The sequence below is a fragment of the Arachis hypogaea genome, chromosome 11, assembly GCF_003086295.3.
Source record: "Arachis hypogaea cultivar Tifrunner chromosome 11, arahy.Tifrunner.gnm2.J5K5, whole genome shotgun sequence".
NCBI classification, from domain to species: Eukaryota; Viridiplantae; Streptophyta; class Magnoliopsida; order Fabales; family Fabaceae; genus Arachis; species Arachis hypogaea.
The window spans coordinates 133,492,989-133,565,077 of NC_092046.1; the positions used below are offsets into that span (position 1 = coordinate 133,492,989).

Genomic DNA, 72,089 nt, shown 5'->3' on the forward strand with positions numbered 1-72,089 from the left:
TTTTCCTTAAAAATGATTCTGAGTGTCGGAATTTTAGGAATGCCTCTGGCTCTCCCGAGACCTTTTACATTAACTATGCAGGCACCTTTACCATACTGAGAACCTCCGGTTCTCATCCCATACTATGTTGTTTTTCAGATGCAGGTCAAGAGACACCTCGTTGAGCGTCTGGGTATTCTCCTTACAAGCGAAGAACTACCTTTTTGACTGTCATATTTTGATTTTGGGCTATGTATACATGTTTATAGAATCTCCACATGTACATTTTGTGTTTTGTCCCTCCTAGAGGTCGACTTGGAGATACAGGGGTTTACTTTGTGGTTTGACTTTTATTTTGGGTTGTATATATATAATCATATACTCTGGCCGGCCTTAGCTTCGCAGGTCGAGTCTGGAGCTTGCTATCTAAGTTTTGGAACTCTGATATGTATATATGTTTTCAGCTTCCTTTTGATTTTTTCCTGTCCGTTTTACATATATCCATGCGAGTGTGACACGATTTCCTGTTTATCATTTTTGATTAGCTTATCCTTCAAGGCTCCTAGATATGACTTCATCCAACTATATCTATGTACATATCCTTTTCTTTTAGAAGTCGTAATACCTTGCCACCTCTGCTTTACGACTTAAGCGTAAGGCCCTGTGTGGTAGGGTGTTACACTAATAAAATATTTAATTATGAGACTTATTTAAAATTAATATTTATTTATTAAATAAAAAATAACATATAAAATAATATATTTTAATATTCTTTTTAAGTACTTTCAATATCTTATTATTATTATTATTATTATTATTATTATTATTATTATTATTATTATTATTATTATGTATGATCAATTTTTTATTTACTTTATCCAAAAAGGATCAACAATTCATATTATAAGAAAATTATAATAAAAATTTCAATAGAAAAATAAAAAATTATAATATGAATTGTTGACCCTTTTTGACAAAATAAATTTAAATTGATATTACAATTTTTTATTTTTTTATTGAATTTCTTATTATAATTTTGTTATAATATGAATTGTTGATCTTTTTAGACAAAGTAAATAAAAAATTGATCATACATAGTAATAAGGGCAATGTACTGAAATAAATAAATTGAGTGAATCCTTTACCTATATACATGATTTGGAAACTTGTTACGTGCATGTGCAAATTGATTATTATGTAATCTGTGGGAGACAACCACGGTTTTAAGTTTATACATAAACCGTGACTACATGGCACGGTTTACGTTTGAAGAAGATGGATCATAAACCGTGGTAAGCTACCACGGTTTACTAGGGGAGACAAATATACATAAAACCTTGTAAGCAATAACAGTTTATGAAGGACTTTCAATAGGCATAAACCTTTGTTAGCTGCAACGGTTTAAGAGGAGAGAAACTATATATATATATATATATATATATATATATATATATATATATATATATATATATATATATATATATATATATGTAAGTGACATTCAAACTGCTCAAGAGATCATTGTCACCATGGCAAGTGAGGAAAAGAGTTTTCTTGTCTTAGTGCATTGTCCTGGAAAAATCCAAAGAAGCAAAAAATATGGTGTGAAGTTCACTAACAAAGAACCATTGAGTGTATTCACAGTTTATGCCTTGAGTAATATAAAATTATGTGACAAACGAATAATATTAAATTAATTAATTTTTTTGCAATATAATTTAAAAAATTAATAAATGTCAAATCAAGTACCCTATATAATTTATATCAAATTCAATAGTCTACATAATTAATAGTTTAGATAGTTTAGGAAATTAATATACTAATGTTTTTAAACGAACTTTCTTGCGTCTTATACCAATTAAATAAATTGGCCAATATTCAAAACAAATATTATTGTAGTAGACAAAATTAATAATTTAATTTAGTTTCAAAGTAAATATTTATGTACTCAAATATCAAATATAATACTCTACATAATCAATATTTTAGAAAAATAGTACTATATCTTTAATTTACTTATATAATCTATATTCTCAATAATTCTTCTATCTTTTTAATTTATTCTAAACCTTTTACGTATAAAAATAGTACTATGTCTCTTTTTTTATCAATTTAATGTAAAAAAAATTATTTTTTTTATCTTATCAATTTGATGTAGAAAGAAAACGATTTTTTTATTTGATATATATTTTTATTTTTTGATATGTCTTTACCTATTAACAATTGAATGGAAAAAAGTTCCATAAATATTTTGTTAACTTATTTTTTCTTTTTAAATTGCTTTGTAATAATTTTTTATTTTCTAAAATATTGATTATGTAGAGTATTATATTTGATACTTGAGTACATAAATATTTACTTTGAAACTAAATTAAATTATTAATTTTGTCTACTACAATATTATTTGTTTTGAATATTGGTCAATTTATTTAATTGGCATATATATAAGACGCAAGAAAGTTCGTTTAAAAATATTAGTATATTAATTTCCTAAACTATCTAAACATTAGTAAACCGTGGTAGCTTGCCACAGTTTATGATCCATCTTCTTCAAACGTAAATCGTGCCAGGTAGCCACGGTTTATGTATAAACTTAAAACCGTGGTTGGCTCCCACGAATTACATAATAATCAATTTGCACATGCACGTAACCAGTTTCCAAATCATGTATATAGGTAAAGGATTCACTCAATTTATTTATTTCAGTACATAATAAACCAACATTCATCTAATATTACGCATATCATCCAAAATGAAAAATATAACGCTAATCACCCAAATCACATTTTTATGTAAATCGAAACAGATAGACTAGATTTAGCTTTCTATATAAATCGAAACAGTTTGGTTCGATTTATACATATTTGCATGTTGTCATAGTAAATCTAATCGGGCTGTTTCGATTTATGTATGCATGCATGCTGTCCTAGTAAATCTAATCAGCATGCATAAATTAAATCAGTGTGTTTTGATTTACAATATGTAATTTGAGAAAAATATATAACATACTATATCAACAAAATTATCATAATTTATGAAATTAAGTATAAAATTATTTCTTTAAAATATTGATACACTATACACATACACATACATTAGGATTTTTTAAATAAATATTTTATTTGTGGATATAAGTAATTTGTAGCATATTTATCAATTTTTTTTTACATATTCCATTTACCGTGTAAACAAATTAAGATTGCTTATATCTCGTTTACACTGTAAACGATATAAGATACGATTTTATTTGGCATTAATAGAATTTTAAAAAAATATACATAATGAGATAAATTCATAGTTATCTTGTTTATACAGTAAACGAGATATATGAAGTTATAAATATAAAACTATAATTTTTGAAAATAATAAAATAATATTAATAATTTAATTTAGACCAATTTAAAAAATAAAAATTGATATATTTTTTTACTATTTAGATTGACTTTAATTAAATTATATCTCATCTATATTTTAAATTTTAAATTAATAACTTTTTCATGTTTATTCGTACTGAACTATTTAAAATAGATGATTTCAAATAACAGTATAAATAGACTATATCAATATTTTAAAGAAATAATTTTTATAAATATGAAAATATAATTTTTTATAAATATAAAAATATAATTTTTGAAAATAATAAAATAATATTAATAATTTAATTTAGACCAATTTAAAAAATAAAAATTGATATATTTTTTTACTATTTAGATTGACTTTAATTAAATTATATCTCATCTATATTTTAAATTTTAAATTAATAACTTTTTCATGTTTATTCGTACTGAACTATTTAAAATAGATGATTTCAAATAACAGTATAAATAGACTATATCAATATTTTAAAGAAATAATTTTATAAATATGAAAATATAATTTTTATAAATATAAAAATATAATTTTTGAAAATAATAAAATAATATTAATAATTTAATTTAGACCAATTTAAAAAATAAAAATTGATATATTTTGTTACTATTTAGATTGACTTTAATTAAATTATATCTTATCTATATTTTAAATTTTAAATTAATAATTTTTTCATGTTTATTTGTACTGAACTATTTAAAATAGATGGTTTCAAATAACAGTAGAAATAGACTATATCAATAAAGAAATAATTTTTATACTTAATTTCATAAATTATGATTATTTTGTTGATATAGTATGTTAATTATTTTTCTCAAATTACATATTATAAATCAAAATACACTGGTTTGATTTATGCATGCATGCTATGCTATGCTAGTAAATCTAATCAGGCTGTTTCAATTTATGCATGCATGCATACTATCCTAGTAAATCTAAACAGACTGATTAGATTTACTAGAACACCATGCATGCATGTATAAATCGAAACAGTTTAATTAGATTTACTATGACAACATGCAAATATATATATGAATTGAACCAGACTATTTCGATTTACATAGAAATGTGATTTGGGTGATTCACGTTACATTTTTCATTTTGGGTGATATGCGTAATATTGAATGAATGTTGGTTTATTTATGTAAATTATCCTAATAATAATAATAATAATAAGATTATTGAGAATACTTAAAAAGAATATTAAAATATATTATTTTATATGTTATTTTTAATTTAATAAATAAATATTAATTTTGAACAAGTCTCATAATTAAATATTTTGTTAGCTTATTTATTTTAATGCATGGAATAAAATAATTTTTTAAATTTTAAAATATTATTAATTATGTAAAATATTTTATTTAAAATTTGAGTACATGCATGAATATTTACATTTAAATTTAATTTTTTTAATTGCTTCGCATGAAATAAAATAATTTTTTTAATTTTTAAATTATTAATTACGTAGAAAAGTATTATATTTAAAATTTGAGTAAATATTTTTTTTAATAAATTTATTTAAATTATACCACAAAAAAATATTTTATTCCATGCAAAACAATTTAAAAAAATGACTTAAAAGATGTTAGGAGTAGGGATGTCAATGGGGCGAGGCGGGGGTGGGGGATGCCTCCCTGTTCCCCATCCCCGCCCCCAGAATTAATCTCCGTCTGCGCCCCGTTCCCCGCCATGGGAGAATAATTGTCCCCATCCCCGTTTCCCGCGTTCTCCACGGGCCCCATTCCCCATCTCCATATGTTTAACATTCATATGGAAATTATAATAAAAAAATATTAAAAAAACCAAAAAATAAACTATAAAATATTATTACAAACACACAAATATATCTTATCCAAGATTATAAGTCCAGAAATATAACATAGCAAATCATAGTCCATAAAATAAAATATTGAACAATAGGGTTAGGGTTTTTCAATGAGTGAAATTACAAAAAAACTCCTATATTAGAAATAAAGTAAGGGTTATTAAGTAAGTTCAAAAATTCGGAGAATTATCGGGGATGGGACAGGGATCCCCGCTCGGGTCCCCGTGCCTGTCTCGGGAGAATTTCGCTCTCCATCCCCATCCCACGGGAAAAATTCTCCACTATTGGGGTCCCATTCGGGGCGGTCCCCGCCGGGATCTCCGCCTCCTGGAGATTTTTGACACCCCTAGTTAGGAGTACTATAAAAATGTGTAATATTATAGTGGATTAGGCAAATACATGATAAATCGAACTTAGTGATTTGATTTATGTCCTTTACCTCGTTGCTGAATAGCTTGTTTCAAATTACTAGCTAATCACGTGCATGCATAAATCCAATCATGGTGATTCGATTTAGGGCAATTCACGTGAATAAATTGTTTCACCTTCAAATTACGCAAATGCATTATTTTCAAAACGAAAATGCAAATGCATTATTTCAGGTATCTATGAAAACTGCTACTGGCAGTAGTGGTTTACAGAAGCACAGAAACTGCTGCTGCCTGCCGCGGTTTCCACATGATTATGTTTGGTTATAAACCGCTACTGCCAGTAGCGGTTTATGTGCGTTGGTCTGCATGTGTAAACCGCTAGAGCTTATAGCGGATTACGTTCAGTCTGTGTGAAAGGGGCTGCCTGTATAAACCATGGAGGGGCCAAATGTGGAGGAAGAGTGTTATTCACAAATGGAGGGGGAGGATGGTTTTGTGGCTCTGGTCCACTGCTCTGAAAAAATTCAAAAGAGCAAAAGGCATGGTGTGAAATTCATGGATAGAGAATTGCTTAGTATTTTCATCCGATCTTCGAGTATGTTGGCAGAGATTAAGCTCAGCATATTACGGAAGCTCGGTGCGTGTGAAACGAAGTGGGTAAAAAAGTTATTTTACAATATTTCTATTACCGTTGTGTCAGCAGGTGTGAGATGAGACCTTTGTGATAGGGTCGGATGAAGACCTGCAGGTCTTGTTTCACTATAGGCGTAGTTTTCCGGAGGTGAGGATATCTGAGCTGCTTGCGAAGTTAGAAGATGGTGTCAACAGCTCTGGGGCATCAGCACCGAATCCTCCGTCGACCACGGTCGGTGGTGCCTCGACATCGTTGCCTGTGGTAGTAGCGGCAGTTCTGATTCCTGAGGCCGAACGTGCTGGGGCTGTTCATGCTAGTGTGCCTACTGTTGTGCCTGATTTTGATTTTGAGGCAGGACTGGATCGAGTTAAGAATGCGTTGCGTGACGATGATTCGGATGAAGAGCCGGTCGATATCGGTGGGGACAGTGATGATAATATTCCAAGAGGTGCACCTACAGCCCATGGAGGTTCCGGTTCTGGAACACAAGAGTACCATCCACACTTGTCGTCCTTGAACTTGGAAGCCATCAGCCAACACCAGAATTTAGAGGCAACCTTCGTGGGGCAGGGTATGCATGATGGGAATCCTTTGACGGAATTCCAAATTGGCCAATCGTTCCAGAGTAAGGAGGAAGCCGTGCTGAGTGTAAAAGATTATAGCATTCGGCGTGGAGTTGAGTACAGATTTATGGAATCAGACAATCTGAAATACCAAGGGAGATGCAAGGAGTTTGGTAACGGGTGCACGTGGTTGATTCTTATAGTCATGCGAAAAAGGAAGAGCACATGGGAAGTTAGGAGGTACAACGGACCACACACGTGTATGGCCACATCGATATCGAGCGACCACAAGCAGCTTGATTATCATGTCATATGTGCGAGGATCTTTCCATTGGTTAGAGCTGATGCGTCAGTGTCTATTAAGGTGCTGCAAGAGGCAACGGAGGCGACATATGGTTTCAGGCCTAGTTATCGGAAGGTGTGGTTGGCGAAGCAGAAGGAAGTAGCATAGATCTATGGCGATTGGGATGAGTCATATGGGGATCTGCCCCGCTGGATCCTTGGGGTCACATCCACCATAGACGGTTCCGTTGCTCTGCTGAAGACCTCCCCGGTGAGAGTGTGTGATCAGGTTGATGAAGATAGAGTCTACTTTCATCGCATGTTCTGGACATTTCTTCCATGTATTGAGGCATTCCGACACTGTAAGCCGCTCGTCAGTATCGACGGAACACACCTATATGGCAAGTATGGAGGGACGTTGTTGTTGGCGATTGCTTAGGATGGGAACTCGAATATATTGCTTGTTGCATATGCAGCTCACCGAATAGGTCCTGAAACCACTCCCAAACTGGTCGGCCACCCTCCATGAATTTCTCAAACTCAGCAAGGCAACCACTCACAGCTTCCCCATCCACAGGCAACCCTAGCTGAAACGCCACGTCTTGCAATGTCAAAGTGCACTCTCCGAAAGGCATGTGAAATGTGTGCATCTCAAGACGCCACCTCTCAACGAACGCGCTAACCAATGACTCATCCAACCAGAACCATTGGCTGTTTAGCCTAGCCAAATGGTACAATCCAGCCCTCTCTAAATATGGGATGATCCTTTCATGCATGGGCATATTTTGTTACCGTCTCACACTGTATATACACCTAGTTGGCTGCACAGAACATGAAAGAAATACAGGAAACAATTAAATTCTACTATCCACAATAAATTCTCCTATCTAACAATAACAAATATCATAAACCATCAACAAATAAGGAACCAATAAACAAATTAATCTATGAACCTATAACTCTGTCGTCAAATAATTGTAAAAAATAAAATAAAAAAGGGACAAATCATATATAAAACGGATCATATGAGCCTAACCAATAACATTTTCCATAAAATAAACCAACAACATGTAGAATAACATTCATTGAAGAGAACTAAATTCAGTTAATTAATCATATTTACAAATTAACGAAAAAAAAATCCCAACCCAAACCGACTAAACTAACATCCTAACATGCAAAGCCTAATTTCAAAATACAGGAATTAATCTATAAATTCTAATTCATCTACCTTACATAACATTTTTCTAATTAACAAATGCTAACGCTAAAAAAATAGTAACTAACCTCGTCACCAATGGAACCGGCAATATGCGCAACACCGATCAGTCGGTACAACCTCCTTCTGTCTGCCATGATATCCCGCCGGAGGTTGCCACTCAGATACCTGGGACCTGCTCTCAAGTTGCTCTAACCTCTCTCTAGAATTTCCTCTCTCTAACCAACCTCACAAACAATCCAAATGAATAATCCGTGGCTGCCTTCCACAGTTTAGTAGGGAAATTGGTAAATCGAATAAGCCTCGTTCGATTTACATAAAAACGTCCATTTGGGAGATCAATGTAACGTTTTTTGGTTTGGGTGATTTGTGAAATTTAATATTGCATTTGGTTTATTTTTGTGTTTTATCCTATATTTTAAGATAAATTCAATATATTTATTTTTAGATAATGTTTATTTTTGTTTCCAAAAATACCCCTAAAATTAAATTTCTTTTATTTTTAAAAAAAAATAAAATATATAACTAATCGAATATTACTATGTTTTTTCATTTAAATTTTTCTTAAATTTACAAAAGATACCTTTTATAATAATTTACTATAATACCACTAATAATAAATTTATTATAATAATCCTAATAACAAAATATGTTATTCTAATTTTTTAAATTTACTAAAATACCCCTAATATCAAATATCTTTAAAATTAACATTATCACAATTAAAATCGAAGGGCAATTTACATAAATAAATTGTTACACCTTCAAAATTACGCAAATACATTGTTTCCAAAATGAAGACATAAATACATTGTTTTACATATCTATATAAACCGCTACTAGCAGTAGCGGTTTACGAATACACAGAATCCGCTACTGTCAGCCGCGGATTACGAGGAAACGTGGCACCACAGAAATCGCTAGTGCCTGTCACGGTTTCTATTTGATTTGGCTTGGTCATAAACCGCTACTGCCAGTAGCAGTTTATATGCATTTGTGTCCGTGCGTAAACCGCTAGAGCCTATAGCAGTTTACGTGGAGGGGGGCTGCCTATATAAACTGTGGAAGGCAGCCACGGATTATTCATTTGGAGTGTTTGTGAGGTTGGTTAGAGAGAGAAAATTCTAGAGAGAGGTCAGAGCAACTTGAGAGCAGGCCCCAGGTATCTGAGTGGCAACCTCCGGCGGGATATCATGGCAGACGGAAGGAGGTTGTACCGATTGAACGGTGTTGCGCATATTGCCTGTTCCATTGGTGACGAGGTTAGTTACTATTTTTTTTTAGCGTTAGCATTTTTTAATTAGAAATATGTTATGTAAGGTAGATGAATTAGAATTATATAGATTAATCCCTGTAGTTTGAAATTAGGCTTCGCATGTTAGGATATTAGTTTAGTCGGTTTGGGTTGGGGTTTTTTTCGTTAATTTATAAATATGATTAATTAACTGAATTTAGTTCCCTTCAATGAATGTTATTCTACATGTTGTTAGTTTGTTTTATGGAAATGTTATTGGTTAGGCTCATATGATCCGTTTTATATATGATTTGTCCCTTTTTTATTTTATTTTTTACAATTATTTGACGACTGAGTTATAGGTTCATAGATTAATTTGTTTATTGGTTCCTTATTTGTTAATGGTTTATGATATTTGTTATTGTTAGATAGGAGAATTTGTTGTGGATAGTAGAATTTAATTGTTTGCTGTATTTCTTTCATATTCTGTGCAGCCAACTAGGTGTATATACAGTGTGAGACGACAACAAAATATGCCCATGCATGAAAGAATCATCCCGTATTTAGAGAGGGCTGGATTGTACCATTTGGCCAGGCTAAACATCCAATGGTTTCGGTTGGATGAGCCATTGGTTACTGCGTTCGTTGAGAGGTGGCGTCCTGAGATGCACACATTTCACATGCCTTTCGGAGAGTGCACAGTGACATTGCAAGACGTGGCGTTTCAGCTAGGATTGCCTGTGGATGGGGAGGCTGTGAGTGGTTGCCTTGCTGAGTTTGAGAAATTCATGGAGGGTGGCCGACTAGTTTGGGAGTGGTTTCAGGACCTATTCGGTGAGCTGCAAACGCAACAGGCAATATATTCGAGTTCCCATCCTAAGCAATCGCCAACAACAACGTCCCTCCATACTTGCCATATAGGTGTGTTCCGTCGATACTGACGAGCGGCTTACAGTGTCGGAATGCCTCAATACATGGAGGGAATGTCCAGAACATGCGATGAGAGTAGACTCTATCTTCATCAATCTGATCACCCACTCTCACCGGGGAGGTCTTCAGCAGAGCAACAGAACCGTCCATAGTGGATGTGACCCCAAGGATCCAGCGGGGCAGATCCCCATATGACTCATCCCAATCGCCATAGATCTGTGCTACTGCCTTCTGCTTCGCCAACCACACCTTCCGATAACTAGGCCTGAAACCATATGTCGCCTCCATTGCCTCTTGCAGCACCTTAATAGACACCGACGCATCAACTCTAACCAATGGAAAGATCCTCGCACATATGACATGATAATCAAGCTGCTTGTGGTCGCTCGATATCGATGTGGCCATACACGTGTGTGGTCCGTTGTACCTCCTAACTTCCCATGTGCTCTTCCTTTTTCGCATGACTATACGAATCAACCACGTGCACCCGTTACCAAACTCCTTGCATCTCCCTTGGTATTCAGATTGTCTGACTCCATAACTCTGTACTCAACTCCACGTCGAATGTTGTAATCTTTTACACTCAGCACGGCTTCCTCTTTACTCTGGAACGATTGGCCAATCTAGAATTCCGTCAAAGAATTCCCATCATGCATACTCTGCCCCATGAAGGTTGACTCTACATTCTGGTGTTGGCCGATGTCTTCCAAGTTCAAGGACGACAGGTGCGGAGGGTACTCTTGTGTTCCAGAACCAAAACCTCCATGGGCTGTAAGTGTACCTCTTGGAATATCATCATCACTGTCCCCACCGATATCGACCGGCTCCTCATCCGAATCATCGTCACACAACACATTCTCAACTCGATTCGGTCCTGCCTCAAAATCAAAATCAGGCACAACAGTAGGCACACTAGCATGAACAGCCCCAGCACGTTCGGCCTCATGAATCAGAACTGCCGCTGCTACCACAGGCATCGATGTCAAGGCACCATCGACCGTGGTCGACTGAGGATTCAATGCCGATGCCCCAAAGCTGTCGACACCATCTTCCAACTTCGCAAGCAGCTCAGGTATCCTCACCTCCAGAAAACTACACCTGCAGTGAAACAAGACCTGCATGTCTTCATCCGACCCTATCACAAAGGTCTCATATCTCACACCAGCTGACACAACGGCAATGGAAATCTTGTAAAACAACTTTTTTACCCACTTCGTCCCACACGCACCGAACTTCCGTAATATGCTGAGCTTAATCTCTGCCAACGTACTCGAAGATAGGATGAAAATACTAAGCGATTCTCTATCCGTGAATTTCACACCATGCCTTTTGCTCTTCTGAATTTTTTCAGAGCAGTGGACCAGAGCCACAAAACTATCCTCCCCCTCCATTTGTGAATAACACTCTTCCTCCACATTTGGCCCCTCCACGGTTTATATAGGCAGCCCCTTTCATACAGACTGAACGTAAACCGCTATAAGCTCTAGCGGTTTACGCACGCAGACCAACGCACATAAACCGCTACTAGCAACATAATCATGTGGAAACCGCGGTAGGCAACAGCGGTTTCCTTGCATTCACATTCCTGCATAATTCGCGGCTGGCAGCAGCGATTTCTGTGCTTCTGTAAACTGCTACTGCTAGTAGCGGTTTCCATAGGTACCTGAAACAATGCATTTGCGTCTTCATTTTGGGAAGAATGCATTTGCGTAATTTTGAAGGTGAAACAATTTATTTACGTGAATTGCCCTAAAATTAACACAAAATATTTATTTGATTTTGTAATATGTCAAAATTATCTTTAATCATTTAAATTAAAAAATTAGTAATTAAACTTCATAATAAACACATAAAAAAAATTTACATACGACTATATTTTCAATTAAAAGGTTAATATTATTATTCTTGGACAAAAAATATTTTTCTTTCCAAAAACGCCCTAATATCAAATATTTTTAACAAAAAATACCCCTATTATTATTTACATTTTGAATTTACAAAAATATTTCTAATAAAAAATTTACTAAAATATCCTTAATAAAAATATGTTTAATTAAAATTATTATCGATTCTAATTTTTTAATTTATTAAAATACTCCTAATAACAAATAACTTTAATTAAAATGAATATTTTTACAATTAAATTTACTAAAAAAATTTTATTATTATCCAAATGAAAGTTACAAAGAAGTCTCAAAAGTAAAAAATTGCTAGCACTAATAAGCATGCATGCACAACTCTTGTAGAAGAACATAAATACATTAACAAAATGAAATCAATGTTACGACGATAGACAGCAGCCTCACACATAGAAAAATGATCACAATTATCGAGCGTGATGTCTTCTCCTTTATTGGTTCCACATTTTTTGTGCAAGTTAATTCCTCCATCTACCACAAGTATCACTCGTCTCAATATGGTAGATCGTCTCACCATCTACTTCGAACATATTTTAATCTTTTATCTCATCAATAGGATCCACAATCATTACTCTTCTAATGTGATTATGCAAAAGGCAACAAGCAGTTATAATTCTTCCTTGAGTCTTAATAAGATAAAATGATATTTTTCTTAAAATTCTCCATCTTGCTTTTAATATTCCAAATGCCCTTTCAATGATATTCATAATTTGTGAGTGTTTCATATTAAAAAAAAATTGAGCTATATTGGGTTGATTACGTGGTTAAACTCTCTCAAATGATATTTTTATCCTCTATAATGTGTCAAAAATCCTTCACAATTCATGTATCCAGCACCACATAAATAGTAATGACCTACTGTGACGTATAAAATTAAACAAAATTAATGAAAGATCAAATAGTTACTTTGATAACATACTAAAGTCTCAATAAAATATCTTGGAGAACACTAAACCCATTGCAAAATAGTGCATCTCGTAATACTATGGAATCCGTAGCTGAACCCTTCTGGTGCACGAAATTGTGATCTCTAATAATGGCTCCAAAGACTTGGTGCTCTTAATCTTAATTCATAATTTGTCACAACTTCGATACAACTAACCAGCAAGTGCACTGGGTCGTCCAAGTAATAAACCTTACGTGAGTAAGGGTCGATCCCACGGAGATTGTCGGCTTGAAGCAAGCTATGGTCACCTTGTAAATCTCAGTCAGGCGGATATAAATTAGTTATGGAGTTTACGAAAATAGAGAAGAAAACAAGGATAGAAATACTTATGTAGATCATTGGTGAGAATTTCAGATAAGCGTGTAGAGATGCTTTCGTTCCTCTGAACCTCTGCTTTCCTGCTGTCTTCATCCAATCAGTCTTACTCCTTTCCATGGCTGGCTTTATGTAAGGATGTCACCGGTGCCAATGGCTACTTTCAATCCTCTCGGGAAAATGGTCCAAATGCTCTGTCACAGCACGGCTAATCGTCTGGAGGCATCACCCTTGTCGATGGCTGCATCCTATTCCTCTCTGTGAAAATGGTCCAATGCGCTGTCACTGCATGGCTAATCATCTTGGAGGTTCTCGATCATACTGGAATAGGATTTACTATCCTTTTGCGTCTGTCACTACGCCCAGCACTCGCGAGTTTTAAGCTCGTCACAGTCATTCAATCCCAGAGTCCTACTCGGAATACCACAGACAAGGTTTAGACTTTCCGGACTCTCATGAATGCCGCCATCAATCTAGCTTACACCACAAAGACACTAATAACTCGGACTCGGTCCCCTGTATTAGATATCCAAGAGATATCCATTCAATCTGATGTAGAACGGAAGTGGTTGTCAGGCACGCGTTCATAGGGAATGATGATGATTGTCACGTTCATCACATTCATGTTGAAGTGCGAATGAATATCTTAGAAGCAGAATAAGTTGATTTGAATAGAAAAACAGTAGTACTTTGCATTAATCTTTGAGGAACAGCAGAGCTCCACACCTTAATCTATGGAATGTAGAAACTCTACCGTTGAAAATACATAAGTGAAAGGTCCAGGCATGGCCGAATGGCCAGCCCCCATGATCTAAGAACCAGGCGTCCAAAGATGTCTAATACAATAGTAAAAAGTCCTATTTATAATAAACTAGCTACTAGGATTTACAGAAGTAAGTAATTGATGCATAAATCCACTTCCGGGGCCTACTTGGTGTGTGCTTGGGCTGAGCTTGAAGTCTACACGTGGAGAGGTCATTCTTGGAGTTGAACGCCAGCTTTTGTGCCATTTTGGGCGTTGAACTCCACTTTGCAACTTGTTTCTGGCGCTGGACGCCAGAATTGGGCAGAGAGCTGGAGTTGAACGCCAGTTTGTGTCATCTAAACTTGGGCAAAGTATGGACTATTATATATTGCTGGAAAGCCCTGGATGTTTACTTTCCAACGCAATTGAAAGCGCGCCATTTTGAGTTCTGTAGCTCCAGAAAATCCATTTTGAGTGCAGGGAGGTCAGAGTCCAACAGCATCAGCAGTCCTTCTTCAACCTCTGAATCTGATTTTTGCTCAAGTCCCTCAATTTTAGCCAGAAAATACCTGAAATCACAGAAAAACACACAAACTCATAGTAAAGTCCAGAAATGTGAATTTAACATAAAAACTAATGAAAACATCCCTAAAAGTAACTAGATCCTACTAAAATCATACTAAAAACAATGCCAAAAAGCGTATAAATTATCCGCTCATCACAACACCAAACTTAAATTGTTGCTTGTCCCCAAGCAACTGAAAATCAAATAGGATAAAAAGAAGAGAATATACTATAAATTCCAAACTATCAATGAAACATAGCTCCAATCAGATGAGCGGGACTTGTAGCTTTTTGCCTCTTGAATAGTTTTGGCATCTCACTTTATCCATTGAGGTTCAGAATGATTGGCATCTATAGGAACTCAGAGTTCAGATAGTGTTATTGATTCTCCTAGTTCAGTATGATGATTCTTGAACACAGCTATTTTATGAGTCTTGGCCGTGGCCCTAAGCACTTTGTTTTCCAGTATTACCACCGGATACATAAATGCCACAGACATATAATTGGGTGAACCTTTTCAGATTGTGACTTAGCTTTGCTAAAGTCCCCAATTAGAGGTGTCCAGGGTTCTTAAGCACACTCTTTTTTTTGCTTTGGACCTTGACTTTAACCGCTCAGTCTCAAGTTTTCACTTGACACCTTCACGCCACAAGCACATGGTTAGGGACAGCTTGGTTTAGCCGCTTAGGCCAGGATTTTATTCCTTTAGGCCCTCCTATCCACTGATGCTCAAAGCCTTGGGATCCTTTTTATTTGCCCTTGCCTTTTGGTTTTAAGGGTTATTGGCTTTTTGCTCTTGCCTCTTGGTTTTAAGAGCTTTTGGCTTTTTCTGCTTGCTTTTTCTTTTTTTTTTCTTTCTATTTTTTTCGCCTATTTTTTTTCCTTTTTTTTTCTACAAGCTTTGTTCTTTGTTGCTTTTTCTTGCTTCAAGAATCATTTTTATGATTTTTCAGATTATCAAATAACATGTCTCCTTGTCATCATTCTTTCAAGAGCCAACATATTTAATATTCTTAAACAACAACTTCAAAAGACATATGCACTGTTCAAGCATTCATTCAGAAAACAAGAAGCATTGTCACCACATCAATATAATTAAGCTAAGTTCAAGGATAAATTCGAAACTCATGTACTTCTTGTTCTTTTGAATTAAAACATTTTTCATTTAAGAGAGGTGATGGATTCATAGGACATTCATAACTTTAAGGCATAGTTACTAAATACTAATTATCATGTAATGAAGACACAAACATAGATAAGCACTTAACATAGAAAACAAAAAATAGAGAAAGTAAGAACAAGGAATGAGTCCACCTTAGTGATGGTGGCGTTTCCTTCTTGAGGAACCAATGATGTCCTTGAGCTCTTCTATGTCTCTTCCTTGTCTTTGTTGCTCCTCCTTCATTGCTTTTTGATCTTCTCTAATTTCATGAAGGATGATGGAGTGCTCTTGATGTTCCACCCTTAATTGTCCCATGTTGGAACTTAATTCTCCTAGGGAGGTGTTGATTTTCTCCCAATAGTTTTGTGGAGGAAAATGCATCTGAGGCATCTCCGGGATCTCATGGTGATGAGCTTCTTGCGCCACTTGAGCTCCATGAATGGGCTCTCTTGCTTGCTCCATCTTTTTCTTAGTGATGGGTTTCTCTTCCTCAATGTGAATGTCTCCTTCTATGAAAGCTCCAGCTGAGTAACATAGATGGCAAATAAGATGAGGAAAAGCTAGCCTTGCCCCAGGAGAGGGCTTTTCGGCTACTTTGTAGAGTTCAAGGGAGATGACTTCATGAACTTCTACTTCTTCTCCAATAATGATGCTATGGATCATGATGGCCCGATCCACAGTAACTTCAGATCGGTTGCTAGTGGGGATGATGGAGCGTTGGATGAACTCCAACCATCCTCTAGCCACAGGCTTGAGGTCCAGTTTTCTTAATTGAACCGGCTTGCCTTTGGAGTCAATCTTCCATTGAGCTCCTTCCACATATATGTCCATAAGGACTTGGTCCAACCTTTGATTAAAGTTGACCCTTCTAGTGTAGGGGCGCTCATCTCCTTGCATCATAGGCAAGTTAAACGCCAACCTCACACTCTCCGGACTAAAATCTAAGTATTTCCCCCGAACCATTGTAACATAATTCTTTGGATTCGAGTTCTTACTTTGATCATGGTTCCTAGTGATCCATGCATTGGCATAGAACTCTTGAACCATTAGGATGCCGACTTGTTAGATGGGGTTTGTTAGAACTTCCCAACCTCTTCTTTGGATTTCAAGTCGGATCTCCGGATACTCATTTCTCTTGAGTTTGAAAGGGACCTCGGGGATCACCTTCTTCTTGGCCACAACATCATAGAAGTGGTCTTGATGAGCTTTGGAGATGAATCTTTCCATCTCCCATGACTCGGAGGTGGAAGCTTTTGTCTTTCCTTTCCCTTTTCTAGAGAATTCTCCGGTCTTAGGTGCCATCAATGGTAATAGAAAAACAAAAAGCTTATGCTTTTACCACACCAAACTTAGAATTTTGCTCGCCCTCGAGCAAGAGAAGAAAGAATAGATGAAAAAGAAGAAGAAAATATGGAGAAGAGGGGGGAGGTGTGTTTCGGCCAAGAAGGGAAAGAGAGTGTTGTGTTATGTGAAAATGAAGAGGAATGGAGGGCTTTATATAGGGAATGGTGGGGGTTTAGGTTCGGCCATATGGGTTGATTTAGGTGGGAAATTAATTTTGAATTTTGAAGGTAGGTGGAGTTTATTGGGTAGGTTTATGGGGAAGAGTGGGTGGATGTGAGTGGTGAAGGGTTAATAGGGAAGAGGGATGGAGGTGATAGGTGAAGGTTTTTTTTTTTTTGGGGAAGAGTGTTTATTGGGAATAGAGGATGATTGAGAAGAGAGAAGAGAGTGAGTGGAGGTAGGTGGGGATCCTGTGGGGTCCACAGATCCTGAGATGATCCTGTGGGGTCCACAGATCCTGAGGTGTTCAAGGATTTACAACCTTACACCAAATTAGGCATGTAAAATGCCCTTGTACACAACTCTGGGCGTTCAGCGCCAGGTTGGTGCCCATTTTGGGCGTTCAACGCCCATTTGTTGCCCATTTCTGGCGTTGAACGCCAGAACCATGCTTGTTCTGGGCGTTCAGCGCCAGCTCTTCTCCAGGGTGCAATTCTGGCGTTCAGCACCCAGATGCTGCCCATTTTGGGCGTTCAGCGCCCAGATACTGCCCATTTTGGGCGTTCAGCGCTAGAACCATGCTCTGTTCTGGCGTTGAACGCCAGACAGGTGCTTCCTCCAGGGTGTGATTTTTCTTCCGCTGTTTTTGATTCTGTTTCTAAATTTTTCGTTTATTTTGTGACTCCACATGATCATGAACCTAAGAAAACATGAAAAACAAAAATAAAATTAGATAAATAAATATTGGGTTGCCTCCCAACAAGCACTTCTTTAATGTCAATAGCTTGACAGTGGGCTCTCATGGAGCCTCACAGATGTGCAGAGCTTTGTTGAGACCTCCCAACACCAAACTTAGAGTTTGGATATGGGGGTTTGACACCAAACTTAGAGTTTGGTTGTGGCCTCCCAACACCAAACTTAGAGTTTGACTGTGGGGGCTTTGGTTGACTCTGCTTTGAGAGAAGCTTTTTCTGCTTCCTTTCCATGTTTACAGAAGGATAACCTTGAGTTGTAAACACAAGGGAGTTCCCATTCAATTGAAGGACTAATTCACTTCTGTCAACATCAATCACAGCTCTTGCTGTGGCTAGGAAGGGTCTTCCAAGGATGATGAATTCATCCTCATTCTTCCCAGTATCCAAGACTATGAAATCAGCAGGGATGTAAAGGCCTTCAACCTTTACTAACACATCTTCTACTTGTCCATAAGCCTGTTTTCTTGAATTGTCTGCCATCTCTAATGAGATTTTAGCAGCTTGCACCCCATAGATTCCCAGTTTCTCTATTACAGAGAGGGGCATGAGGTTTATCCCTGAACCAAGGTCACACAGAGCTTTAAAGATCATGGTGCCTATGGTACAAGGTATTAAGAACTTTCCAGGATCCTTTTTCTTCTGAGGCAATGTCAGTTGATCCAGATCACTTAGTTCATTGGTGAACAAGGGAGGTTCATCTTCCCAAGTGTCAATACCAAATAATTTGGCATTCAGCTTCATGATTGCACCAAGAAACTTGGCAGCTTGCTCTTCAGTAACATCCTCATTCTCTTCAGAAGAGGAATACTCATCAGAGCTCATGAATGGCATAAGGAGGTTTAATGGAATCTCTATGGTCTCTAGATAAGCCTTAGACTCCTTTGGTTCCTCAGAGGGAAGCTCCTTATTGATCACTGGACGTCCCAGGAGGTCTTCCTCCTTGGGATTCACGTCCTCTCCTTCCCTTACAGGTTCGGCCATGGTGCTTATGTCAATGGCCTTGCACTCTCCTTTTAGATTTTCTTCTGTATTGCTTGGGAGAGTACTAGGAGGGATTTCAGTGATCCTTTTACTTAGCTGGCCCACTTGTGCTTCCAAATTTCTAATGGAAGACCTTGTTTCATTCATGAAACTTACAGTGGCCTTGGACAGATCAGAGACTAAGTTTGCTAAATTAGAAGTATTTTGTTCAGAGTTCTCTGTCTGTTGCTGAGTGGATGATGGAAAAGGTTTACTGTTGTTAAACCTGTTTCTTCCACCATTATTAAAGCCTTGTTGAGGCTTTTGATCCTTCCATGAGAAATTTGGATGATTTTTCCATGATGGATTATAGGTGTTTCCATAAGGTTCACCCATATAATTCACCTTTGCTATTGCAGGATTTTCAGGATCATAAGCTTCTTCTTCAGAGGATGCCTCTTGAGTACTGTTGGATGCAGCTTGCATTCCATTTAGACTCTGAGAAATCATATTGACTTGCTGAGTCAATATTTTATTCTGAGCCAATATGGCATTCAGAGTATCAATTTCAAGAACTCCCTTCTTCATAGGCGTCCCATTATTCACAGGATTCCTCTCAGAAGTGTACATGAACTGGTTATTAGCAACCATGTCAATGAGTTCTTGAGCTTCTGCAGGCGTTTTCTTTAGGTGAATGGATCCACCTGCAGAAGTATCCAATGACATCTTTGATAGCTCAGATAAACCATCATAGAATATATCCAGGATGGTCCATTCTGAGAGCATGTCAGAAGGACACTTTTTGGTCAGTTGCTTGTATCTTTCCCAAGCTTCATAGAGGGATTCACCTTCTTTCTGTCTGAAGGTTTGAACATCCACTCTAAGCTTGCTCAGCTTTTGAGGAGGAAAAAACTTGGCTAAGAAAGCCGTGACCAGCTTATCCCAAGAGTTCAGGCTATCCTTAGGTTGAGAGTCCAACCATATTCTAGCTTTGTCTCTTACAGCAAAAGGGAAAAGCATGAGCCTGTAGACTTCAAGATCTACTCCATTAGTCTTAACAGTATCACAGATCTGCAAGAATTCAGTTAAGAACTGAAAAGGATCTTCATATGGAAGTCCATGAAACTTGCAGTTCTGCTGCATTAGAGAAACTAGCTGAGGTTTCTCAAAATTGTTTGCTCCAATGGTAGGGATAGAGATGCTTCTTCCATGTAAATTGGGATTAGGTGCAGTAAAGTCACCAAGCATTCTCTTTGCATCATTGTTGTTGGGTTCGGCTGCCATCTCCTTTACTTGTTCGAAATTTTCAATAAGGTTGTCTCTGGATTGTTGTAATTTAGCTTCTCTTAGTTTCCTCTTCAGAGTCCTTTCAGGTTCTGGATCAGCTTCAACAAGAATGCCTTTTTCCTTGTTCCTGCTCATAAGAAAGAGAAGAGAACAAGAAAAGAAGAGGAATCCTCTATGTCACAGTAAAGAGGTTCCTTGTTGTTAGTAGATGAATAAATAAATGGAAGGAGGTGAGAGAGAAGAAGAATTTTCGAAAATTATTTTTGAAAAAGAGTTAGTGATTTTCGAAAATAGTTTTTTGAAAAAGGTTAGTAATTTTCGAAAATTAAAATCAAAAATTAAAATAATTACTTAATTAAAAAGAAATTTTGAAAAAGAGGGAAGATATTTTCGAAAATTAGAGAGAGAGAGTTAGTTAGGTAGTTTTGAAAAAGATAAGAAACAAACAAAAAGTTAGTTAGTTAGTTGAAACAAATTTGAAAATCAATTTTGAAAAGATAAGAAGATAAGAAGTTAGAAAATATGTTTTAAAATCAAATTTTTGAAAAAGATATGATTTTGAAAAAGATAAGATAGAAAGATATTTTTGAAAAGATATGATTGAAATTAGTTTTGAAAAAGATTTGATTTTTAAAATCACAATTAATGACTTAATTCACAAGAAATCATAAGATATGATTCTAGAACTTAAAGTTTGAATCTTTCTTAACAAGTAAGTAACAAACTTGAAATTTTTGAATCAAAACATTAATTGATGATGTTATTTACGAAAATTATGAGAAAAATTAAGAAAAAGATTTTTGAAAAATATTTTTGGAATTTTTGAAAATAGATAAGAAAAATGAAAAAGATTTGATTTTTGAAAAATATTTTGAAAAAGATAAGATTTTTAAATTGAAAATTTGATTTGACTCATGAAAACAACTAGATTTTAAAAATTTTTGAAAAAGTCAAATCTAATTTTCGAAATTTTAAGAGAGAAAAAGGGAAAGATATTTTTTTTATTTTTGAATTTTTAATGATGAGAGAGAAAAACATGAAAAAGATGCAATGCATGAAAGTTATGGATCAAAACAATGAATGCATGCAAGAATGCTATGAATGTCAAGATGAACACCAAGAACACTTTGAAGATCATGATGAACATCAAGAACATATTTTTGAAAAAATTTTAATGCAAAGAAAACATGCAAGACACCAAACTTAGAAATCTTTAATGCTTAGGCATTAAGAATTCAAAAATGCATATGAAAAATACTATACAACACAAAACAATAAAACATCAAGATCAAACAAGAAGACTTACCAAGAACAACTTGAAGATCATGAAGAACACTATGAATGCATGAATTTTCGAAAAATGCAAGATGAATATGCAATTGACACCAAACTTAAAATTTGACTCAAGACTCAAACAAGAAACACAAAATATTTTTTATTTTTATGATTTTATAAATTTTTTTTGTATTTTCTTTTAATTTTTTTTTCGAAAATCATTTTGAAAAAGAAAAATAAGGATTCCAAAATTTTTAATATGAATTCCAGGAATCTTATGCTCTTTAGTCTAAAGCTCCAATCAAAGGGTCAGGCATGGCTTAATAGCCAGCCAAGCTTTAGCATGTAACATCAGAGAATATACTGCTCATTACTTATCAAGGTAACTTGCTTCTATGCTGATGGTTTGGAAGCCTCAGTCCAAAAGAATTTAGACATGGCTTTACAGCCAGTCAGGCTTCATATGCTTCATGAAACACTAGAATTCATTCTTAAAAATTCTGAAGAAAAATATATTTTTTTGAAAACATTTTTTTTTTAAATTTTTTTGAAAACAAAGGAGAAGTTTTTGAAAGATTTTTTTAAAAAAATTTTTGAAAATAAAACAAAAAGAAAATTACCTAATCTGAGCAACAAGATGAACCGTCAGTTGTCCAAACTCGAACAATCCCCGGCAACGACGCCAAAAACTTGGTGTTGTTGCCGGATCAAAACTTGGCACTGATGTTACCGGACCAAAAGCTTGCCGAAAACTCAAACAATCCCCGGCAACGGCGCCAAAAACTTGGTGCACGAAATTGTGATCTCTAATAATGGCTCCAAAGACTTGGTGCTCTTAATCTTAATTCATAATTTGTCACAACTTCGATACAACTAACCAGCAAGTGCACTGGGTCGTCCAAGTAATAAACCTTACGTGAGTAAGGGTCGATCCCACGGAGATTGTCGGCTTGAAGCAAGCTATGGTCACCTTGTAAATCTCAGTCAGGCGGATATAAATTAGTTATGGAGTTTACGAAAATAGAGAAGAAAACAAGGATAGAAATACTTATGTAGATCATTGGTGAGAATTTCAGATAAGCGTGTAGAGATGCTTTCGTTCCTCTGAACCTCTGCTTTCCTGCTGTCTTCATCCAATCAGTCTTACTCCTTTCCATGGCTGGCTTTATGTAAGGATGTCACCGGTGCCAATGGCTACTTTCAATCCTCTCGGGAAAATGGTCCAAATGCTCTGTCACAGCACGGCTAATCGTCTGGAGGCATCACCCTTGTCGATGGCTGCATCCTATTCCTCTCTGTGAAAATGGTCCAATGCGCTGTCACTGCATGGCTAATCATCTTGGAGGTTCTCGATCATACTGGAATAGGATTTATTATCCTTTTGCGTCTGTCACTACGCCCAGCACTCGCGAGTTTTAAGCTCGTCACAGTCATTCAATCCCAGAGTCCTACTCGGAATACCACAGACAAGGTTTAGACTTTCCGGACTCTCATGAATGCCGCCATCAATCTAGCTTACACCACAAAGACACTAATAACTCGGACTCGGTCCCCTGTATTAGATATCCAAGAGATATCCATTCAATCTGATGTAGAACGGAAGTGGTTGTCAGGCACGCGTTCATAGGGAATGATGATGATTGTCACGTTCATCACATTCATGTTGAAGTGCGAATGAATATCTTAGAAGCAGAATAATTTGAGTTGAATAGAAAAACAGTAGTACTTTGCATTAATCTTTGAGGAACAGCAGAGCTCCACACCTTAATCTATGGAGTGTAGAAACTCTACCGTTGAAAATACATAAGTGAAAGGTCCAGGCATGGCCGAATGGCCAGCCCCCATGATCTAAGAACCAGGCGTCCAAAGATGTCTAATACAATAGTAAAAAGTCCTATTTATAATAAACTAGCTACTAGGGTTTACAGAAGTAAGTAATTGATGCATAAATCCACTTCCGGGGCCTACTTGGTGTGTGCTTGGGCTGAGCTTGAAGTCTACACGTGGAGAGGTCATTCTTGGAGTTGAACGCCAGCTTTTGTGCCATTTTGGGCGTTGAACTCCACTTTGCAACTTGTTTCTGGCGCTGGACGCCAGAATTGGGCAGAGAGCTGGAGTTGAACGCCAGTTTGCGTCGGCAAAGTTTGGACTATTATATATTTCTGGAAAGCCCTGGATGTCTACTTTCCAACGCAATTGGAAGCGCGCCATTTTGAGTTCTGTAGCTCCAGAAAATCCATTTTGAGTGCAGGGAGGTCAGAGTCCAACAGCATCAGCAGTCCTTCTTCAACCTCTGAATCTGATTTTTGCTCAAGTCCCTCAATTTCAGCCAGAAAATACCTGAAATCACAGAAAAACACACAAACTCATAGTAAAGTCTAGAAATGTGAATTTAACATAAAAACTAATGAAAACATCCCTAAAAGTAACTAGATCCTCCTAAAATATACTAAAAACAATGCCAAAAAGCGTATAAATTATCCGCTCATCACCTTCCAACCCGCCAGTACATAGATAAATTGCATACCGGGAGCAACCATTTCAAGCACATTGGTTGTTATGTCACCTTTTCTGTTTTGATATCTAGGCTTATCAGCCTCAAGGACATTGACTTTGATATGAGTATCATTTAAGACTCCTAGGCAATTCTAAAATCCAAAATAAAAATTAATTAACTCGATCCTAAAAAACACCAAGCATATGAGGTTTAACAACATTAGCAAGATAAATTACCTTGAACCATTTCCATCGTTCATCTATTCTATCCTAGCTAAATGGTTGAGGTTTCTTCAGGAAGAGATTATAACATCTCAAAATAGCAAGCAATACATCATTAAACCGCCTATTAATTATTTCTTCAGATCTCACAAATTGTCTTTTTATTACTTTAATTTTGACGATACGTGCTATAATATGTAAAAACATGGCAACCATTACTTCCATACTCATATTCCTACTTGTTCTAACCTTCTAACCCCTTTAAGCATGTTACACAATGCATGAAAGGCACATCTATCCATTTTTGTGTTTTCTGATCCCTAAAATAAATAATTCTATCAACACTAACATCCCTTATTACTTGTTTACTATCACTATCATTTCATTTTCTTTTCTTTTTACTCAATTGCAATATAATCAAAACATAGCAAATCATCAATAATTTAACTATAAGGTCATTCATTAATTCGAATATAAAATCAAGTAGGCAATAACTTTCATTTTCTGTTTGAGATCCATTATGTCAAAAAAAATATTAAAATATTTAACTAAAAGATTTTACTATTTATTTATTTATTCTATATAAACTTTTTTTCATCATTTAAAAAATAAAATTAATAGCCAAAAGAATATCCCACAACACATGAGATATATATATATATATATATATATATATGAAGTATAAAACCAGTCACATGGCTGATTATATAATTTACTATGATGGTTTTGAAATGACTAAGTTCTATAGATGACAAATATTTAATAAAAGAACCTTATATTAAAGATTACATTCAAAAATTATGAAGAAGATATGATACATAGAATATTATATAGCTAGTAAACTGAATTCACAATTCTCATCATTAGTTTCTCCTTTTGCAACTAACAGTATATAATACGGTTAATTATGCAGCATTAACATGTTGTCTTATTAGAAGACCAAAAAATATTACTCAGATAAAAACAATGAGACACTGAATTGAATAGTGAAGTTTATAAGTAGTACAATAGGTTTGGAATCCTTAAAAAATCATAGGAATAGAATACACAAATAAAATCAAAACATAAAAAATTTATTAAAAAAAGATTTAAAAAACACAAAAAAAAAAAACCTAACTAGTCTCAGTGTGTGTTTTTCTTTCATATCTGACAACAATTAACCATGGAGACAACAACAGGCAAAAGAAATCTACATAATTCATGTATGTATTCAACATTTTCAAATCAAACAACAGGCACAGAGCTAATACAACTACATGGAGGTTATTATTATGAAGAAGGGCCAAAGGCAGTTACAAAAGTGTGGCCTAGGGATGAAGATAGAGGGAGGTATCCTAGATTTTTAAGATGTCAAAGAGAAACATAGATGAATACCTATATTTCTAAGATGTCAAGCAATCATAGATACATAAATCTTTTATTAAAATACTGAGGTATCCTTAACCCAAATCTTATCTGAAGAAAAAGATTTTGTGCTTGAAAAAGATGAATATGGTTGCAGAAAACAAATTAAATTCTCTCTGGTGGTTTAATGCAAATCAGTCCGATTTCTACTTGTCAGTAACTAATCATAGGACAACTAGAACCGTAAACATGGTAACCTTGGCAATCACATCAAATCCAGAGCATGAATTATGAAGAAGCTAATATACCCTCTTTCCCATACAACAATCTACAATGAGGTCAACACATTAAAACAGAGCAATACTTGTACATGAATACTCAGCGTGAAACACAAACACAAGAATACATGACCATCAAAATTGCTATTTTGCTATTTTTGTTTGTGTGATTGTATTGGTAACTCAGCAACTAGTTTAGTTTTGCTGTTTTTGAATGACACAATGCAACCTACCTACTGTTTTGTTGTTCAGATTCTACAATCTACTTTTATATTTATATATATAGGTAAACATGGATTATTTTGTTAGAATTTTCTTGTGTGAATACGGTGAGACCAGATTTGTTAATCGTGTTGGAAGAAAGATTGGTAGAAAGGTTTAGTCAGTTTGTGGTGTGTGTCTTTGAACTACTTAAGAAGTCCCACATCAGCGGCGCAGAAGAGGAAAGAGGGAAGGCATTAGTATAAAAGAAAGAAATGAATATGTGAGAAATCATACCTTTCTCGGCCTTTTGGCTAAGATCAAGTGTAGTATCTGTTCTTATCAGTTTAATATCTGATATGTGGGCCATTGGTCCACACGATATTAAATTTATTTATTGAGGGGGATGGGCCACTACAGTAGCTTGCTACTGGGCCCATCGAGCGTCGCCTAGGCCTTACACTATAGCCTGGGCCTGGCGCGCCCCACCAATATAGTTCAAAGATTCTTAATTCATCAAGAACAAAAAAGGATTCTTAATTCATTAAAAAAATAGGCCATTTAATTAAAGGAAATTATATGGTACAGATTTAAATCTGTACATATTTAAAGATTTGCTTTCTTAAACCACACTTTCTAAAGCCACACTTTTCATTTAAAACCGTAGCTCTTAGCTTTTCACAAAGAAAAAACGTCACCTAATGGAAAAAAGTAAATTAGAAGAATTAAGAGAAGAAATAATTAAGTTATCGAAATTAATAGATCAAAAATTAATGATTTTAACTAATGTTAACTGTAATGACACCGAATTCTTAAAATCAATACAAAATGATTTTTCTCAAAATCTTTATTTTAATCTTTATTTTACTATAAGTTTTATTGAAGGACTTCAAAAACCTGAAAAATTTTATTTTTCATACGGAATTTCTAAGAAATGTTACCATGGAAATGATTTCCCACATCTTTATCATACTTTTAACCCACAATTAATATGCTTGAAGAAATATTAGTATCTATAAAATTTCAAAGAAATAAGGAAAAAGAAAATTCCAAAGAAGAAAAATTTCAAAATATAATCAACATAACAGATTTAAAAGTAAAACCACCACTAAAATTATGAATATTGAAGAAAAATTAGAAGAAATTACAATGCTTTTTAAACAATTAAAAATGGCTCAAGAAAATAATATTATGGAACAGGGATTTCAGATAGAAGAAGAATTAGTAAATTCTGAAAATATAGAAAATGAAGAACACATCCTAGATTATTCAAGTGACGAAGAACCAGCAATTCCAATACAAGTAAAAAATGAAGCTGGAACATCTAGGGATAATCAATCTCAATTTAAATGGGAAACAGGTTTTGATAATTATGCTTTTAAAAAAGGATTTATAAATAAAGATTCAAAATATACAAAAACACCATCAAAATACGTTCCTAAAATTCAGGAAATGGAAGGAGAAAGAATGCTCGATTTAGACTGTAAAAAGAATGAAAAAGAAATTTTCGAAAACTGGTTGAATTCCTTCTTATTAGAAGCCTTTACTAATCCAAAACTTAACGAATTATCTGGAAGAGATATTTGGAATTACATAGGGTTTCATACTAAAGGAGCTATAAGAGATTATATGACATCAATAGAAAACCAAATAATAGAAGAATTAGCAACAAAAACAACAGCTTATGATAAGATATTATATATAATGATGATCCTATATAAAGAATTTTTTGGAAAAAATATTATAGATCATAAACAAGAAGTCTATAATAAAGAATATCAAGAAGCAAAAAATCATTTAGCTAACATTCAGATATATGATCTATGTAATGTGGAGTCTTATATATGTGAATATAGAATACATTATTACAAATTAAAAGAAGAAGATAAAAATCATTATCTTAGTATGTATATAACAAAACTTCCATATCCTGCTAATGAATTTATTATGGGAAGATTTATAAGAGAAATAAATAGAGGAACAATTGAAAATAATTTTGGCGGAGCAACCTCTGCAATAAGAGAGGAAATAAAAGAACGTTGTATGCAAGAAGCAACTCAAAAAAGATTTGCAAATATAATTAGAATTTGCTGTCAGGATAATGAAGAGATACCTCAAAAATATGGTCTTAATAAAAATTTTCAAAGAAAAAGAAAATATCAATTTAGAAAAAGAAAATATTATCCAAACTGGAGAAAAAAGAGGTATTTTAGAAAAAGAAATAACAACAAAAGACAAAAAAGTGATTATTGCCCAAATAAAAAAGAAAATTGTAAGTGTTGGTATTGCCAAGAAGAAGGTCACTATGCAAATGAATGTCCGAAAAAGAAGGATAAAAAGGATCTTACTAAACAAATAGAAATTGCTAAGTCCTGTTTTATGGAACCATTAGAAGAATCTGATGATAACTTAGACTATATTTTTGAATATGTCTCGGAAACAGACTCAGAGACTGAGTAATAATGCTACATTTATTACTATAAAAATAACAGAAAAGTTTATAAATGCTTTCATAGATTCTGGAGCAACGCAATGCTTTGCTAGTTCAAACATAAAACTTGATTGGAAAAAATTAAAGAAACCATTAAGAGTTAGAATAGCTGACAAATCAATACATAAAATTAACCAAAAAGCAGAGATGGTTGAAATTTTTATTCAAAATTATAGGTTCATTGTTCCATCTATATATATGTTAGACTCTGGAATGGATTTTATCATAGGAAATAATTTTTTAAAGCTATATCATCCATTCATTCAAGAATTAACATATATAGTTTTAAAAGCACCACACGATTCTTCAATAAATCAAAAATCAAAACGTATAAAAATACCAACTACCACTATAGATAAGATCTTAAAATTTAAAATATTTTCTATATTAGAGACATGTTATTTAAATCTATACTTTCAGATAAATATCCCAAAAAATAGTCTTGAAATAAAGATAGAAGAACTTTTGGATGAAATTTGTGCTGAAAATCCTTTAGATGTTAAAAATACAAATAACGAATTAGTAAGTATTAAATTAAAAGATCCTACAAAAGAGATAAATGTTCCAAATAAAATTCCTTATTCCGCAAGAGATAGAGAAGAGTTTTCATTAGAATGTAGAGATCTTTTGGAAAAAGGAATTATAAGATTAAGTAAAAGTCCTCATGCGGCTCCAGCCTTTTATGTCGAAAATAATAATGAAATTAAAAGGGGAAAACGAAGAATGGTTATTAACTATAAGAAGATGAATGAAGCAACTATTGGTGATGCTCATAAACTTCCAAGAAAAGATTCTATTTTAGAAAAAATCAAAGGAGCAACTTGGTTTTCATCTCTTGATGCAAAATCAGGATATTGGCAGCTTCGTTTAGACGAAGAAACAAAGAAATTAACTGCTTTTACTTGCCCAACAAAAGAATCAACAAGTGTGTTACTCTATGAATGGAATGTATTACCATTCGGATTAAAACAAGCCCCAGGTATTTACCAAAGATTTATGGAAGAAAATCTAAAAGAGTTAAATGAATTTGTTTTAGTGTATATTGATGATATACTAATTTTTACAAAACAGGATAGAGAAGATCATCTTCAAAAATTATTAATAGTTTTAGAAAGATGTAAAGAAAAAGGATTAGTTCTTAGCAAAAAGAAAGCAAGAATAGCAAAACAAGAAATAGAGTTTCTCGGATTAATTCTATCTACTCAAGGAAAGCTAAAACTTCAACCAAATGTCCTAGAAAAGGTAAATTTATTTCCTAATAAAATAGAAGATAGAAAACAATTACAAAGATTTTTAGGATGTATAAATTATATTTCTGATCAAGGATTCTTAAAGAATATAACAGAATACACTAAAAGCTTATTTCCAAAAATAAGTACTAAAAAAGAATGGAAATGGGATGAAAAAGATAGTATGCAAATTCAAAAGATTAAAGAATTATGTGAAAAACTTCCAGAACTTTATATTCCAGAAGAAAATGACTACTTAATAGTAGAAACAGATGCTTCAGACATAACCTGGTCAGGATGTCTAAAAGCTAAGAAAGCTATAAAAAGTTTGGAGCAAGGAAAAGAATCACTAGATTCTAAAAATTCCCCAAAGGAACTACTTTGCAGGTATATTTCAGGAACTTTTACTCCAACAGAACAGAGATATACCACTCATGAAAAGGAAACTCTAGCAGCAATTAAATCTCTTAAGAAATGGAAAATTGATTTACTACCCAGAGAATTTACATTAAGGACAGATTCAAGCTACCTAACAGGTTTCATACGATATAATTTAAAAGTTGATTATAATCATGGACGATTGGTAAGATGGCAATTATTTTTGTTACAATATCCAATAAAAATTGAATATATTAAGGGTGACAAAAATGTTATTGCAGATACATTAACAAGAGAATGGAGTTCGTCTTCAACGCATTAGATCAAGAAATTCAGAAATACGAACAAGAACTCGAAAAATGCAAGCATTGTCAGCAAATAAGGACACAGATCCAATCCCTCAAGAAGGCCATCGAGGCAATGAGATCAACACAACAACCAAAACCATCAGAGCTCAGCCAGCTAAGCGTGGTGGACAAATCAGGTGAAGAAAAATTTCCAGAAAATAAAACAATTGCTGAAATTATCAAAAAATCCACCCAAGATAAAAAAATATTATGTAATTTATAATGGCCCCATGAAAGGAGTATATGATGCCTGGGAAAAAGCAGCACCATTTACACATCAATCAAGGATAATTCATAAAGGAGGGTTTTTAACACTAGAAGAAGCAAAGGAATCTTTCAGGGAATATGAAACTCTTCATCCAGAGCAAACCCTAAAAAGAGCAGATAAAGCTCCAATTCAAACCCAGAGAACAGGGATAATAAGAAACATTCCTACAAGGGCTGAAATCAAAGAAAAGAAAAGGGTCTGTAGATCAAATCTCAGAGAAACCCTTAACATAGTTCTGAACTGGACTGAAGAAAGAAGAGCAATTTTGGGATATTATCCTATTGCCAAAGAACAGCTAACAAAGCTGGTTATATTTCCAGATGCATCCCCATCGGACACCTATCAGTTTTTCCAGTATGGATTAATTGATACAATTTTAATTTTTAATGATCTAAAAATTATTAGTGAGTTTCCTGCAGGATTCGTTGATGCAGTGAAGAGATTTAAAAATATGATTGATAACGTAAATCCAAGGGATATATCCCTAAAATTTACGAACAGTCAACCTATTTTTAATGAAGAAGAAGAATGCTTGGTTCCAGCACACCAAGTAATATTCATGTCCGTCTTCCCAGGAAATTTTCAACCAATTGATCAAGTTCAAGATTTAACAATCTACAGTCATGAAGGAAGGCTAGCCAGCACACTAGCAAGGGTCTTCGAAAGAACTCAAAAGATAACAAGGGAATCTCATACAAGAATTAATTATAAAAGCAGAAATACTTTGCTTGTGTCTAGTAAAAGGAATGAAATTGAAGAAAGAGAGATGAGACTCTTAGTGGAATTTGAATCAGCATTCTACAACTTGTCTGGACTCTTAGAAAAGCTCCCTGAAGGGATAAAGAGGAATCTCTGCTATCTGATAAAAGAGAGAGAAGACCACAAGTGCCAGCTATGCGTCTCAGAGTTATCTGAAGAAAGCAATAATAAAACGGAATCAACCCACATGATAAAAGAAGAAGACAACGCATCTGAAGGACACATAATGAAAAAGGAAGACAGCACATCTGAAGCATCTCTCAACATTATTGCATAGTGACGTAAGCGCTTAGGTCATAGAGCACCAACAATGTAGCTGGTGCAAAATAATAAACAATGACGTAAGCAATGACGTCATAAGAAGGGTAAGGATGGGAATTGTCCATCAGACCCAACCATTATAAATAGGTTGCTTAGGCAATTGTACAAGGCATCAGAAAATAGAAAGCAGGAGGCAAAGAGTACTCAAATGCTAGGAGAGCAAGGAGGAAGCTGCCGAGGCGATTCTATGATCTGAAGAAGAATTCCCATTAGGGAAAAATAGTTCTAAACTCCCCTCTGGAGTTAGTATTTACAATCTCCCCTCTGGAGATAAAAACACCTTATGTAAAATATATTAAATAAAGGAAGTTTTTCTCCAGAAAGGTATGTATTCATTCTAAGTCTTTCAATTATGAATTATTTAGAAAGTTTAGAATTAACAGAAGAATCTGATTATTATAGATTAACTGCTTTATTAGATAATGAAAAACAGGCTGTTTTAAAAACAGAATTAAATCTCAAATCAAACGAAAATTTTAATAAACAAAACCTTTTAAAAGAAGTTTTTAATAGAAAAAATATAATATACTATGGAAAAATTCAACTTGAAGCCCCTATAAAGATAAAATCCGCCAATGGAGAACTTGAAATAGCTTTGATAAATGATGAAGAAATAAGTAAACAGATTGAGAAAATTAAGGATCAACAAAAAAGATCTAAAATTGGATGGATTCATATTAGTACTATACAAGTCTTAATCAAATCTACATATATGAAAGGAATTAATTCACCAATAAGCCTAGCAATCTGTGACAAAAGAATTACTGATGACCCAATAGATCAAATAATTGGAATTGTTCATGGAAACTTGGCAAACGTAAATGTTAAATTTAATGCCCATCTGGGATATGCTATACCTTTATCAACTGAAAATCTTGGAAGATCTATAAGTCTGGCTTATAAATTTCACAGAAAGAATTTAATGGAACAAGATGATGAACCATTTTCAATTACATATGCAATAAATTATGCTTTAACAAATAGCCATCATAGTATAATATTTAAAAACAGAGAAAGAATTTATGTCGATGAATTATTTCAGAAAATTGTAAAAACAGAAATACCAAAATATAAAGCTATTGAAAACCCAGTTCTATTATTAAAAGAACCGTCAGGAAAATTAGTTTCATCGAATTTTCAAATAAGAGAATCTAAAATTAATAGCCCTTTAAGTCTATCTAAGTTGAAGATTAAAGAAGAAAATTCTGAAATAAAAGAATTAACAAAAAAGGTCGAAAAATTAAATGAAACCCTAAACACTAAATTATGACAATAAATAAAGAAGAAATATATGTAACTTATCAAGACAAGAAACAAGAGCTCTTTGAAAGAGAAAATCGTTTGAATTATTTACAGTTTTCTGAAATAAATCAAAGAGCATTTGAAACTCTAAAAATAATCTATGACAAGTTAAAAAGAGAAGTTGAAGAGCTAGAAAAATTAATAGAATCTCTAGAAAATAGTAATGAATCAATGATAGAGTTTGCAAAGATTTTAAAATAAATAATGAAGCATAAGAAGATTGAAAAACCAGAAAATAAAATAAAAAGAAAAAGAGCAGAAAAATTAAAAAGTAAAATAAAAGAGTATAAAAGGGAATTAAATGACCTTCAGATCAAAATTGATGACCTTATAATAAAAAGGATAGAAATAAGAATAAATATAAACAAGTTGGAATTAAACTTAAAAAATTTATAAATGCCTGGAAAACCATATTATGACTTAAAAGAATTAAAGCTGTTGAAAGAAAAAATGGAAAATGAAGTTGAAAAATTAAGAAGGTATTTAGAAACAACAGAAAGTGTAGAAATAAAAGAAGTTTTTGAGGATTTAAGAAATTATATTGAAGAAAAAGACAAACAGATAAAAAATTTTATATACAATAATCCATGCAAAAAAGAATATTATAAACTAAAACAAGATTGAAAACTATAAAAATGAAATTACATTATACAAGGACTAGTAAAAAAATGGTATCATATTTTAAAAATGATTGCAAATTTGGTATCAGAGCCAAGTTAACGATTAAGGGTAACACTTTCTCCTTAAGCAACACTTTTAGTGATACACTTTTAAACCAAATAAAAACAAAAATCTGTAAATCTGTACCAAAGTGCATCTGTACACTAGATGGACCCTTTAATTAAATGATAATTTATGCCTAGTATTTTATTCAATTATGGGAATGTTTTAAGATACAAGTTATTACCTGGATCGCAATGCGTATTTTCACTATTTTCCATTCGGCTTGAATTTTGAGAGGGAACGGAATGGGAGTGTTGCAATGTACCCATGTATTAAAGCCTTAACGAAATGATTTTCAGCAATTGACTTGTTCAATCTTATGTTTTCTGTTCATGTTTAATGTCGAAGTGCTTCAAATTTATAGAGAAATCCTTAACGCTATCATTTTTATTCAACTCGCATTCAGTAAAGTTGCGGCAGAATATTAAGAACTAGGACGGCCCAAGTTATATGAGGAAATTTTGGCTACTAATTTTGTAGTTTCTAAAATTATTATTTTGTACACCCTATAAAAAAATAGGGGCACATTCATATAAAAAAATTTTCCTATTATTCATCGTAAGAGGTTAAAAGCTACAATACTAATGACGCGCTTAAATGAATCTCTACCCTCAAATGTTGTTTCCAGCACAGTTCTTCCTTGTTAAGGTACAAGATAGCATTATCTTAAATTTATTTTTGTTCAAACTGAGTAAATTTTAAATCTATACCTAACGTCACCACAAAAAGTCAAAGCTATGACAATTACACTTAGCTTAACTACCAATTCCTAACAAAATCCACCTATAAATTCAATAACATGCCATATATAGTATAATATAAACTTCTAAGTTCTAATTAACATTCATATTGTTTGTTTGAACCATAACATTTGATTCCAAAACAATTTTATTTTAACGTTTCTGTATAACTTATTAATAGTGATAAAATACGAATTTGATTACTTCTATATAACATAAGCATGAACTTAGTTTAATTAAGCAATCTAATGTGGCCAAGCAATGGTAGCTTCATATATATGTGGACAAAGCAAAAACCTACCAAACAATAAATTGTAGTCCTAATTGGTTGAACAACTGCATTTAGAAACAGACCAATCTGTTCAACTTCCAAGAAGAAGCAACTTCCTTATTAGTTTCTTCCCCATTAGACCTTGTTTATGTAGTACACCTTGTTTGTATATATAATTCAATGGTGTTTTGTTATTGTTATTATGTTCCTTAATTTGATATTAATTACCTTAGCTTATAGAAGAATTTAACAATTTTATTTGAGAAAAATGGCTACTAGCAGCATCATCTCAACAATGAAGGATCATGAAGGAGTAGAGATAGTTTATGGCATGGAAGAGTGTCATCGCCACTCGATCGAGCTCTTGGAAGAGCTTGGTTTCCCAAAGGGTGTTCTTCCATTGAAGGACCTTGTGGAGTGTGGCAGAGTCAAGGAAACAGGTTTCGTGTGGATGAAGCTAAAGGCGCCATACGAGCATTACTTTGAGAAGACAAACACAAAGGTGAGCTATGCTGCCGAGGTGACCGGATATGTTGAGAAGCTAAAGATGAAGAAGATGAGTGGGATCAAGAGCAAGCAGATGATGATTTGGGTGCCAATATCTGAGATGAGCATGGAGGATCCTAAAGGGAAGAAGATTACATTTAAGACTCCTATGGGGATAGGAAGGTCTTTTCCTGTTACTTCTTTCATGACTCAAGAGGAAGAGGAGAAGTACCTCCTTGAGTTGAAGGAGAATCAGATTAAAGAAATATAATTGAACTAGCTTGAATTATATGTCATGTTCATGATGATTTATGAATAATTGGCAACTAGATTATGTTGTGGTCTGTTTTTTGTTTGAACTGTTGGATGTGGCATTTACTTATTTCTTGTATAATATATACTTTGTTACAGAAACAAAAGATAAAAAATAAATAAAAAATCAATGTTTTATGATTTCAAATTTACCAAATGCTAGTATTGATTTGGTTATTGTCTGGGGTGTTATGATCAAGTGTTTGATATTATTAGCAACAAAATTGACATGTTTTCATGGAGTAAATACTCAAATTGGTCTTGCAAATTACACTTGCGTTTCAATCTATTCCTCAAAATTTCAATTTACTCATTTTGGTCCTCCAACTTAGCATTCGTGACTCACATTAGTCTTTCAATCTATTCCTCAAAATTTCGATTTACTCATTTTGGTCCTCCAACTTAGCATTCGTGACTCATATTAGTCCTAATCTTGTTTTCGTCACATAAACTGTTAACGTGTTGAGATGGTTTGACCACTGTCACGTTGAACTTCTTACGATGTGTCAATTAAATCTTTTTACCTCACTTTTCTCCTTACAAAAGCCTTTAAAATCCTAATCTTACTTCCACTTAATAAGGTGCCTATTAAAGAAACTAACAATGGACTTATTCATTCAAGAACTTTGCCAAGAAGACTATTTATGCAATATAAAATTTAGTAGAATCATGTGAAAAAGCCTGAACTGTTGCCGTTGTCATTATTATAGGTTCTATGAACAGTTGAGATTTTACTTTATGTTAACACCTAACATTTTATATTATTAGTCATTATAGTCATTGCTTAGCAACCGCATTTTCAGTGATTTTGGTGGCTATAATGCTACTTTAGAGGTAGCAGTAGAGGTAGTTCCCACAATAAAACTAATAAAGAGAATGGAAGAGGACAAACTATTGTTCCATAATAACAAAGAAATAACTCACTGCAATTATAGACAATAATAAGCACTTCTTTTTCTGTTTTTGATGATCTTTTTTTCCCTTGTCATTTTACACAATGCAGCAGCAATACTTCCCTTGCTTCAGGGTCCTCATGAGTGACAAAAACAAAGTATAAGGGCAAGAATAACAATGAAACTGTACACAATAGTGCAAGCAGGGATCTGTTTGCTGTCTCTTGTATTTCATACACAACAATCTATATATTCCTAGCATCTACATTTTTTCTGAGCTATAACAACAAAATAAGTATATAAAACCATTTCAGAGTAACATGCTTTGATGGCCAATGTGGTAATCATAAAACTCATAGTATGCTCAAAAGAATGCAAAAATTGACCCTTCATTAGTATTTCTTCCAATTTGTACAGCCTTCCTGGCTTTACTTCCGTTGGTTACTTCTGCCATTTGGCTTGGAATCTGGATTGTCGCTCTTATCTGTATCAGAAGCCTCCTTCTGACCATCCAGCTCCGCGTTTCCGGCCTGATTTTTTCGGCGTCTTCGGTCCTGAAATGTTGATAAACTTCTTTGAGAAAACACCAATTGCAAATCTTAACATGGAATAACCAAGTGATATCAAAGTAGGTGGTTCAGTCATGACTTTCTTCAAATAAAGAATTTAAATGATGTACCTCTCTAGGTACGGGATATTCCTCTGATTCAAGCATTCGGACAACTTGACTCATTTTCGGTCTTTTCTCAGAATCTGGATCAACACACCTCAACGCAGTCAAAAGGACCCTTTTCAGGGCACTTGTCGATGGCCTGGTCTCAATGTTGGGATCCACCACCTCCTCTGCTCGCCTGTTGCCTACCATCATCTTGAGCCAGTCAACAAGATTTACCTACAAAGTCCAATGATTTTAAGTTGAATAGCAAAAGTTGTCGAGTACTTAGGGAAATTTCGATGGTTATTTTTCATATTTAGAGTTCAAGTGAAGCTATGCATTGACGAAGATAATGTAAGTTTCTTAACTCTCATATGATGCTACCACAAAAAAATAAAAAACAAAAAGAAACATGATATGCATGCACGACTCACCTCAGCTGCTGGTCGGCTATAATCCACTGGGTCTCTTCCAGTTATTGCTTCGAGGAGCAATACCCCGAAGCTATAAACATCACTCTTCTCATTCAATAAGCCAGAATTGGCATATTCAGGAGCTACATATCTGAAAAATGCAAATCAGGCATAAAATGGAGGAAAATATGTTAGTCAACAATAACCTAAAAGATTAAGTTCATTCACAATTTGTAATGTACAACATAAAAAGGTACAAATGGGAAATGAGAAGGAAATTTACTTTTGAAACATAAAACAAGTCCTAAATTGTTAGAGAAACATCTTACCCGAAAGTTCCCATTACTCGAGTTGTAATATGACTTTTTCCAGCACCAAGTAACTTAGCCAGCCCAAAGTCGGATATTTTGGCATTGAAATCATCATCAATTAAAATATTGCTTGACTTAATATCTCGATGTACTACTTTTGGTTCGATTGCCTCGTGCAAGTAAGCCAACCTGCAATATGATCAAGATCCATAAGTCGAAAGAAAGACCCAGATCAAGTAGTGAATGTTTTTTATGTCTAAAAGAGCATACGCTTTAGCTGTTCCAAGAAGAATTTTAATCCGAGCATCCCAAGTGAGAAAACCATACTGCCGCATGGCTCCATGAAGCCATTGCTCTAAATTGCCGTTGTTAACATACTCATAAACTAACAACCTGAAATTCGCAGAGAAGCACTAAGGGTTAAAATAGAAATGTTCCCATATGCAGCTTCATTTTCAACCATGAATGCCGTTTACCAAGAAATTTCATGCAACAAAATGTTCCAGTAATTAATAGAAGTATTAAATATTCATTTTTTATGGTCAGATCCATATAAAAGCAGCCATCAAAAGTCAAACACAAATGGATACAAGTTAAAAAAAAGATAATAATAATTATGCAGTTACCATTTTGTAATGACTCATTTATCTCCATATAATAATGATAATAACAAAAGTGGAGATCTTGATGTTTAATTAAATGGAATGCAGAACAAAACAATTTGATACCTGTGAGTGCCTTCAATGCAATAACCTAGAAGTCTGACTAAGTTCTTGTGCCGCACATGACCAATAGCCTCAACTTCCACCCTAAATTCCTTCTCGGCTTGTCCTCTGCATCAGGTGAGACGATAGTGTTAGTTAAACTAGCTGCATACACACATCCTAGTAAAACAAGACAAGAAAGATTCCATAAAACCAATTTTGAAATTGAACATACAAATAGCCAAAAAAACTGATAATCTAATTCAAAAATCTTACAGATTATTGAGGAGCTTCTTAACAGCCACAGGACTCCCATTGATTAACTTGCCTTGATAAACAACTCCATATCCCCCTTCACCGATAACATTGTCTTTCGAAAACCTGTTCGTTGCAACTTCTAGGTCCCTTAATGTAAACCAGTGCCCCCAGCCAAGGTGAGAGAACTCAGGCAGACCAGATAAAGGTGAAGCTGAAGAAATTCTATAAGCAGAAACAGACTTGGCTCCGCTTTCTTCTCCTGATTGGGAACCACCTGTGTCTTTCTCGGCATGGATAAATGAACCTGAGTGACTGCTATTATCCCCATTCTTTGTTTGGATCAATACCTTTTCAGAGTCCCTGTCACTAAATTTGTCATACAGACTCATAAAAGCACCACTTTGGGGTTGATTATTTGCCGAAGCTTGATCAACTCTAATCTCTTTGATCTCATCCGAAACAGATAACATGCGACTAAGGGGAATCATTCCATTGACTCTTCTGGATTTCTTTCTTGATGTGAGACATATCGATAGCACTACGAGAATGATTACAATGAACAACCCAACTAGTATCCCCATTAGTTCCCATGCCTTCAAACCAAAAACAAACGTTTTCTTGGACAGCCCTGAACTCAGATCAGATGCCATTTATTGTTGCCAATATATCTGTAGAACCCAGTGTTAAATATAAGAATGCACTTCAATGCAAATAACCAAACCAAGCATTAACATCTTATGGTACTGAGTTCCTCACAAGTCACACCATACATGGAAACATGTTCAAAAAAGAAAATCACACATCTAAATTGTTTAACACCTTTTCCACATGGAAATAGATGGAAAAGGTCCGTTCCTCTTACTGAATATTTGACTCGGTACGTGTAAAAATCAAGCAAATATGAACCAGAACAGTGTAAAAAATTAAAATGCAGCTCTATTGCTTCAAAAGTTTTTTGAAAATATAAATCTTTAAGAGGCCAAAAGAGCATTAAAAAATGTTTAAAATCATATTTGAAAACCGAATTCAGGAGGAAATCTAACACTATTAAGTTTCTATCAGGAAAAATGAGGTCAAAAATAAAAGTTCAAATTTGTTATTAAAAAAAAGAAACAAATGATTAAGGCAGAGTCATGTGTTAACATCTCTGAGATTTTTCCAGCAACTAAGCAGAGAATCAAAAAGAAAAATGGCATATAAGCGAGAGGAGAAAGTGAATACCTTTCCAGAACCCAATTACTGAAATCCTTCACAGAATTCTCAAAAAAGCTAGAATACTAGATCTCTTGTGCACCCAAAAATACCCTCTTGGATATGAACCCGTTGGCACATTCCCATCTCAACCCCATTACTCAAAATGTGACTTTGAATTCTGGGTTCTCTCAATTGTGCAAATGGGTCTCAGCTTCCAACCTCAAAAATGGAGCTTTTTCAATTCTAAGAGCAGCACCATTGCCCCCTCCCTCCTCACACAAAAAGATGAACCCTTTTTAGCCTTTTTGTGAAGTTGTTGTTGGAGGGAATTGGAGAGCACAAGAGGCACATGAAATTCTGAGAATGAAGAGGGAAATTGGTGTTGGTGGGGTTAATAACAAGGCATGGAATTATCAGTGGTAGGTGATGGGAAGTGACATGAGAAGAAGCGAAAGGAATGAATGAATCACTCCCTCACATTACATTACAGTAAAAAATAAGCATCAAAAATCCAAACTTTCTTTGCTGTTTCTTCAAATTTCTTCCCTCCCCCACACACCACCCTTTTTAATCTCTTTCAATTTTCCCTGCATGTTTTCTTTCCTTTTTCTATTTTTTTTTTTAAGAAAAAGAAAAGAAATTATTAATTAAATAAAATAAAATTCCACTTCCAATTCTTTTTATATTCCCATGATTATTTGTGCAGACTGTGACAGATAAACAGATGCTTAAGACTTAAATGGTAGTATTTGACATTAATAATAAATACATCAGTACAATAATATACAATTGTGGAAATGGAAAAAGATACTGTATTAAATTTTTATTTAAAAAAGTACTACTAAATTCTAATTTTATTAATAATTAATTTACCTTGGTCTTTTTCTATATTTCATTTTTGCAAGTCAGCCATCAATTTTAAAATATCAACAGCGTAATTATTATTGCACATTGAGACAAGTAAACAATGGGTTTATTGAATTAAATTGAAAATAATGGTCTAGACTTTATAGTACTGATTTGTGAAAGAAAATAATAATTAAAAATTAATAAAATAATTGAAAAAATACTTTGAAAAGGTCAAGTGAACAGACTGCACAACGAATAAGCCCAAAGTCATATTTTTTTTTCTCCAATTTCCATATACCTTGAATTGCGTAAATTACTAAATTTCATTTTAATCCAAGTATATTTATTATTTAATGGGACTTTGTTTTGTTATCTCATTCAGTAAGCTGGATAGTCAAGGAAACAGACTGGACACCATATCAATTTTCTCATTGGTCCATTATACCCTTCTTCCATATTTCATTTTCCAATTGTGTCATTTGTGATTGTGATAGGGAAAATAAAACATGTCACTACTACTATCTTTCTTTCTTGCATCCCAATTAGGCTATATGCATATAATGAAAATTTTTGAAAACTCAATTGAGTCAATTCCAATCCAATTTTCACTTTTCAACCTTTCCAATTGTTTAAAGAGAAAACTGTAGCTAATTGTTTTTCTGAATCAAATATTTAATCAACACCATGCCAATAAGGTATGAAGGTGCTGTATAAGGTGTGTTAATAAAATATTGTAGAAGAATTTCTTCATTTGCTATGTTATGAGCAATCTTTGAATGAGCGAAAGGGAAAAGACTGTCCCATATTGAAACTTAAATAAATGGTTATCTTAGAAAATTTTAGGGTAAAACACATACATTTTTTTTTATTAAAGATAGGAGATTCGAACCCACAACATTTTAATTAAGTATGGGGAGATTATGCCATTTGAACTATAACTCATTGGGATAAAACACATACTTAAACTAAAACAATGTCAATATTACATGAATTTTTTAAAACAAATAATGTTATGTGGATGTCTTCAATCATACTTTTATATAAATCGAATTAAAGAAATTTAAATTATACATTATAATACTAAATTGAAACAAGTGTGTTCGAATTACATGGAAACATTGTAAATCGATATAATTAGCTTTGATTTGCATGTGAATTCACTCATGGTATTATGACACATAATAATTCGATACTACTTTATTCGATTTAGCCATGGTATTGTATCCCATGGTAAATTGAATAATATAGATTTGTATTATATCACATAGTAATTCAAATGAACTCAATTCAATTTAGTAGTGGTGTCGTGCTCATAGTAAATCGACAAAAGTAAATTCAATTTAGCATAGATTTTCCTATATATAGAATTTGAATTCATTTGTTTCGACTTACATTTCATCATACTAAATCCCTCCAAAACGAAAAATCCAGAGTAATTTTGGAAATCTATACTAGAAGATTCAAACTGCGGAAATAGAAGACGACCCGAATAGAATCTATTGGTTGGACGGAGTCACCCATGTTGCTGGTAACGTCCATGAAGAGGTTAGTGAATGAAATTTAACATTGTGCAACTGTTGCCAAACTCCTTACACTTCTATAGTACTTGTGATGATCGAATTCTAACACTCTGTAGTCAACCCCACGGCAGATGTTATAAGTCTTCACGCTTAAGACGACCTCTTCTTTATCCCCAAACTGTTGATCAACTTAAAACTCAGCTAGTCTTTTTGTATCTTGTGTATCTCTGGCCCCAAATCCAACAGGTACGCCAGGTACCCCCTACTGTATCATGGTATCCAAGTCCAAAATTAAAAATTACAGGAGTACTGCTGAGTTCCTGAACTAGCTGCTCCACTACCCCCAACTGGATTACTCCTCGCTATGTCATCATCACTATCATCAGCAATCGTGGCGAGTTCCACATCATCATCATCATCATCATCATCATCATCATCATCATCATCATCATCATCATCATCATCATCATCATCATCATCTCGCAATACATCCTCCAAACCATCCAGGGCTCCACCCTATCCGAAAACCGGGACCGTAGCAAGAGTACCAGCCATCACAATTGCAAGCTCACCAAAGGGCCGAGTATCACCTATTTCTCCGTCACAATTGCTGTGTAGATCAGCTGCGAAGGACAGAGACACAACTAAAACTGTCTCAGGTGCAATCACGAGCACAGATGATGAGGCACCAAGAGGTATTAAACTAGAGTAGGCTGGCATTGCTGAAGGTTGAGAATTCCAGTTCAAACCTCCTGAACTACATACCACATCTATAAGCTTGGCCAATAGCTCAGGGGTCCTCACTTCGGGAAACTAACGACGACAATGAAACAGAACTTGCAAATCTTCGTCACTGCCTATGACGAATGAATTGTACTTCACATCATCCAGCAACATGAAAATCAGAATTCTATAAAATAACTTATCCACCCGTTTCACGCCTTGCATCTCCAGTTTTTAGATTATAGTATTCTGAAACTCGGTAAAACTCGTTGAAGGTTTGAGAAAAATACTAAGCGAATTCTTATCAGTAAATTTAATTCCAAATTGCGTTTTTTTCTTAATTGACCCTCTATAATGCATCAGAACTAAAAAAACTATCATTACTAGTCATTGTGAGTCTCACTATAATGAGAAATTCGATTTATATATATAGCTCAATGCATACTAATTCGAACATAATGGATTCGATTTACCATTAGCCATGCAACTATTGAGCATAAATCAAATTTGTTACATTCAAATTACTAAGGGAATGTAAATCGAAATGACTTAATTCAATTTAGTAGTGTACCATGTAATTCGAGTTATACTGATTTGATTTAGTAATACGAGGACAAATTCGAATTTCATGAATTTGATTTATACTTAAATCCAAATTTCCATGTAATTCGAACACACTTGTTTCGATTTAGTTCTATAATATATAATTCGAATTCTTTTAATTCGATTTATATAAAAGTATGATTGAAGACATCTACGTAATATTATTTATTTTGAGAGATTCATGTAATATTAACATTGCTTTAGTTTATGTACATTTTGTTAGAAACAAGAGACTAAAGTGGAGAAAGCATTTGTGTATTATTGAGTGTGTTCAAATTATCTTAAATGATACAATATAAAAGGGTATTTATAGATGGTAAAAGAATCGTAATAATAAAGACGTAATATTCTATAATAAATATTCATATATACTAAATAATTCTAATAAATGCTAATTGATCCTAATATATTCTGACATCCCCCTCAAACTCAAGTTACATATTTAAAACAACCAAATAAAAAAATGCATAAACTAATAGAACGGGTGCAGACAAAACTGTCGAAAAGAAGCGCAAATGGAATTGCTGCTGTCTGAAAGAAGCGTAGACAGAACTGCCGCTGTCTAAAGGAAGCGCAGACGGAACTGCCGCTGTCTGAAGGAAGCGCAGACGGAACTGCCGCTGTCTAAAAAGGAAACGCAAACGAAATTGCCACAAAGAAACGCAGACGGAACTGCAACAAGAAAACATAGACGGAACTGCCGGAAGAATGGTCAACTGCTGAAAAGATGGCAAACTGCCGGAAAACTGCTAAAAATATGACAAAGTGTAAAGAGATGACAAACTATCGGAAGGTGATGAAAAATATATAGTTTCTCCATGAGAATAAGTAAGTAGTGAATGAACTAATTGGTTAGGTGAAAAAGTATCAAAGCATTGGCAAAAGAGAAGGAAAAAAATAGCATGAAAGAAAAATATGAAAAACACGGTGATTTCACTAGAAGAAAAACAACTTATCCTCTTCAAGAAAGATACCGTAACTATGATACCATGTTAAAAAAGGTAGAGAGTAGTAGAGAAAAAAAATTATGTATATTCAAGTTATGTAAAATAATATAATATAAAAAAATATTTATAAGTGCTAAGAGATTATAATAATAAAAATGTAATATTCTATGATAAATATTTAAAAATACTAAATAATTCTAATAAATACTAATTTATCATAATATATTCTGGCATGTTTTTTTTCCAAAATTTTAACTAGAGGATACACTTTCATATATACAAGGAGCTTTTAAATATTCATAAAGCACTACTTGTACTATACTCATTGATATTTTGATATTTGAGGTTACACAATTATTCTTCACCACAATCCCCATAGAAAAAATTAGTTATCATTATTAATTTTAGCTGATTTTCTTAAATTATTTTTTAATTTTTATATTTAATATCTTTTTATATCTTTTCCTTTTTTCTTCCTAATATCACAACTTTAATCCCTTTAAACTATAAATGTTAAATTTTAATTCTAAATCTAAATCTTAAACTCTAATTTTTAAATTCTAAATCTTAATTCAAATTCTAAATTTTCCAAAATGAGAGGATTTAAAAAAATTATAATCAAAGAAACGTTAGTTAATATGAAATAATTAAAAGCTAATTTTATATATTTAATCATCATTAAAATACTATGTTTTAATGTTTAATTAGTAGGGATCATATTTAGATGGTATACCGTTATTGAATTTCTTCTGTCCACACAGTATATGGAGGAATGATATGATTGGTTTGAAAGGGCAAAGCACCAGGTTGCATACATACAATGCATTTGCCATGTTAAGTTTTAGGCCATGTATGTATGTGGTCCCATACCATGTTATTTCTTTAAGGAAAATTGTTGAGGTGATGTGGGTTAAGCACTTTTAGATCAGAGCAGCACAAAAATATTATCTATACACAAAAAATTAACCATTATATATATATATATATATATATATATATATATATATATATATATATATATTATTGATGAGTGACTAATTTAATAACTAATTTAGTAATTAATTTTGAGTGAAATAATTAGAGAAGCAATGGTCAAATGCAATTCCGTGTGATTCTCTGACTCGGAAAGATGTTCACCCTTCTTGCAATACTCTCTCAATTGCACTTAGTTTCAAAGGCATATAAGATATTAGATTTCATTGCTTCACATCTCAGTTACATAGATATAGAGAGGTAATTCTTTTATTGATTTAATTAAGTGATTACAAAGTTATCATGCATTATTATATTAAAGAATGGCTTCTTGATATGTATATAATAATCTTTTTCATATGACTCTGTTGTTTGTTGTGTCATTTATTATGCATAAAGGGAAAGTATCCAATGCAAAAATACAAAGGAAGCCTATTTCATTATAGCAATCAACTACCTATTATAATAAGTGTTATACTCCTCATATGTTTCTTGTGATTTTATACTAGTTTATTTTATTTTATTTATATAAAAAATTAAAAACTATCTGAATGAATTAGAATAAGCATTGTCCAGTTAAAAGAAACACATGCGATTGGATATTGTGATTTAGTAAGAAATAAGAGACAAGAGAGTAGAGACATGTCTCTTTTGTACAAGAATAATTATGTGCTGCTTGCAAAACAGATCTTGCAGTCTAAACAGAGCACAAATTATTTTTTGTTTTTGTTTATTGATTCTGTGTTTTTTTTTTTTTTCTTTAGGATGAGTTAAGACAATTCTTAATTCTAAGTATTATTACAATATTACAAACTCATACATTATACGTACAACACTTCTAAAAATTTCTATCTACTACTGATCTCAATTGCCGCCAAAGTCTCGACCACACTGATTTTATGCTTTAGTAATCATGCGGTGTTTCTCTTCTCTTCATCAATTGAAATGGTCCCCCTAAGAGAAAAAAAAAATTAGAGAAATTAAACATATCACTAGGTGGTAAATATCAACCTTAATTTCTTCATATAAAGACTAAAGTTGAATAAAGTGAGAGATTAGGTAGACTTAAGAAAGGTGTAATAGTAAAGAATCCGAACATGGTTGAGATAAATTAGAAATACTTTTAAAAAAATATTAGAGAATTATCAAAATTTAATAATTTTTGTCATTAATTAATCATTATATGTGTACATATATCACAAAAGAATGAGGTAGGAGATGTGATTTTTAAAGTTATAGAATTTAAGAAATTAGAGGCACCGATTTCTTTTTTGGTTGTACAATGGCATCCAAAAACAATCATATCTATCAATTTATATTGTTCAACTTAAAAAAAAGATTGTTTGATTTGTGATTTTGAAAATTAAAAAAATTTTAATATTGAAATCAGACTCTTTGATTTTTATCTTTAAAAATAAAAAAAAATTAACAATTAAAATCAGACTATCTGATTTATAATTTGTCTTTCCTCTTTAAACAAATCAGATGGTCCGATTTAATTATTATCAATTAAAAAAATAACTCCGTATAAAAAAACTTAAACTTCTAATAACAACATACTACATATATTTAATCTATATGAAAAAAATAACCCTCAGAATTAAGGTATATTTTCTAAAAAATGTTAATAAATTACATACTAAAATAAATTTTCAACAAAGTAAATTAAGTCACGTTCTTAAATATGAGACAACTTTTATGAGGTATACCAATTTTTTTTTTAATCTTTTAATTTGCTTTCTTTCTCCATATAGAAAAGAAAAGGAGAGCGCATTATATGTTCATAGTAGATGGGAAGCATTATACAATTATTTGCTGAGATTGGTAAATATTTATTGATCAGAAGTTGATAAATTACAAAGCAAGAGTCTTCTTTTGACCAGACACATTCCTAAATAAAGCTATAGAAGCTGATGATCTGGACACACACATAAATAATTAAGGGTTGCCAAGTTTATGCCTCTGCATAATTAGCATTCTTTTTATTAATATAATGTGTTGTGTTACCTGGATGCACTGCCATATTGTTGACAACATATCCTAAACTTTTTTTTTTTTTGTCATTGCAATTATAAACACCAGAATCGAATAATCATAGGAATGAACCTGCACAGGAATTGTTTTGCAAAGAAGGGTAAATTACAAAAATAGTATTATGGAATTATAAATTTGTCCCTTTTTTTTAATAAACATAGTTTTAATTTTTAATTTTATGTAATATCTTGCATAGTGACTTAGTAGTAAAGAGATGCATAACAAAATCATGGCACGTCCTGCTAAGATTTAGTATTATGGCTAATCCCTTGCATTACAGTGTTAAAAACCAGCAAAAAGATGTAGGCTATAATATTAAATATTGAAAGGGTGCCACAATGTAGCTGTGGATTCTTCTAGTACTAAACTATAGGTAACCAACAAGATTTTTGAACAATATGTAAACAATATGAATAATAGGGTTAAAAAAGTAAATTTAATTAGTAGCATTAAATTAGGGTGTAGTGTATTTTTATTTGATTGGTGGTTGTTCATGTTGTTCAAAATTTTCATTGTTCTCCTAGCACTCTCCATTGTTAAAAGGTGCAAGATATTACGTGAAAATTTTAAAATCATGTACTCTGTAATGATTTATATATAAAAAAGATAAATTTGTAATAAAAGTTGGTGTAAGATAATCCAATAATAAAAGATTTTATTTTATTTTATTTTGATGAAAAAACATCAGAAAATTTATGTTACTAATAAAAATAATCGCAAAAGATTAGAAAAAATTTACAATTATAACAAACAACTTTTATATTTGACAAATAATTTATACATTTGACTCAAATTTGTATAAGGATATTTGAATAACTATTTAAAAAGTGTATATAAAAAATCAAAGTAAAATACTCAATCTCTAGACTTTTTTTTTCTTATTTTCCAAAATTAGTTTTGGTTGTTCACAAAATAAATCGTGAAAAAAAACACTTCGGTAAAATTACTAATTTTATAGACAATTTTTTTTAATCATTCCTGTAAAAAATTATATCAAAATTCATTATTAAAATTTTTTGATAATATATATTCAGTATCTGATTATTTTTATTAGTTTTTAAATTTTAAAAAATTTATTTATATTATATCTTTGGAAAATATTTTTTTCAACTATATAAAATTATTGGATATTAGTAGTTTACCTTACAAATAAATCAAACTTTAATTACAAAAATACTATTAGGGTCCGTAATTGCATTTTTTTCTCATCAATATTAATGTCTGGTACACTAAAAGATGTATATCCAAAAAGAAAGGCACTTTAAAACATTTAAAATATATAATCCAGATTTAATTAGTCAGAAGCAACTCAAAATAAATAAATGGATTTTATTTATTTATTTATTGAAAAAGTTTTTTCTTTGATCGAAGAGGGCATCTTAGAATCTGAAAAAGCATATTTATTGTTTAGAACATAATCGTTTTGGACTATAATGATAAATTAATAATGTTGATAAAATGAGCAAATTAAAGCAGCAATTAAAGTTAAAGAGAAAAAGAGAAATTATTCTCAAATAGAAAATTAATTAGTTTTCTTTTCATTTTTGTGAATTGGGTAGCATATCCTTAGAGATAACATAAACAAAAAGCAAAGGCTTGTCTTCTGCCGACAATTGCTGGTACATAAGTTTTTGCAACAAAGTGAAATCAGAGTCAAACCTTCAAAGACATTTGCCTTCTATACTTAGATTTTTTTTTTTCTCTAGCATTATAGATTCGGTTACATGACCAAGTGACTAACAACACAATCCAACTTTGTAGTTTATTTGATTAATCTGTCATACACACAAAATAAAATAAGTAATAAGTAAAACAATGTAAATTCATTATCTTTTACCAAAGACAATAAGTAAAACAATACAATTTTTTTAATTATTCTCTAATGATATTATTGGTTTGTCTTAATGATCCGCTTTTGAAGGGGTCCTCGGTCCCCTTATGTTTATTGAACAAATGCTTGTGGGACCCAACACCCAAAGCCTTAAAAAAGTTAAGTGTGCTTCATGCATTATAAAGTCAACAAAGTTCAATATACCAACATCACATAATAAACATGCATTTTGACAAAATACAACACAATCAAGACTCTTCAACGTATAAACATTATACCTTCAAATCAATGCGCTTTTGTAAATCGGATTAAGTTTCGACTCTACCCGGCTCTAAGTTAAATAACTCCTTAAAGATCATATTTTAATTGACATCATTTACACAATATTCTGTTATTTTAATACTGATATGATTTTTTTTGGTAAAATTTAATTATTCGGTTGATTCCTATAATTTTATTAAATTTATAATTAACTCCGCTTATGTTACATTTGCAGTACATAGCCGGTCTCAAGCCCGGATAAAGGAGGAGGGTTGTGTTAGGTCTTCGACAACCAATATAAAAATATAGTCGAACCCCCATGACATGAATTAAGGACATTATTGCGCTAAAACTAGGTTGTTGCCCGGAAGCAACGTGCTGTATGGCTCGAGTACAGTGTCAAAACAAGAGCCGTTGCATCGGTGTCTGGATGTAGTGTTAAATGAGCAAGGGTTCTCGCGTTTTCGTGAACGGACGAGGGTAAATAAGCTAGTTCACAAAGTAAAAGGTAAGGGTCGAAGCGACAGAAGGTTGAGATTTGGGATATGGAACATAGGCACTCTAACAGGAAAGTCCATGGAGGTGGTGGACACCATGACAAGGAGGAAGATTAATATTATGTGTCTATAAGAAACAAAATGGGTTGGTGCAAAGGCTAGGGAGTTGGATACTTCTGGTTTCAAACTTTGGTATACAGGAAAGGTGAAGAATAGGAATGGGGTTGGAATAATTGTGGATAAGCAGTGGAAGAAGGACGTAGTGGATGTCAAGAGGGTGGGAGATCGGATCATCTCTATCAAACTTGTGGTGGAGGGAGGTGTTTTCCATGTGATTAGCGCCTATGCACCGCAAGTGGGTTCGGACGAACAACACAAGATAAGGTTTTGGGAGGATCTAGAGAGTTTGGTTCAAGGCATACCTTTGGGAGATAAGATTTTCTTAGGAGGAGATTTAAATGGCCATGTTGGGAGAGAAGTGACTGGATATGGGAGCATTCACGGAGGCCATGGTTTCGGGGTGATCAATGCCAAGGGTAAAACTATTTTGGACTTTTCCTCAACCTTTGATCTTCTTATCGCAAATACATGTTTTAAAAAGAGAGACGAACATCTTATAACCTATAAGAGTAGCATGACAAGTTCTCAAATCGATTTCTTCTTGTTGAGGAGAGTCGACCGGAAATTTTGCATTAACTGTAAAATTATCTCGGGAGAGAGTTTGACAACACAACATAGGGTGCTCGTCATGAATTTTCGCGTTGAGCAAAAGTTGAGGAAAAGACATCATACGAAGAACCCAAGGACGAGGTGGTGGCGGATGAAAGGTGAGGAACAAAGAAGCTTCCTAAGACGGGTAGGAGAATAGGCAAAGTGGAATGGGAACAGAAGTGCGAAAGAGATGTGGAGGGAGATGGCAGAAGTTATTAGAAGAACAGCAAAAGAAAGTTTTGGTGAATCTAAAGGAACAGGACCAAGAGACAAGGAGTCCTGGTGGTGGAATGCGAGTATACAAGAAAAGATAAAGATAAAAAGGGAGTGCTTTAAAGAGTGGTCTTTATGCCGCAATGCAGATAACTAGGAAAAATATAAGGTGGCTAAGAAAGAGACAAAAGTGGCTGTAAGTAAAGCAAGAACAAGAGCATATGAGGGTCTCTACCAGTCTTTGGGCACGAAAGAAGGAGAAAAAGGTATATATAGAATCGCAAAGAGCCAGGAAAGAAGAACGAGAGATTTGGATCAGGTTAAGTGCATAAAGGATAAGGATGGATAGGTGTTGGCTCAAGAGGAGAAGATTAATTAAAGGTGGAAGAGCTACTTTTACAAGTTATTTAATGAGGGACAGAAGACTCTTTCGAGCCTTGGTCGATTATGCACAAGGGAAGAAGATCAAAACTTTGACTACTATTGAAGGATTCGAGACTTTGAGGTAAAAGAGGCTCTAAAGCAGATGAAAAATGGCAGGGCAGTAGGACCTGATAATATCCCGATTGAGGTTTGGAAGGGTCTTGGAGAAAAAGGCGTCAACTGGTTAACCAAACTTTTTAATGAGATTTTAAGGTCAAAGAAGATGCCTGACGAGTGGAGAAAGAGCACCTTGGTACCTATCTACAAGAATAAGGGGGATATACAAAGTTGCAGAAACTATAGAGGGATTAAGCTTATGAGTCATACTATGAAACTATGGGAAAGGGTGATAGAACGGAGGTTGAGAAAAGAGACACAAGTAACAGAGAACCAATTTGGATTTATGCCAGGCAGATCTACCACTGAAGCGATATACCTATTAAGAAGGATGATGGAGAGTTATCGTAGTAATAAAAGGGATCTACATATGGTGTTTATTGATTTGGAAAAAGCGTATGATAGGATACCAAATGAGGTCTTATGGAAGGTTTTAGAAAAGAGGAGAGTAAGGATCGCATATATTCAGGCAATTAAAGACATGTATGATGGGGCCACAACTAGTGTGAAGACTCAAGGTGGTGTGACAGAGAAATTTCCTATTGGTATAGGATTACACCAGGGATCATCCTTAAGTCCATACCTTTTCACATTAGTCTTGGAAGTACTCACAGAGCACATCCAAGAGTCTGTGCCATGGTGCATGCTTTTTGCCGATGATATCGTCCTTATGGGAGAGTCAAGGGAAGACCTAAATAAGAAGTTGGAGTTATGGAGAGAAGCTCTAGAAGTGTATGGTCTGCGCATAAGCCGTAGCAAGACGGAATATATGGAATGTAAGTGTTTGAGAAGGAAAAACCTCAATATAGAAGTGAAGATTGGAGAAAATATCCTACGAAAAGTTAAAAGTTTTAAGTATTTTGGGTGCATCATACATGATAATGGAGAGATTGAACAGGATGTAAATCATAGGATCCAAGCAGGTTGGTCAAAATGGCGGAGTGCATCTGGTTTTATATGCGACAAAAAAGTGCCTTTAAAACTTAAAGGTAAATTCTATCGCACCGCTATAAGACCGGCTATGCTTTATGATACGGAGTGTTGGGCGGCTAAAGGGGAGCACGAACATAAGCTGAGTGTGGCAGAGATGAAGATGTTGAGATAGATGAGTGGTCATACGCGATTGGATAAAATAAGGAATGAAGATATAAGGGAGAGAGTTGGAGTAGATTGGAGAAAATATCCTACGAAAAGTTAAAAGTTTTAAGTATTTTGGGTGCATCATACATGATAATGGAGAGATTGAACATGATGTAAATCATAGGATCCAAGCAGGTTGGTCAAAATGGCGGAGTGCATCTGGTTTTATATGCGACAAAAAAGTGCCTTTAAAACTTAAAGGTAAATTCTATCGCACCGCTATAAGACCGGCTATGCTTTATGATACGGAGTGTTGGGCGGCTAAAGGGGAGCACGAACATAAGCTGAGTGTGGCAGAGATGAAGATGTTGAGATAGATGAGTGGTCATACGCGATTGGATAAAATAAGGAATGAAGATATAAGGGAGAGAGTTGGAGTAGCACCCATTGTGGAAAAGATGGTTGAATCACGTCTCAGGTGGTTTGGACATGTGAGAAGAAGACCGATAGAACATCCAGTCAGGAGGGTGGATGAGATGGAAGATGGACAAAGGGCGAAAGGCAGAGGAAGACCTAAGAAGACCATCCATGAGGTGGTCAAACGAGATCTACATGTAAACGGTCTCTCTGTAGACATGATACATGACAGAGCACAATGGCGTCGTTTGATTCATGTAGCCGACCCCACTTAGTGGGATAAGGCTTTGTTGTTGTTGTTGTTGTTATTTTTAATTTTATAATTAAGTCATTATTAGTATAAAAAATATTAGAATTAATAAAATATTCTTTTACAAATTAAAAATATCCATAATTAAAAATTTAATTAGATATTTGATTACATAGTTTTTGAAAAAAAATATTATATTAATTTTATCCTTTTTGATACGAAAAGAACCTATTTACAAAATTAAAAATAATGTAGGGATCTAATTAAAAGAAAAAATATAAAGAATTAATTACAAATTTAGCAAAACTATAAAAACATCTCCAATAGAATATTTTTAGAGTATCACTTTTAATACTTTTAAGAAGTGAATTGATTTAAAATCGAAATCTGCTTTAGAATTGATTTATGAGACAAGACTCTTGAGTTAAGAAATTAACTAATGAGTTTTGATTATTTTGGTTGAAGCGATGCAAGCCACAAATCAATTCAACAGCCCAATTAGACAAAATTAGAACAAAGCTGGTGGGTTGATAATACAAGCAAATCCTAAAAGGAAACAAAGCTGAGAAATCAAAACGGGTTGCCAAATGAATTGATCCAATCCAAACCCGTTAGCAAAGCAAACCCCTCCCATGTGCTTTCACCAAAAACAATGTACACTTTCTCCCTCTTGGTCAGAGAAATCAAAAAAAGAAAGAGAGAACTTCTTCCCTAAACTATTCACCAAAGAAGCAAGAAAGAGAAGGTTAAGCAAATGGTAGAAGTCTAATCACCCACATCAATCTGTATCAAGAAGAGGTAAGAAGTTAAAGGTGATTTTATTTCCTTCTATATGCATCTTATTTTCTTCTCTTCTTCCTAACTCTCTGCCAGTCCGAAAATGGGATACAAAGGAAAGTTGATTTCTGTTATAAACTGCTATGTATCTACCGTCACAAGTGTGTCTTGGGGACCAAGTAGTTTTTTAATGGCCAAAATATGGGTTTACCATTGAGGATATCTGTTTTCTGCTTTCTTATAGTTTTCGGTCAACAAGAGAAAGTCAGACCCAAAGTGTCTATTCTGAGGATTAATGGGAAAAAGTGAGATGGTGGGTTGGTGAAGCACAAGGCTCAAGAAGTTGACCTTGGGAGAGAAACCCAACAACATGCAAGGAGATAAAAGAAGATTTCTGTTCATTTAGAAAGTAAGGAGAGATAACCCAGAGTATTGAGGTTTTGTTCTGAGAAGAAGCTCTCTGAAAAAGTTCATCTACTTGGACAGTGCTTTCTTTCAAAGGAGCATTCTGCCAAAAATGAAGAACTGAATCAGAGACATGCAAATCTGGTTTATCACATAGCAAAAAGGCTGTTGAAGAGTCAATCTCCTTCATGTTTTATAGATTGTATTTTACTTTTCAATATTTATCTTTCTGTAATTTCTTGAGTGAAAAGGCATATTGAGAGAGCTCAAGTAAAAGCCAATGAGTGGAAAGAAGATGAGTGATACACTTGAGAGAAAAGCCTAGAGTTATTTCAGATTTCTTTAGGTAAGTCTGTGTCTTGTTTCTTGTACCTGTGAGGTATCCCTTTCTTAGTTGGGTTAGCACTAAGAGTGAAAAGTTAAGTATTAGCATAGCCAAAGTCAAGTTAGGTTAGAACTTGAGTGTGAAAGGATTGTGTCAATCCTATGGAATTGGTGTATGTAATACTTTAACTATAGTGGAAATTCCACCACTGTTGTGGTGGAGACTGGATATAGGTTGCATAGCACAAGGCAACCGAACCAGGATACATGAGGGTGTTAGCTTTTCTCTTCTCTATTCTGTCCTGTTTTCTGATATTCATGAGACAAAATGAAATTGTCTCATAAATTTTCCGCTGCTGAGTTCAAACAGATTTAAAGAGCAAATCAGTTTTAAAGAGTTAAGTTTATTAACACAAAAGAAGGTCATAGATTCAACCCCTTCTCTAAGTCTTCTACAACCTTCAACTGGTATCATCTTGAAAATACGGTATCACCTTGATAGAGAACTAATAAAATTTTGCCACTCGTATAATTATGTTAATAAAATAATTTAAAATAATATAAAATTATAATTGAATTAATACTAAGCATTGGAAGAATAAATTTTATTTTTAATTTTAAATTATTATTATTTATAATATATATCCTACAAATAATTTTATAAAATCTAAAATTAAATAAAAATTAAAACTACCATTAAAAATATTCTAAGAACTAACAGAATAATTAATTTTTTTTAATATATATGGTCAAATATCTTTATGTTTTGTTTCTTCTAGAATAAACTTGTAACTTTAATTTGTTGTTAAAAACAAAGCCCAAACAATTAATCCGGGCATAGCTTCTCCTGTCATTATGTTCAAAGTTTATCAGACAATAAGGTGCACATGTTTAGGGGTGAACGTGAATTAGAATCGAATATAGTCAAAATTTCGATCCGCACTAAAATCATCATATCGAATCAGATCTAATATCTGTAATTTTTAAATTTGAATCCAATTAAATTCGATCAGGACATATATCCACCAAAAAATATAAATATTTAAAAAAAATTATTTTTATTAAAAAATATCAATAAAATACTATTTTTTATTTTTTTAAACATATTTATTATTAAAATATTATTAAACATATTTTTTTAAATAATAAAAATAAAATAATATAAGATATATAATAATTATTAATTGAAATAAAATATAAATAAATATTTACTTATTTATTTATTTATTTATTTTTACGAATTTGTGGATATACAGATACCTAAATAAAATTTATAATCCGATGCTATTAATATAAATTGGATTAATATTTATAATTTTTGAATCGAATTTAAATAAATACGATAAATATACTAATCGAATTTAATCCATAAATATACCATGCTGAATTCAAAAGATCATCAGATGAATATCAAATCCTCCGAATTAGCTTAGTCTTGATAAATAGCTAATTAATACATTATTATAAACGAAATCCCAACGGATACACAATACTTTTTAAATCAGAAAGGTAGTAACAAGTAACAACATAAAAGAAAAAATTATATAAAGGGAAGGATAAACGGAATCAAGAATAAGTATATTTTTAAGGTTTACGATAAATATACAAATATTATTATGCTAACTTAACCATCAAAGTAATTTTATAAGTTATTTTTTCGGTCTGATCGTAAAAAGGTTTTTTATTTTTTTAAAATTTGGGTAATCATAAGATTCTCTAAATATTTATTATATATAATTTTTAAAATAAAATGATAAATAATTATATTTTAGACAGATTATTAGTCCTTAAAAAAAACAAAAGTACTAACTAAAAGGATTTTTTAGAATAATAAATATAGATAAATTAATTTAAATTAAAATTTAATATTAATTTTTATTCTAATTAAATAGACTAATTTAAAAATAATATATTTATATTTACTATTCTAAAAAATTTTATTGATATTTTTTTTTGTAAAAACTAATTTATCTAAAATATAAATTCTTAAAGAATTTATTTATCACTTTATTCTAATTTTTATTTTTAGATAAGTAACGAAAAAGTTGAGATGATCCAATTTAACTTGGTCACTAATTGAATTATTTTCAAGCTAATTTTAAAGCCGAACTAATCTAGAAATGTATAAAAAAAAAATAGATATATCATAAGTTAGATTAAATTAAAACATAAGGATTTATAAGCACTTTATACCAACAACAACAACAAAATCTGCCCATTAAATGAGGTTGGCTATATGGACTAAACGATTATTTTATGTTTAGATTTTTATTATAAAAATATTTATTTTAAAATTGTTTCAATAAATTAAAGTGATAAAAGAATTTAAAAAAAAGTCAAAATTTTTATATTTTTAAAAGTTCTTAAATAATATTTTAAAAAATTAAAAATATATTTAAAAAATTATATCAAATAATATAATATAATTTTTCATAAGTCAAGTCTAAAAAATTAACTTTTAAAGTTTTTTAAACAGACTTTGAACCAGAAACACGTCTTTTGTTTAATCTGATCCAACCAATTTCGTATGGAAGTAATTCAGATAAGGATACATAAAATGTTTTTTTTAAGATTTTTTTAATAATTAAAAAAAATATTTTTTAATAATTAAAATTTAATACATATAATCGATTAGACGGTGCTATTTTTGTTATAATTAGGCCAGACAAATTAATTTGACCAAAAAAGTAATAAATCAAATCTTAAATTGGTCTAAATTTTTCATAAAAAATGACTACAATAATATCTTTATTATAAAAAATGACTAAAATACTCTTATTATATATATTAATTTTAATAATCCTAAATTCTAACCCTTTACTTCTCTATCGTCATAGAGTTTTAGGATTTAGAGTTTTTGATATATATATATATATATATAAAATAGGAATATTTTAGTCATTTTTTTATAATAAAGGTATTGTAGTAATCTTTTATAAAAAAAATATTAATTTAGACCGTTCAAATTTTGATTCACTATTTTTTCGATCAAATTAATTTATCTGGATTAATTTTGACAAAAATAACACACGATTTAATTAATTATATGTGTTAAATTTTAATTACTAAAAAATATTTAAAAAAAAAAAGATGTTTCAAATGTCTTTATTTGAGTGGCACCCATCTCGTATACCTCCCTAACAAATACCTTAATCAAATTCAACTCCATAAAAAAAAAATTAATAATAATAAAATGAACTATGAAGGATCGAGGAATCATGCTTGAATTATATGGTCTACCGGCATAGATTTCATTTCAATTAAATACCGTCCTTCATGGGACTCATTCAAAATGATTTGTTCTTAGTCCATATGAACAAGAATCTTCAATTCGGTGGTGGAATTAATGAATTATTGAAGCCAAGGAAAATTAATTAATTATATTTCCATAGAAATAAACATATCTCTATTAATAAGATATTATTTCAATTAATCATGTTAGACAAAAATAAAAATATGATTCTGTGGCTGGTAGGGTATCAAATTTTTGGGATGTAAAGGTTTGGCGTTTGAGGACATTGTCCACATATATGTGTGATGTGTGATTATCATTGTTAATAAAAAAGGTGTTGGTTTCAGACACGCAACAACATTATTATTTTCAGCACATTCTGGTTTGATGCTGCTGTTGCTTACGGAATGTGGTACTAGTTGTTGAAACTGCTTTGTCCTTTGAGGTTATGCTTCTAATGTTAATGTAGTTAGCTTAGCTGCTTGTGTCAATTACGGTACTTTCTTTAATTTCATTCATCCCCTAATTCAATTTTGTAGTGGATAAATAATATAAAAATATGGTCCGTAATTTGATTTGATTGTAATAAAGTTCTTAGTATATATGTTTCAGTCTCAAATAACATTATTATTATTTATATTTTGTGAATAATAAATACGATAATTCATATTATATATTTTCACTTTAGAGAATGGAATGAAAGTGTCAAACAAATAAAATTAATTAAATATTTAAATTTTATTCTACCATATAATAAAAGAATAAGTCACGCAAACATTACTCGTATTTTAATAATAATAATAATAATAATAATAATAATAATGATGATGATGATGAATATGTACGTGTGCTCTAGCAGAATTATGTGAGACCCTATAGTTTTCCCAATTGTATATGTTTAATTAAAAATTTTGGTTGGCATTGGTTGAGGTTTACATATAACTTCTTTTTAGGTCTAAATAAACTAAAATACTCCTCCAATTTTTATATATGGCTTAATTAAGTATATATACTTGGTGCTCACAAATTAAATGAATTTTTTTTTTTATAAAACACAAATTAATGTTGCCCTAAGGATAGAAAGTATTTGTCATGAATATAATGATGGATGTTGACTGAAATCTCCTACCTAGAAATGGACATATGCAGATTGGGAGTATCTTAGAAGTTCAAAAAAAAGTGCCAATTGTTCGAATTCTATATATTTAAACCCTCTTGTTTCTTTCCTCCTTCATGCTTCAAAATTTGTTTGTTGAAAAGGAACATTCAATTCGTGCATATTTTAATCTTTTAGAAAACGTTTGCTAAAAGGATCATTTAACTGTCAAATATGAAAATTTAATAAAAAATTTATTTAAAATGCATAAACTTTGCCGGCATCAAATTGAAAAATCAATAAAAATTTAATAACCTCGGTCGTTTTGTACGTGTTATATATTATAAGATATCGAGCTTATTATGCATATTGAAATTATTCTAGAAGTTCTACAGTGGTGGCGGCTTGTCTTCATTAATTTTGCTTCTTTCTTGTTTCTTTTAAGTTTAGAAAAATATAAATAGTGTATAGTATCGATTTTATCCCCAACATTTAGGGTAAGTTTTAAAGTTGTCCTTAACATTAAAATAGTCCTATTTATGTTTCCAACATTTAAAAATTGATTTAATATTAGGTTACTATGATGATTTTCAGTGGCTAAGAGAAGGGGGTTGAATCTTAGCCCCATTTTTGCTCAGTAACACTTGCTGGTCTTTGAAATAACTTCAGGAGACTTTTTTTATTTTTGTCTCGTCACTTAGCACGAGACTTTTATTTTTGTCTCGTCACTTGGCACGAAATATTTTTCAGTTTTAGCTCCTGTGCAGTAGAAACAGAAATGGAGTAGAGAAGAGAGAAAATTACACCCAGATATATCCTAGTTCAGCTGCTAAGTGCAGTGCAGCCTACATCCAGTCTCCATCACAACCATGATGGAATTTCACTATAATCTTCTTGATTACAGACTGTAAAGTGCTAACCCAACTTACAAGGGGATTTCCACAGAATCATGAAACACAACATAGATGAACAAAGGAACTCTAAGGACAACTATGACTTTTTCTTTTAATTTTGCACTCTCTGCCTTTTTCCGCTCTATGGCTTTTTCATTACAAACCTCACTATTTGCCTTTTTCTATGAGATTCAAGACATGACAAAATTAAACAGAAAAATACAAGACAGAATACATTGAAGGAGAAGAGAAATCTGTTAGCTCAGGTAGCTCTGAGAACTCTGTGCCTTGCATTCTCACACTTTCTCCTTGCCTCAACCCTAACTGTTCACCCTTACTTATAGGAAGAACCTTCCAAGGTTGAAACCAAATAAACCAAGCCAACTTCTTTTTCTCCAAGAACAAAACCGGTTCGGCCAAAGAGAGAGAAGAGATAACCCATGCAATAACCAACATGCAATTACCTTTAGTCCTTCCTTGGTCATCAATCTTCATCAATCCGAGCGCTCCATCCTTGGCTTGCTCTCCAAGATGAATTTCTGGCCCTTGATACTTCATGATGATGATGGCTTCTTCTGCACCACTTTTGCTTCCTCCCTCACGTAGCCACCCTAGCTACCTTCTGTGATGAGTGAACCCAAAAGCAGTGACAAGCCATCTCTCCAAGGATGTTCTCTTTGCTGGTCGAATCTCCTTCAACCATTTTTGGTATGGAGAAGCCAAGATCTCATCACAAAATCTTACTACAAGTGATAAGAATCTCAGCCATAGCATACTTTATGTTTTCTTTTTCGTGCCATCATTTTGATGGTCTTGTAGCGTGCTTCTTTTTCTCTTCGGTGGCTATGCTTAGCTTACATGGTTTCTCTGTGTTATGACCGAATGTTAGAAGCAAAGAGAGAATAAGGAAAGGTATGAACATTAACTAAAGGATTTAGACAAGATAAATTAAATGTCCACTTCCCTTTTGTTTCTTAGTAGCGTGCCTTTTATTAAGGCCATCAATCAAATCAATGAAACTTTCTCTCTCATAGTTCCAATGCATTTATTAACTTCACTCTAATGAAATTTAAATTCCATCACATAGTGAAGTGTGAGATCCGTTGAAGGCATAAAGCAATAACAACATTTGCTTTCCTGATTAATTGTTTTCGGATCATGCATTGGGTGTATAGCAAAAAATGATTAACTTGGGCTTGTAACAATAATGGATCAATTTGGCCCAAGTAACATAATAATCAATTCAGCCATATAATATAGGAAACTTTCAGCCAGGCTGAATGTAGATCTTGATTTTGGGCTTGCAAAGTTTCTTTTATTTTTTGGCCCAATAATAAACCTGCATCACAAAATTATTAATTAACATATGTTTCATGAAAATCAGAATTAATAATTTTGCAATTAATTATTTCAATAATTTTTGTTCATCATCAAATTTAAATTAGAATTTTCCAAACTTATCAATCTCCCCCTTGATGACAAACATTATTAAAATTGAAATGGAAAGAAATTTAGAGATTAGAGTATTAGGTACTCCCTTTGAATATTTGAATTTCTCCCCCTTTCTAATTGTCACATGGCTCCCCTTTAATATATGTTAAGGGAAGCTCCAACCTGTAACAATTTTATCAAGCCTAAGGCAACAATGTTATTCAACATATTCAATGTAAGATGTTGAATGGTTTGATTTATGAGCAGATTTGAATGATATACAAAACTCATTTGTTATCAATAATTTGATTGTCTGCTCAATCATTACACACATCAATTGAGTACATAAAAATTTCTGTTCAAATGATTTTCAAATATTTTCTAATCAAGATATCATAGCAATATAATTATGGTGAGGAAAATACTTTGAATCACACATGATCATTTCAAAACATGGCAGCTGTTAGATACATATCACAGCTTTAAAGAAATTGCCAAAAATAAAGTATCAAGCATGTTTACCAAGATGAATCAGAATATTCCTATTCCACTAGTAGCAAGCATATTCATCCAGATAAATCCATCACAAGAATACATGTTAACACTCAATTAACAGCCAGACAGTCATATACTCAAAACAAGTACCTCACAATTATAATCAACCAAGCATTATTAGTATGCATTATCAAGCATCAGGTGTATCCTTTTAACAAGGGTGATCATGAACTTTCAAAAAGAAAATTTCATCCCCTATTTTTCAGATTCAATTTTCAGCACTTTCTCCCCCTTTTATCATAAAAGGGGCACCTGCAAAAAGATTTGACATAGGAAATAGAGTATGCAAAATATAACCCAAAAGTATCCACAAAGTATCACAGAGTTATAGTACTAACAGTATCCAACCTAACAAAACAAAGTATCAAATTGAGCCTAAGAATGCCAATATCAAATAAAGGAGACAGTAATTAATCATCAGAGAGATTAAGATCAGATTCTTCAGCGCCTTCTTCACTACCACCTCCCAACTCCTCTTCAAAGTTTTCCAGCATCAGATTCACTCTATCCTTGCATCTCATCCAAGCCCTTTCATTTTCATAGGCTAGCTTGCGAGCCGCCCTATGAGATTGCACCATTAGTTCAGACATATTTGAGAATTCAGTGAGTATTTCCTTGATTGATTTAGTTGCTTTGGAGGATTCAGGCCGGCTCTCAAAGTCGCTATCCAAAGGCATGGATTTCTTATCCTTGGTTCCTTTAACAGCTCCACCCCCTTTGATCATAGAGACTTTGTTTTCTACATCCTCATTTGTTAAATTTACCTTAAAGTACTCAAAAATACACGTGAGAAACATTCCATAAGGTAAATTAGCCTTTTTGGTACTTTTTACAGACTCCCACATATGTCTAATCATGAGATAACCAAATGAAATAGGAGATGAAGTAACAAGAGCTAAGATTATGAGAGAATCAGATACTGTTACCCTGTTATGAGAGCCACTCTGTGGGGTAAGAATGTGAGTTATGATGCGGTGCAGTAGTGAGTTGGTTGGTCCAAGAGCTTTGTGAGTAGGGACAGTGCCGTCTAGTCCAGACAGATTTACACAAATATGTTGAAGAGCTTGCTTGTATGTGACCCCAACGTGTGCATCCCATTTGTCAGTCATGTATACCCTCGGTCCTTCATCCGTGTAACCAAGGGCAGAGCCGATGGTCTCAGCGTTCAGAGTGATATGCACACGCTTCACATAGGAGTGAAGACTACCATCAATCAATCTCAGATTAGCATAAAATTGTCTCACAAACCCTGGGTAAACCATTTTGTGAATGAGGAGCAATGGGGACCATTTAAGATTGTCAAACAGAGATGTAAATTGATCCCTTTGGCAGCCAGAGAATCCAGATTCACCAAGTATGAGAGACACAGATGCCGCTTTTCCAATACCTCCTGGTGGAATTCATAGAATGCACATGTAGAAAACCTTGAAGGATCATAGTGAGAATGTGGTTTATGAAATCTGTTCTTGAATTCCAATGATCCAAGGTTTGCGGGTTCCCTAGTCTCTTGCAACACGAAACCTTTGGTCTTCTGAGGGCTTTTTTCATATGCATGTGGAGTGGACTTCTTCGATGGTGGTGGAGGGGGTGATGTGTGAGATTCCTCTTCCTCTTCTTCCATGCTTGGTTCCTTGTTCTTTTCGCTTTTCCTCCTTTCAGAAGATTTCTGGGCTATTACTTTGCGCCTCATTGATTTGGGTTGCTTGGTGGGAGGTGAGGGAGAGGATGAAGAAGTGGAATGAATATGTATGTGTGTGTGAGTTTGGGGAGTGGAAGGCTTTTGAGAGAGACGAATTCTTTCGCTCTTTCTAGATACAGTTTTCTTTTTCATTATGGGAAAAAGATGAATGGAGATGGAAGTTGAAGAGAAGGCCGAAGGGTGAGGTGAGTGGAGGGAGGTTAGAAGGACATTAAATGTTGATTGGAAAGAGATAGTGGAGGGAGTTAATGACCATCAAGGGCGCGGTTATTAACCAAGGAGGTTTCCATTTATTTGAAATAAAACTGAAAAAAATTGGTTTCCTTGAATCAAGGGATTAGTTGAAAGAAAATATTTAATTTGACATTATCCTCTTCCAATTAGATTTGATGAGACAACAAAAAGGATTGTTATTTTCAAAAATGAGGAACTAACAAAACTGTCATAGTGGAGGTTAAAGAGATTTGGTAGGGCCCATGAAAATTAATTCTGCGCTGCCTCCCCCTTGTTCAGAGCCCATTCAGCTCACTCTGATTTTTATCTCCTCCATTCCTACGAGATAAAACTGGCAGAATCAATATTTCACAATTTATCAATGGAACTTAAATCAAACATTTCCAAACTTTTTCTTAAAGAGCAGAATCTGTCTTCACAGAGGGGTTTTGTAAAAATATAAGCAAGTTGGTCTTCAGATTTTACAAATTGAATATCAATAGTACCCTTTTGCACATGCTCTCTAATAAAATGATATTTTATCTCTATGTGCTTGGTTCTTGAGTGCAAAACAGGATTTTTTGAAATATTTATAGCACTCATATTATCACAAAATAAGGGTATACTATTGATCTTTAATTTGTAATCTTTCAACTGCATTTTTAACCAAATTAATTGTGAACAACATGCGGATGCAGAAATATATTCAGCTTCAGCCGTGGATAGAGCCACTGTGGCTTGCTTTTTGCTTGACCACATGTTGAGTGAGCTTCCAAGGAAGCAACACATGCCGGATGTACTCCGTCTATCCACCCTATCTCCCGCATAATCTGCATCACAAAACCCCGCTGCACAAAAGTCATCAGATTTAGGATACCATAAGCCATAATCACTAGTCCCCTTAATGTATCTAATGATGAGCTTAACGGCCGTAAGATGGGATTCTTTTGGGTGAGATTGAAACCTTGAACATACACCCACACTTTGAACAATATCCGGTCTAGAGGAGGTAAGGTACATAAGTGAACCTATCATTCCTCTATACCTTGTTTCATCCACATCTTGGCCATCATCATCCTTTTCAAGTTTTGTGTTAGGATGCATTGGAGTACTCATTGGTTTGGAATTTTCTAGGCCAAACTTTTTGATAAGTTCTTTTGCATACTTTCCTTGGTGAATAGAGGTACCACTAGGAGTTTGTTTAATTTGGAGGCCAAGAAAGAAAGTAAGCTCCCCCATTAAACTCATCTCAAACTCACTAGTCATGAGTTTTCCAAACTCTTCACACAAGGATTCGTTGGCCGATCCAAACACAATGTCATCAACATAAACTTGAACTAGGAGTATATCATCATTAGATGCTTTAATAAATAAAGTAGTGTCGGTGGTACCCCTTTGAAATTAATTTTCTAACAAGAAAGCACTAAGCCTTTCATACCAAGCTCTTGGAGCTTGTCTAAGATCATAAAGAGCCTTAGATAGTTTAAAAACATGATTTGAAAAATCTTTATGTTCGAAACCGGGGGGTTGTGCCACATACACTTCTCTATGAATAAAGCCATTAAAGAAAGCACATTTAACATCCATTTGAAACATTTTGAAACCTTTATGGGCAGCATAGGCAAGAAGTAATCTAATTGCTTCCATTCTAGCTACCGGAGCAAAAGACTCATCAAAATCTATACCCTCTTCTTGATCGTAACTTTGGGCCACTAATCTAGCCTTGTTACGAACAACTTGTCCATCCTCACCAAGTTTATTTTTAAATACCCACTTAGTACCCGTAACTTTCTTACCATCTAGATGGGGTACTAGTGTCCAAACCTCATTCTTGTCAAATTAAGCAAGCTCTTCTTGCATTGCTTTAACCCATGATGGATCTTCAAGTGCTTGTTTGACATTGTTGGGCTCCATTTGTGACAAGAGAGCAAAATTGCTTGGTTTGGATTGCCTTTTGGTTGAGGATCTTGTTGTTACACCTTGAGAGGGATCACCAATAATAAAGTCATGAGGATAACCCCTCATAGACTTCCATTCTCTGGGCTTTCTAAGTGGTGTTGAGCTTTGATGAGCTTCTGGTGGTCTCAGTGTCTCAGTTTCTCGTGTTTGCTCAGGAGACAAAATGGAAATGTCTCCTCCAATCTGACGAGACAAAACTGGGCTGGCAGATTCTTCATTTTGAGCACATTTGGGATTTTCTTTACTCGTTCCAGTTTCTTCACAATCTGAATCATTGTCTATCACAGTACTGGAAAATAAATTAGAATCACAAAAAGTAACATGTATGGATTCCTCTATGGTTCTATGTTCTTTGAGATAAACTCTACAGGCCTTGCTTGTGATGGAATATCCAACAAACATTCCTTCATAGAATTTTGGATCAAATTTTTCAAGGTTTTATTTATTGTTAAGTACAAAGAATTTGCATCCAAAAACATGAAAGTACTTAAGATTTGGAGGGGTTCCTTTCCATAGCTCATAAAGGGTTTTCTTCAACCCTTTTCTAATGATTGTCCTATTCAAAATGTAACAAGCTGTATTCACAGCTTCAGCCCATAAAAATGTAGGAATCTCATTCTCACAAAGCATAGCCCTAGTCATCTCTTGAAAGCTTCTATTCCTTCTTTCAACCACCCCATTTTGTTGGGGGTTCTAGGGCATGAAAAGTTATGAGAAATTCCTAAGTCATCACAGAATTTTTCAAAATCTTGGTTTTCAAATTCTCTTCCGTGATCACTTCTTAAATGGGCAATTTTTACATCCTTTTCGTTTTGAATTTTCTTGCAAAGAGTAGAGAAGGCATGAAAAGCATCATTTTTATGAGCGAGGAAAAGTACCCAATCAAATCTAGAGTAATCATATACCACCACAAGACCATAGTGTTTACCTCCTAAACTTTGAGTTCTTGTTGGACCAAAAAGATCAATGTGTAATATCTCTAATGGCCTTTTGGTTAAGATTCCATCTTTAGGTTTAAAAGAAGATTTCACTTGTTTGCCCAATTGGCAAGCATCACAAGTGAGATCCTTATCAAATTTGATATTTGGAATTCCTCTAACCAAAATTTTCTTGACTAGCTTAGAAATTTGGTACATGCTTGCATGACCCAACTTTCTATGCCATAGCCATTTTTCAGATTCAAGAGATGTAAAACATGTCACATTTTGTTCTTTCAAGTCCTCAAGAGTCAATCCATACACATTATTGCATCTTTTAGCTTCAAATAAAATATCCCCAGTTTTCTCACAAACAACCAAACATACAAACTTCCTAAAAATAACTTCAAAACCCAAATCACACAATTGACTAACACTAAGTAAATTATGTTCAAACTATTTACAAGAAGGACATCATTTATACAAGATGAAAAGTTTTTACCAACTTTTCTAACAGCCACTATTTTTCCTTTTGCATCATCACCGAAAGTGACAAGTCCTCCATCATATTCATCAAGCTTTATGAAGAAGGTTGTCTTTCCGGTCATATGCCTAGAGCATCCACTATCCATATACCACATATTCTCCTTCCGTTTGGATGCTAGGCACACCTACAAAACAAGCTCAAGTGACCTTAGGTATCCAAATTTTCTTGGATCCTTTCACGTTAAACCATCTCTTATGTCCTAAGCCATTATAATCAAAAATAACTTTGCAAACTTTATCACCAATCATTCTTTCACCAAAAAAATATTGTATAGGAAAGTGTCCATTTCGGTTACATAGTCTACAAAATCTTGGAGTTGCTGTTTTGTTAAAGTAGGTGGGGTCTTGAAATCTTGTATCATTAGAAGAAGAAGCAAAGTTTTCAAAATGAGATTTTTTAGCAGATTTATAAAACCCCAACCCAGCCTTATCATAAAGAGGTTTTTGACTAGCCAAGATTTGATTCAGATTTTCAGAACTTTGAGTGAACTTGGCTAAGTCCTCCTTAAGCCTTTTGACATCTTTAAGCAACTCTTCATTTCTTTTAAAACAGTCCACATATGCAACAACAGAATGATCACTTTCATAGCTCCTAATTTAGGCTTTTAACTGCTTATTTTCTTCAACAAGATCACAAGCAGTTTTGGCCTCCCTTACTTTTTCTTTAAGAAAACTGTTTTCAGCTTTAAGAATGGTGATTTGTTGTTCAAGTTCTTAATTTTCCAGCAAGAAGCATCTTATTTTTTCAGAAAGGTGGTCTATCATAAGATGAAGATCTTCAGTGTTAGAGTTATGAAAGACTACCTGATCTATGTGATCTGCCATGAGACATGGTTGTGACTTGGTCTCGGATTCCTCATCATCATCATCTGAGTCATTTTTCAAATCTTCCCATGAAGCCATCAGTCCATTCTTCTTTCCTCTTTTTGGCTTCTCCTCCTTCTTTAACTTGGGACAATCAGATTTGAAATGCCCCAGTTCCTTGCAGTTGTAGCAAGTTACTTTGCTAAGGTCTTTCTTCATTTTCTTTGAGCTGCTGCCTTTGCCTTTGAGCTTTACCATTTTCCTGAATTTTTTGGCAAACAACACAAACTCATTTTCAGAAGAGTTATCACTGGATTCATCATCCAGATGGTTAGTTACAGAAGAAAAAGTAATTCCTTTCTTTTTTGAATCTTTTTTCAAATAAGTGTTTTCAAAAGCAAGAAGGTTTCCTCTCAAATCATCACATGTCATGGAATCTAAGCTACTGCTCTCAGAAATAACTAAAGCTTTTGTTTCCCACTCTTTTGTGAGATATCTCAACACTCTCCTCACAAGCACAGAATCAGGATACGTAATTCCCAGAGCATCTAAGCCAACAATGATGATGTTGAATCATTCAAACAGTTCATCAATGGACTCTCCTTCCTTCATTGCAAACATTTCATATTCTCTGTTCAACATATATGTCCGAGTCTTCTTTACAATGGTAGTTCCTTCATGAGTGATTTGCAGTTTGTCCCAGATTTCCTTTGCCATTGTGCATCGTGATACCCATCGGTATTCCTCGAAGCTGAAAGCACAGTTGAGCAAGTTGACAGCCTTGGCATTTAGCTCCACCTTCTTCCTATCTCCCTCGGTCCAGCTTGCTTCTGGTTTAAGAGTGACTACTCCTTCAGCACTTGTGTTAGTTGGAAATTGAGGACCTTCTAGGATGATCTTACAGAGTCTGTAGTCTACTACTTGCACAAAGATCTTCATTCTTTCTTTCCAATAGGTATAGTTTTTCCCATTGGAAAGAGGCGGTCTATTGCTTGACTGTCCTTCTGTAAAGTTGTAGGACACCAGATTAGAGCCACTGCTTTCTGCCATCTGGATCTTTTCTCCAAGCTGCAAAGCTTGATCACTTTGAGACCAAGCACTGATACCAATTGATGGTTTTCAGTGGCTAAGAGAAAGGGGGTTGAATCTTAGCCCCCTTTTTGCTCAGTAACACTTGCTGGTTTTGAAAAAACTTCAGGAGACATTTTTTTTGTCTCGTCCCTAGCCACGAGACTTTTATTTTTGTCTCGTCACTTGGCACGAGATATTTTTCAGTTTTAGCTCCTGTGCAGTAGAAACAGAATTGGAGTAGAGAAGAGAGAAAATTACACCCAAATATATCCTGGTTCAGCTGCTAAGTGCAATGCAGCCTACATCCAGCCTCCATCACAACCATGATGGAATTTCACTATAATCTTCTTGATTATAGACTGTAAAGTGCTAACCCAACTTACAAGGAGATTCCCACAGAATCATAAAACACAACATAGATGAACAAAGGAACTCTAAGGACATCTATGGTTTTTTCTTTTAGTTTTGCACTCTCTGCCTTTTTCCGCTCTATGGCTTTTTCATTACAAACCTCACTATTTGCCTTTTTCTATGAGACTCAAGACATGACAAAATTAAACAGAAAAATACAAGACAGAATACATTGAAGGAGAAGAGAAATCTGTTAGCTCAGGTAGCTCTGAGAACTCTGTGCCTTGCACTCTCACACTTTCTCCTTGCCTCAACCCTAACTGTTCACCCTTACTTATAGGAAGAACTTTCCAAGGTTGAAACCAAACAAACCAAGCCAACTTCTTCTTCTCCAAGAACAAAACCGGTTCGGCCAAAGAGAGAGAAGAGATAACCCATGCAATAACCAACATGCAATTACCTCTAGTCCTTCCTTGGTCATCAATCTTCATCAATCCGAGCGCTCCATCCTTGGCTTGCTCTCCAAGATGAATTTTTGGCCCTTGATGCTTCATGATGATGATGGCTTCTTCTGCTCCACTTTTTCTTCCTCCCTCACGTAGCCACCCTAACTACCTTCTGTGATGAGTGAACCCAAAAGCAGTGACAAGCCATCTCTCCAAAGATGTTCTCCTTGCTGGCCGAATCTCCTTCAACCATTTTCGGTATGGAGAAGTCAAGATCTCATCACAAAATCTTACTACAAGTGATAAGAATCTCAGCCACAGCATACTTTATGTTTTCTTTTTCGTGCCATCATTTTGATGGTCTTGTAGCGTGCTTCTTTTTCTCTTCGGTGACTATGCTTAGCTTCCATGGTTTCTCTGTGTTATGACCGAAGGTTAGAAGCAGAGAGAGAATAAGGAAAGGTATGAACATTAACTAAAGGATTTAGACAAGATAAATTAAATGTCCACTTCCCTTTTGTTTCTTGGTAGCGTGCCTTTCATTAAGGCCATCAATCAAATCAATGAAACTTTCTCTCTCATAGTTCCAATGCATTTATTAACTTCACTCTAATGAAATTTGAATTCCATCACATGGTGAAGTGTGAGATCCGTTGAAGTCATAAAGCAATAACAACATTTGCTTTCCTGATTAATTATTTTCGGATCATGCATTGGGTGTATAGCAAAAAATGATTAACTTGGGTTTGTAACAATAATGGATCAATTTGGCCCAAGTAACATAATAATCAATTCAGCCATATAATATAGGAAACTTTCAGCCAGGCTAAATGTGGATCTTGATTTTGGGCTTGCAAAGTTTCTTTTATTTTTTGGCCCAATAATAAACCTGCATCACAAAATTATTAATTAACATATGTTTCATGAAAATCAGAATTAATAATTTTGCAATTAATTATTTCAATAATGTTTGTTTATCATCAAATTTAAATTAGAGTTTTCCAAACTCATCATACTATTATCTACACTAATAGAACTACCTATGTGGACGTTATTGTCTACTGTGGCAAACTATGTCCCGTGACCTTTAGTGAAAAATTGAATAAAAATAAATAAATAAAACAAATTTTAATTAAAATAGTTTTAAAAAACTTAATTTGCAAAATATCATCTCATTTTGTAATTTTATCTTCTCATCATCGCCTTTTCTCTTACTTTCGTCGCTGATTCCATGGCTTCGTTGGGCTCCCAGGTGGCACGCAGTAGTAGTATTTCAGGTCGAAACAGCAGCCAAGTCCATCGACGGAAAACAACTCGTTATTGTGGGGAGAGGCCAGTGCTTGTGACTTCGTCAACAACAGAGAATCCTGGACGGAAGTTCTGGAGCTGTGTTAACTATGGGGTAAATAAAAAATGTAATTTTTGTGATGATAGTTATAACTTGTTGGTATTTGTTTATCTGATTGAGTTTTTTCTTTTGTTTTTG

The 72,089-nt window shown here is 33.5% G+C and overlaps 3 protein-coding genes and 2 non-coding genes across 5 annotated transcripts; 3 read left to right on the forward strand and 2 right to left on the reverse strand.

Moving 5' to 3' along the window:
- Positions 1–10,355: 10,355 nt before the first annotated feature.
- LOC112721840 (uncharacterized) lies at positions 10,356–10,871 on the reverse strand. Its single transcript, XM_025772866.1, has one exon. The coding sequence runs from the start codon at positions 10,869–10,871 to the stop codon at positions 10,356–10,358; it is 516 nt and encodes a 171-aa protein (XP_025628651.1).
- A 9,191-nt stretch (positions 10,872–20,062) lies between these two features.
- Positions 20,063–20,166, forward strand: LOC112725698 (small nucleolar RNA R71). The gene has a single exon (XR_003164788.1). It is a non-coding gene; the product is annotated as a small nucleolar RNA R71 (small nucleolar RNA).
- Positions 20,167–26,674: 6,508 nt separating this feature from the next.
- On the forward strand, positions 26,675–26,870 carry LOC112724663 (U2 spliceosomal RNA). The gene has a single exon (XR_003163816.1). It is a non-coding gene; the product is annotated as a U2 spliceosomal RNA (small nuclear RNA).
- An 8,312-nt stretch (positions 26,871–35,182) lies between these two features.
- On the forward strand, positions 35,183–36,165 carry LOC112722691 (uncharacterized). Its single transcript, XM_025773808.3, has one exon. It carries the CDS (start codon positions 35,479–35,481, stop codon positions 35,965–35,967), a length of 489 nt encoding a protein of 162 aa, XP_025629593.1. The 5' UTR covers positions 35,183–35,478; the 3' UTR covers positions 35,968–36,165.
- A 772-nt stretch (positions 36,166–36,937) lies between these two features.
- LOC112722689 (probable receptor-like protein kinase At5g18500) lies at positions 36,938–41,414 on the reverse strand. Its single transcript, XM_025773807.3, has 8 exons — positions 40,464–41,414; positions 39,261–39,910; positions 39,009–39,113; positions 38,551–38,673; positions 38,299–38,469; positions 37,991–38,120; positions 37,581–37,793; positions 36,938–37,455 (listed from the first exon to the last, which is right to left on the reverse strand). Exons 2-8 carry the CDS (start codon positions 39,890–39,892, stop codon positions 37,330–37,332), a joined length of 1,500 nt encoding a protein of 499 aa, XP_025629592.1. The 5' UTR covers positions 39,893–39,910; positions 40,464–41,414; the 3' UTR covers positions 36,938–37,329.
- Positions 41,415–72,089: the final 30,675 nt, after the last annotated feature.

Bases quoted from the DNA above. Each gene is read 5' to 3' on its own strand.
- LOC112721840 (XM_025772866.1), bottom strand. From the start codon at position 10,871: ATGCGAAAAAGGAAGAGCACATGGGAAGTTAGGAGGTACAACGGACCA.
- LOC112722691 (XM_025773808.3), top strand. From the start codon at position 35,479: ATGGCTACTAGCAGCATCATCTCAACAATGAAGGATCATGAAGGAGTA.
- LOC112722689 (XM_025773807.3), bottom strand. From the start codon at position 39,892: ATGGCATCTGATCTGAGTTCAGGGCTGTCCAAGAAAACGTTTGTTTTT. The intron at 38,674-39,008 runs GTATCAAATTGT...TGCGAATTTCAG, and splicing joins TGCATTGAAGGCACTCACAG to GTTGTTAGTTTATGAGTATG. The intron at 38,121-38,298 runs GTAAGATGTTTC...TGCATTTTTCAG, and splicing joins CGAGTAATGGGAACTTTCGG to ATATGTAGCTCCTGAATATG.